The sequence below is a fragment of the Dendrobium catenatum genome, unplaced genomic scaffold (genome assembly GCF_001605985.2).
Source record: "Dendrobium catenatum unplaced genomic scaffold, ASM160598v2 fragScaff_scaffold_1226, whole genome shotgun sequence".
Classification (NCBI taxonomy): Eukaryota; Viridiplantae; Streptophyta; class Magnoliopsida; order Asparagales; family Orchidaceae; genus Dendrobium; species Dendrobium catenatum.
Genome location: NW_021319688.1, coordinates 488,340 through 559,851, shown reverse-complemented (window position 1 = coordinate 559,851; position 71,512 = coordinate 488,340). Strand labels below are relative to the sequence as shown.

At 33.7% G+C, this 71,512-nt stretch overlaps 7 protein-coding genes and 1 pseudogene across 8 annotated transcripts in view; 4 read left to right on the top strand and 4 right to left on the bottom strand.

Moving 5' to 3' along the window:
• LOC110101838 (20 kDa chaperonin, chloroplastic-like) overlaps positions 1-3,252 on the top strand; it is a 4,765-nt gene extending 1,513 nt beyond the window's left edge. The window contains exons 3-5 of the mRNA XM_020829907.2: positions 2,193-2,348; positions 2,554-2,631; positions 2,872-3,252. Of these exons, the coding sequence (XP_020685566.1) occupies positions 2,193-2,348; positions 2,554-2,631; positions 2,872-3,045 (408 nt within the window). The 3' untranslated portion in view covers positions 3,046-3,252. The remainder of the gene's footprint in view (positions 1-2,192; positions 2,349-2,553; positions 2,632-2,871) is intronic.
• A 1,973-nt stretch (positions 3,253-5,225) lies between these two features.
• On the bottom strand, positions 5,226-6,759 carry LOC110101836 (dormancy-associated protein homolog 3-like). Its single transcript, XM_020829905.2, has 3 exons — positions 6,487-6,759; positions 6,337-6,415; positions 5,226-5,489 (listed from the first exon to the last, which is right to left on the bottom strand). Exons 1-3 carry the CDS (start codon positions 6,680-6,682, stop codon positions 5,462-5,464), a joined length of 303 nt encoding a protein of 100 aa, XP_020685564.1. The 5' UTR covers positions 6,683-6,759; the 3' UTR covers positions 5,226-5,461.
• Positions 6,760-15,358: 8,599 nt separating this feature from the next.
• Positions 15,359-15,974, bottom strand: LOC110101834 (auxin-responsive protein SAUR76). The gene has a single exon (XM_020829902.2). It carries the CDS (start codon positions 15,903-15,905, stop codon positions 15,495-15,497), a length of 411 nt encoding a protein of 136 aa, XP_020685561.1. The 5' UTR covers positions 15,906-15,974; the 3' UTR covers positions 15,359-15,494.
• Positions 15,975-25,913: 9,939 nt separating this feature from the next.
• Positions 25,914-31,661, top strand: LOC110101830 (probable E3 ubiquitin-protein ligase RNF144A-B). 2 transcript variants are annotated; one of them, XM_020829897.2, is made up of 3 exons: positions 25,914-26,333; positions 30,109-30,694; positions 31,392-31,661. In XM_020829897.2, the coding sequence occupies exons 1-3, from the start codon at positions 26,039-26,041 to the stop codon at positions 31,465-31,467; spliced, it is 957 nt and encodes a 318-aa protein (XP_020685556.1). In that variant the 5' UTR covers positions 25,914-26,038; the 3' UTR covers positions 31,468-31,661. The 2 variants fall into 2 exon arrangements, with proteins under 2 accessions (XP_020685556.1, XP_020685555.1); XM_020829896.2 differs by having other exon boundaries at positions 30,100-30,694.
• Positions 31,662-34,217: 2,556 nt separating this feature from the next.
• On the top strand, positions 34,218-40,944 carry LOC110101832. The gene is made up of 3 exons (XM_020829898.2): positions 34,218-34,425; positions 36,133-36,254; positions 40,424-40,944. The coding sequence occupies exons 1-3, from the start codon at positions 34,257-34,259 to the stop codon at positions 40,742-40,744; spliced, it is 612 nt and encodes a 203-aa protein (XP_020685557.2). The 5' UTR covers positions 34,218-34,256; the 3' UTR covers positions 40,745-40,944.
• A 1,405-nt stretch (positions 40,945-42,349) lies between these two features.
• On the bottom strand, positions 42,350-48,971 carry LOC110101837 (transmembrane protein 87A). Its single transcript, XM_020829906.2, has 5 exons — positions 48,625-48,971; positions 45,447-46,377; positions 45,238-45,333; positions 44,663-44,799; positions 42,350-42,820 (listed from the first exon to the last, which is right to left on the bottom strand). Exons 1-5 carry the CDS (start codon positions 48,849-48,851, stop codon positions 42,646-42,648), a joined length of 1,566 nt encoding a protein of 521 aa, XP_020685565.1. The 5' UTR covers positions 48,852-48,971; the 3' UTR covers positions 42,350-42,645.
• A 6,830-nt stretch (positions 48,972-55,801) lies between these two features.
• LOC110101826 (ATP-dependent DNA helicase Q-like 3) lies at positions 55,802-62,298 on the top strand. Its single transcript, XM_028699275.1, has 7 exons — positions 55,802-55,891; positions 56,643-56,799; positions 56,984-57,091; positions 57,209-57,216; positions 57,301-57,384; positions 61,790-61,930; positions 62,063-62,298. Exons 2-7 carry the CDS (start codon positions 56,649-56,651, stop codon positions 62,117-62,119), a joined length of 549 nt encoding a protein of 182 aa, XP_028555108.1. The 5' UTR covers positions 55,802-55,891; positions 56,643-56,648; the 3' UTR covers positions 62,120-62,298.
• Positions 62,299-62,312: 14 nt separating this feature from the next.
• LOC114580749 lies at positions 62,313-68,678 on the bottom strand (annotated as a pseudogene).
• Between the last annotated feature and the right edge of the window lie 2,834 nt (positions 68,679-71,512).

Genomic DNA, 71,512 nt, shown 5'->3' with positions numbered 1-71,512 from the left:
AGATTTAAATGAGAATTTAACTCTTCGCATGACATAATGGAGAAAAAAGATTCATGTACCCGACCCCACAGTGGGATAAAGAGTTGATGTTGTTGTTGTTGTTGAGCAGCTATCATAGAGCCAAAGGATGAACTTACATGGAAGATATAATTATTTTTGTGTTATGGTGAGTAAATTATATTTTTCTTGTGAGAGTTTTGAAAGGTATATTAGCAGAGTCATATAAGTAACATGTTGAATAATAGGAACATATCAAAACTTTTCTCAATCATGATTAGTGATTGGTTTCATGATAGTGTTGACTAGATGGAAAAGACGTGGGTGGAGAGAAGGGGGGCCAGAGGAGGCACGACGCCCCAAAATTTAATAAAAATTTTATATTATTTTTGTATTATCATTATTTATTTTTTATTGAAATAGAAATATAGTTAAATCATCACCTTTATTTTTTTAATCATCTCCTTGTAGCTTTGGTTTTATATGAAAATAAATTATGTTTGGATATTATAATCAAAATTTCATGTTGATAAATTAAAAAAATTAACAATTTGTTTTAAGATAAATGATCTATAAGCTTTTTTAGTTATCATTATTAAAAAAAGGACTATGAAATACATAATAAGATTAGTGGATGAATGATATTTTAATCATTTTATTGATAAATAAATATTTGATTGTATTGATAATGAAGTAATTGTTAAACTTTTAAACAATATGGAAATTAGGCATTGTTAATTATAAGTATTTTTTTACATCTTATATTTTACCTTTTCAAGAAAATAATTACAAACTTTTTTTTTGAATTGCCGATTTTGGCCTTAAGTTTGGATGAAAAAAGTTGAGATAGTTTTTGAAAAAAAATAATTTGTGCCTCCACTAGAAAACTTACCTGGTTCCTCCATTCATAAAGGACTCGTATCCACAAGTACATCCACCACCCCAATCACCATGTCCATGAGTACCATGACTATCTTTAGTGCTAACAATAATGGCACTATGATCAAGGGTAAAAGGAGTAGTTAACTTAAGCCCTAAGTAATGTGTGAGAGATTGATGAATGAATTTGGGATCGCAAAGTTGACCATTAAATTGTCTTTAATAGATTGGAGTGATGGATAGAGGTAATCACATGGGAGATAATAGTTATTTGTGTTTTGTAGTAGACAAGTCATAGTTATTTTGGGAAAATGTTTTAGAAGGCATATTATTTGAGTTAGTTTATTCCTAGTGACATGCTTAGTAGTGGGATGATATATGAACATTCTTTAATAATGATAAGATAATGATTAATTTTTTAGAGTGATGATAAGTTAGGAATCGTTTCCACTATCATGTCCACCACCTTGACCGCTACCACTACGGCCATAATTACGTAGAATACTTTTAATACCAACAACAAGAGCATTGTGGTCAAGAAGGAAATGAAGATGGAGTAGGAAGCTCAATTAGATCTAGAGAACATGAGAGTGTGATAGATATATTGGGGGTCACATGGTTTGGTTGTTGACTAAGCTTGAACATATTAGAATGATGGATAGAGAACTGTGCGGAAAGTAACAATTCAGATCTCCTTATTTTATTTTTGCCAAGTGTTTGGAAGAATGGAGGGATGTTGTTAAAATAAAAAAGAAGCTCATCCTATTTGGTTTTTAAGGTGTTATAATATTTGAATAAAAATCTGTAATACAGAATGGTCTAAATATCAGCTAAAGCTCGTCCTACTTGTCTTAACCCAAATTTAGCTAAGGTTATCCATTTTTTGTATCACTTAACTTTTGGTAATCATATAAATATCTACAAGCTTTATATGATATTTGGACCATTCTGTATGGCAAAGAAAGTGGCCAAGTATTCATTTGCTTGCTTGTCAATGGAAATTGGTTTTTAAAAATTATGTTTTTTTAATGCATTTTATTAAGAGGATTTTGAAGTGGCGTTTGGAGTTGAAAGTCAATTTGATTTTTATTTACTTTTAACCAATTGAAATGAGAGAGTGAAACAGATTACATGTTATTTTTCTAAATCTGCTTCAACTTCCTGCAACCAAATGGGCATGGTGCAAAATCAACATTGCCTATCTATTCTTGCTCCTTAAGGTTGTAGCGTGCGAGAATGTTTCTTTTAAACATTTTTATATGTGAAGTTGTGCTGTTGATATTATGTTTTCTCTCATCTCTTTCTTGTCAATCTAGACCGGCGCAAAGGTTGTTTATTCAAAATATGCTGGAACTGAGTTGGAATTCGGTGGATCCAATCATATAATTTTGAAAGAAGATGACATTGTGGGCGTTCTCGAAACTGATGATGCCAAGGATATACAGCCCTTAAATGATAGAGTTCTTATCAAGGTCTGTTTTATTATTATTATTATTATTATGGATCATTACTGTTAGGTGTTCTTCTCTCATACCTATCTTTTTCCTGTTTGCATTTGAATGGGCCATCCGTTTTTTTTTTTTTAAGCTTAAATGCTAAAATTCATAGATATTTTAGTAGGTCACTTGAAGTCTGCTATAAGCTAACAATTTAATCCTGCATGTTAATTTCATTCAGGTTTCCCTTGCTGAGGAGAAAACTTCCGGTGGCTTGCTGCTGACTGAGGCAGCCAAAGAGAAACCTTCAACTGGGACAGTGAGTAACTTAAGTTGCTTTTTTTAGGTTTTGTTTGGGACGGCTTTCTTACTGCTGCTTAAAGCAGATTTTTAGTTAAAATTTTTAATTTTTTATTAGAAAGCTGTTTTAAGAAGCTTTAAGAAGCAGTAAGAAAGCCATCCCAAATGAAGCCTTAATCGGTGGTCAAATTCTAAAATATAAATTTGCTTTACTTCTACTTCTATGCAGATCAAATTTCATTTTTTCTGTGGTTAATAGGTTATCGCAGTTGGTCCTGGTCCCTACGATGAAGAGGGTAACAGAAAGCCACTAACCATCAACGCTGGAAGCACAGTCCTGTATTCAAAATATGCTGGAAGTGAATTCAGGGGGGGTGATGGTTCAGATTACATTGTCTTGAGAGCATCTGATGTGATCGCTATTCTCTCCTGAGTTTCAGAGTTGCCTGTTGTGTAATGCATTGGCTTTTTTAGGTGAGCTATTACTAAGGTCTTTTTTTTTCTCAGGCATAGTTTCTGCTGTTTTGGATTTGATTCCAAGTTGCTCAAGTCTTCTTCTTCTGTTCTTCTTTTATTTCCGAACTTTTACATGGAACTGTGGTTGGAATTTACTTAATTAAGCATATAGATACTTACATTTTGGGTTTGATGTTAAGTAGGCCTCATTTGGGTGGGTGAGAATATGGTGCTAGTAGATCACTAGGTGCATTTTTAAGCCTGTCAGCATCGGATATATTGGAGAACTAGGGATGCTAATATTTGACACGACCCGAAAACTCAACTCGAACCTAATCCGGAATTAAAATTCCAGGTTAGGGTCAACCCGGACCCGAAACGACTTAGTTTTAAAAATCAGGTCGGTTGTGGGTTGACCGTTTGACCCGAAAACCAAGATTGACCCAAAAAGCGGAGATTAACTCGTTTTTTACCCATTTTTTTACCCAAAAATTAGTAATTTTTTTTTCATGGTCTCGGGTCGTGTTGGGTTGACCCGGACCTAAAGTGGGTCGGTTTGTGTCTAAAAAATTGACCCGTTTGCAAAAAAAATGATTTAGGTTTGGGTTGACCTGAATAGTGCCGGGTCAGTTTTGAATTTGACCCGAATTCGACTCGTGACCCGAAATTGACATTCCTGGAGAACTGTAGTGTTACTAATGTCATAGACAGGAGTCATTATCCCAGCATAGTATAAATTGGCAGGCCTAGGTGGGATCATCGCAGCATATGCCAAAATTGTTTTGTATATCCTTTCATTTGAGCCCTGTCCATCCATTCTATTCAAATGACTAGCCGCCATGCATGGCTTTGGGATCAACACAGCATTTAAAGAAATCGATGCAGTAACTGGACTAGATGTTTGTGAACTCTTAGAAGCGCTGCCCACGCAATTTTGAGATGAGTTGAATGATTATAGGAGACAGATTAGAACAATGGATAGAGCATTGCATAGAGATTTATTCTTCTTGTGAGGAATTTCTTTGAATTTGTTTTGATAGTTTTCCAAGGGTGCAAGCACACCCAAGGTAGAAATTATTCTATGTGGATACAGAGCGTAGTTTATTGTCCGGAGATCAACCAGAGTGTGTCATGTCAGCGGTACCGAGCATGGTATCGAGTGTGGTACTGCGGAAGCTGGGGTGATGTGACACATTTTGGTTGGTCTATAGACTATGTTTGTCGTCCGCACAGAATAACTTGCACATGCCGCAAGGGTTGAAATTGATTTGAGTCGTCAATTTTGGTGCAATATTAGATGTATTGAGCAATGAATGCATGCGTTTATGAATATACAAACATTTATTGGTGTCAATTTATAATCCACTTGGTTAGAGGGCTTTTATCATTAATATATTGTAATGACATAATTTCTCAACTAAGGATATTTTTGATGTCCAAACTGACTTGAAATTTTTAACTGACATGATGCTTATGTATCTCAAAGATGCTCGGGGTTTCACACTATTTTTTTTTTAATAATGAAAGCTATTAAAGGGGTAAAGCCTATGTTTTTTTTTCCCCTTAAAAAAAGTCTCTTCATTGTGCTGACATTCTCTCTTTTCTGAATAAAATGAGAAGAGAAAAAAAAGCTTTTCCTATGATTTTTTTAAGAAGAATTAGATTCTCTTAGCTATGATGATTCTTTAACTATATTAATTTTTTTTAATTACTCAAGTACTTAAAGAGAAATTAAAATAATTTTATTGCAGGATTATTTTAGTTCTTTAAAAAATTGAGAGATCAAGATGATTATTTAATATAATTAGGAATTATTTTGTTTTTTATTTCATAAGAATTAAGGAAAGTCGTAGTCCAATATTATTGGAAAATGATTATTGAGGTTCTCTTTATAATATTTTATGAATTTATTGAAAAATTATTATGAAAAAAAATAATTTAGTTATTATTATAAAAATAATTTATAACATATAAGTTTTTGCCAAATAAAAATATGATTATTGTATGTATGATAAAATAGCGAGAAAATTGTTCCAAAATAATTGAATAAAAAGTCATAACATATTGAATTAGATTTAAGAATTATATTTATTATGAATTTAATACATATGAGAAAATTTTACATAAAAGCATCAGAATTCAGAACAATATGAAAGATGCATAAAATTATTCAAGCACTCAAACTCTCAAAGTTCTTTATACAAATCATCATGAAAACATTTCAAATTCACACAATAAAATTACATCGCATTAAAATGCCACAATCTGCTATAAAGCTCGCACAATATTTTTTACATACTTACCCTTCTGCAGAACACACAATGCTTTATTACTTCTGAAATCTTATAAATACTCTTGCAGATTTATCCAATTAATTTTCTTTTCTCCTTCACTCATCTATCAAGAGCACTGATCACAACCCTGAAGAATAAAACATACTTGATTCAAAATTCCAATTATATGAATAAACTTGTAAAACAATTAGTTTCCCAAAACCCAAAAAAAATTTACATTTTAGCCACATAGATTCTCATATTTACAGCATTTCAATTAGAAATTCAACTCAAAACCCCAATAATTTTGGGATTCTAACCTAAGGAACATGAAGAAATAAAAATTTATTTTATTTGTTAATATAAAGAAATACAATTTAAGTGTTTGAATTCTTTATAATTCATAAATAAATGAATTTAATAAAAATTTGATCAGAATCTTTTAATTAAGATTTGATTAGATTTTTAAATTTTGATGAGTTTAATTTTTAAATAAGTTCTTAGATTGTAAAATTTATTCGAATATTTTCACACAATTTTTTTCAATAAATATTGATAAATCTTTTTTATTATTTTTTGAAAAAAAAATAATGTTATATAAATTATATGAATTAAAAAACCAATTATATCTATATTAAAATTAGTGATGCATATGCATAAATTTTATATTTTATTAAATTCATATAATTTTTTTGACAGTATATTAATATAATTTTATTCATTCTTTTTCTCAATAAAAGTGAAAAAGATAAAAATGTTATCAAATCATCTTTTAATAAAAAAAAAATTAATTTTCTTCCCAAGCAAAATAAGAAAGAAAACATTTTTCCTCCCTAAAATTTTCTTCAATAAAAAAAGCTAGCGAAAGCTAATATCAATTCAAGCTCGCGCAATTCCTTCAAAACAGAACCCTAATCTTCTTCTAAGAACCCAATCTATCAAATCGTGATCGAATATGAAAACAATTATTGATAAAAAATCAGTCAAAGACGAACCAATCAAAGACGGTAGGGTTTCGCGGCTCCGCCACTGTCCTCCGAAGCGGCCTCCTCGAATCTCCCTCCGGCGTCCTCGCTGAAATGAATAATACAATCGTAAAATTATTATAAATATAAAAAAATTAAACAAATACTTGTCGATCTTACGAGTGAGAGGCGAATCGGGACCGCTTGCTAGAAAAGGCTGCTCGCAACCGGCGGTGGGTCGGAGGATAGTGATGCTTCGGGTGACCGAGATGCCGACGGGATCGGCGGTGGAGTAGTAGGAAAAGCGTCTGAGAGTACCGGAGTCCGGGCGCGGGCCGGCGACGGTGTCGTCCCAGGGATGGTTTTGGAGGCTCATCTGAGTTGCGCTTAAGTTGTTGGATGGATGACCTAAGCGGGCCTTTGATTTTTGTTGTAGGTGAGGTAGGAAGTTGTCGGGTGTTTTATAACTCGTTAGTTATCCAGTCGAATGTAAAGAATTTCAAAATATCTCAAACTAAGGGACTTTTATTTCGTCCGGTGTAAGGATGTAGAGGAATATTCGATTGTAGGTAAAATCGCGTCTATATCGAGGTGTACCGAGTTTTTTGACATTCGATTGTAGGCAAAATCGAGCCTATACCGAGGTGTACCAAAACTCGGTACACCTCGGTAGTGAAAAAACTCGATACACCTCGGTATAGGCGCGATTTTGCCTACAATCGGATGTTCCTCTGCATCCGGTCGGAGGACGTAATAATTGCGCCAAACTAAGGCTTTGTTTAGGTCGTCTTCCTTATTGCTTCTTAAAGCAACTTTCTTGTACAAAATTAAAAAATTTTGTACTAGAAAACTGCTTTAAGAATTAGAAAGAAAGCCGTCCCAAACAAAGCCTAAGTCTTAGGACATCATATGCAGTTCTATATCCGGAGACGAATTACAGTGAGTTATGTCATCTGATACACAGTGGGTATATAGTCATAGTAAACAGCAAGGAGGTGACGTGGCATGCTCTGATTTATCTCAAGACGACGTCTGGTGTCAGCACATAATAATTAATCCCGTTTCGTTCGTTCGTTTTTGAAGTCCGCAAACTACTACAATCGAAAGGAAAAACATGCTCTATTCTTGTGTTCGTGAACAGTGCGGTGCTAATATTCACGTCGCGCTGTTTCCGAAAACATAGAAAGTGGAGCGGAAGCACGTGGAGTTCAATTGAGAAAAAACATATACATAATATTGTTTTTTTGAGTTAATAAATAGAGTTCGGTTAGAACTGAATTATTGCATTTTGGAGTGGAAAATGAGTTTTTCGGTTGGTGATGATCTCATACTCGAAAAAAATTTAATTTTTATAATGAGGTGATAAATATTGTACTATTCTGATAATGACTTATCAACGGAGATAAATATCAAATTCAACATCGCCAATTGAATAATTCATCAAAAGCATCTAATTGGGATGAAATGGCCCAATCGGGCTTCCACATCTCTTCAATATTCAATTTCCTTGTTGACCAAATTAATATAGCCATCACTTTCATGAATGAAAGCAAAGGCCTATCTTATGAATATAGCATAATTAATAAAGCTATTATTGGTATAAGTTTTTATGAATATAAATTTATTGATATATCATAATGTTTCATATTATAGATAGCCATAGGCAATCTTAATCTATTGGTAATAATATAGATGTTATCCTAATTAATTGTTGTTAACTATAAAGAAAATTTTCATGAATTATTTTTTTAAATAATCATTTAATCTATTTTATTTATTTTAAAAATCCTAATTTATTTTTTTATAAGAGTAAACATAAAAATTGTTAGATTTATTAAACAATTGTGCTATATGATACGGGTGTAAGTAAGTCAAGTCGGCTCGAGTTCAACTCATTAACGAGCTCACGAGTTGATCTTTTAGAGTCACGAGCTTGAGCTTAGCCTAGCTCGGCTCATAAGCTCGTTGAGCTGTTCAATTAATTTAATTTTTTTTTTAGAAATTAATTTAAATTAGTATTATGTAATATATTGTTTGGGATGGCTTACAGTTTTTACGAATAATTGAATGTAATTATGAAGATGTAATGTGGAAATTAATTTTTTTTTTAAAAAAAAATAGTGATCAAATAGAAGTGTAGAAGTGTGTTTGTGTTCTAAAAATTAAAGACCTTAACTATTTTTATTATTTTCAAATAAGTCCCTATTGTAAGAATCTTATGGCCTAATTTGACATAATTTTTTATTTTTTTAATGAAAAGCACCCCCATTGGTGAGAATTTAAATATTCTAAATAATATTGTTATATGCTAAAAAAAATTTTGAGTTGACAGAGTGTGTTTTACGTCACATATCCTATAGTAAAAGTAGTAAGATGAAAAAAAAATTTATGTAAAAAATCAGGAAGGGATAAAATCAGAGGGTCTGACCCAACAGACATATTCACTGTATCGTAGGTGATACAAGATTCCTCATTTCTTCATCGTTAAAGAAGAGGGATTGAAGGAGGTCATAAATCAAGTGTCCACTAAGTGGCAATTAACACCCAACAATAGGTTTTGATTTTCCGAATAGTGAATATAGAAATCAGATCTCCACAGACAAACAAATATACCAATAGAATGATGAAATATTGTCAGTATTCTAGAGATGGAGATGATTTTTATGTTGATTGTCGGTGGCGATATATGGTTGTGATATGCTTCATAATTAGAGATATTAGCGTGGGTGATTTAGCTAGAATTAGGTTGTTCATATGGTTTGTAGCTACCAACCGAGGTTTAGGGTGGTTGGTGGGCGAGCAAAGTTTGGAACCTCCCATCCCAGGTTCGAATCCCTTCTACTATGGCATTGCCTCTTTGGTGGGGTAAAGTAAATGTGGGCCCGATGTCGGTGGGTAGCCTCTATAGGTTTCACAAAGGGATTAGTTACGCCACCAAGCACTCCCTTTGGAGTGGCTGCAGGTAGATGACCCTGATCCCCCCAAAAATTAAAAAGGTAGTTTGTAGCTCTGATGCTTGATTCTTAGTTGTTTTCTACTAAAGCTTCGTTTGGGGCATTTTTTTTGTTATTGTCTAAAATAGCTTTCTATAATAAAAAATTGAACTAAAAAATTGCTTTAGAAAATTGTAAGAAATATGTCCCAAAAGAAAGTCTAAGTTTGAGCAACTTTCAAAGCTTTGATCCCTGACTGGCATGACTTATGCATGTGTTTTTTAGCGAGTTTTTAATTCATGGTTTTTTATGAAGTTAAAAAGCTATAATTTTTGGCGAAGTCATACAATAATTTCACATGGATAGTTAAAAAATATATATTTGTATAGAAATACTAAATGATTAGACCTAATTTATGTGTTCAAACTTAACAATTAAAAAATATATAGAACTTTGATCCCTTTTAGTAGAAGATATATTGCATCAAAGATATGGAAATTATATAAGTTTGATAGAGAATAGTAGAGGCTTACTTAGGTGGAAGAGTTCAATAAATTTCACATATCCTAATAACTAACTAATTTATAAAATATTAATACTAAGGAATGATGAGATATTTAAAACATGTGAAAAAAATCTAAATAAAAATGTATGTAAAAAAAAAATGCATGGTAAATTTAATATATAAAATACAATATCTACTTATGTAATTACTCATCAAATTGTTCATTCCACATTAATACTATACATGATATGTAAAAAATATATATTTAATATGATTTTAATACACAACATAAAATAAAATGTCATAAAATTAAGTGATATTAAGAACATACCACTCTTACATAGTCTTCAATTCTTTCTAATGAAAAAAATTATATCATGATATTATGATATATATTATATGAAGATAAACTTAAAAGTTATTAAATTTGTAAACACGAATTTAAAAATAAATTCAATAATTGTTAAGCTCATCTTGATACAAATTACATCATAATATTCTAATTGTTACATGTTAGAAAAATTGCTATGATAAAGATCAAATTTGAATGTCTTAGCTTTCACAAAGATCTAACATACAGTGATAATAAAAAGATGGCAATAAACACCAAAATTTTAAGGAGGAAAAAAAAAAGGAAAATATAACGAAGCATGACTAGATGAAATGATCAAGGGTGTAGATAATTCAAAAGTATGCTCACGCCCTCAATTGAAGAAAATGGGATTACAAGTTTGTATTTCTGAAAATATGAGGTGCAATAGTTTGATGATGTTACTCAAGTAGTGATAGTTAGACAATATCTGTTAGATAATTGTGATTGGATGATATTAGTTGAGCGATGAAAGGTAGATAATGGAAATTAAGTACAATGAATGGTTGATGATCGCATGCCGAGAGATGTACAACAAGATAATGAAAGTCAACCAATAGTGATTGATAGTCAGATGATGAAAGTGGAGTGAATGCGGTCAAGCAATGGAAGTCAAGCAATAATGATCAATAGTCGGATGGATAATCATGCAGTTTCTGCCAAATAATGAAAGTCAAATGAGAGTGATCACCGGTCTAAAGATGAGAGTTGAGTAATTGCGAACATATAATAAAAGTGAAGCGAAAGTGATTGATAGTGTGATAATGGTAGTCGAGCAACAACGGTTATATAATGGAAGTCATGCAACCATAATCAACAATCAAATGAAAGTAGTTGACTGTTGGTGGTTTGACAAAGGTATTTAGTTGATCAGGTGGTAGCTGTCATTGGCATCGAATGCCAAGTAAAGCTTTAGGGTTCTTCGATTTACAAGTTGTCTCCTAATTCAAGTCCAGGTCTTCTTCGTGTGAAGAATGAGGGCTTTTATTTAAGTTGGCATTACGATAAATTTAGTCATAATTCATTGCACTTCATTCATATCAAATCCTTGATCTTAAGTCATTTATTGAACATTTTGGTAATTTATTGGCCTCAAAATTGAGTTTGTTGGATTTATCTCATTAAGCTAATAGTTCTAATTATAATAACACAAGATTTGGAGACTGTTTGGAACTCCAATTACTAGCCCTCAAAAGTTTTTTGACTATCTTTTAATTATTTGATTTGAGCTCATTTGAACTCGGATCTGATCAACTTTGGTGTCATGGGGTTCTTGTCAAAATGTTTTATTTGAAAATAAACATCGTATTAAGATTTGCGTTCATCAAACTGAATTATCTTCAGACAAATAGCTGACATAATTAATTTTTTTGACAATTTCACACCATCTTAATATTTTTCCTTAATTAGTATTAGATGGGGTGGGCTCACACTTAAACCACATAATGAATATTTTTGTAGTATATCATAGGACATAGGTGTGGCATCATATAAAAAGAGCCTTTCAACTTGTTTTTATTAGTAGAAAATGAAAGTCATATCTTAATGTCTTACCTTAATTTATTACTTCATTTGAGGTAGGGCTGCAAGTGAGCCAAACATTCGACGAGCTACTCATTGTTCGGTTCGATTGAAGCTCGTTTGTGATCGTTTAATTAACTAAACAAACAAACTTGAACAATATTTTAGATACTCGATTATTAAATAAACAAACTTGAACACTAATGTATTTGCCTCATTTATGTTCACGAACAACATCATTTGAAGTTCGTGAACAAGCTCGAAATTAAGCTCGATAAGAAGCTCAATTCGTGTTAGATTTTGAACTCTTGACTAAGCTCGATAAAAATAATTAATATTTTATTATAGAATTATTAAATATAAATAATATAAATATTTTATATTTATTATAATATAATGATATAATTATTGTTAAATAATAAAATTTTAAGTAAATAATATTATATTATATGTTAATTAAGTGTTTTTATTAAATTTAAATGAATGATAGCAATGTTAAAAAAAATTGTAACTTTATATGACTATTTATTTATAAATCCTTATCTTTATTAATGATGCTGCTAGGAAAATTCTGTGAAGATGGATTTGCTTATAAATCATTGTCTTTGTTACATAGACAATTATTTTTATTATAAATGTATTTGTTCATATATATGTTCATGAACGTGTTTGTTTGATAGTTAAAATAAATTTGTTAGATATGTTCACGAACATACTTGATGTAATCGTTTGTTAGGAAGCTCGATAAAGCTCGTTTGTTAAGTTCATGAACATATAAAAGTAGAGCTCATTTATAGCTCGTTCATGTTTGTTTGAACATGAACTGAACATGAACCGAACATGAACACTCATTAATTTAAATGAACCAAACATGAACACAAACATGAATACTCACATACTCGGCTCGGCTCGGTTCGTTTGCAGCCCTAATTTGAGGCAGCTTTTTTATAATTTTTTATGCAACTTTTTAATATAAAATATTTTAGTTTAAAATTTTTTGTACTGAAAATTGTTTTAAAAATCAATAATAAAAAAAACATAATTTAGTTTGGGACTGTTTTTCTACCGCTTCTTAAAGTAATTTTTTAGTAAACAAAATTACTTAAAAAAGCAATAAAAAATCCATCCAAAATAAATCGTTAATCATTAAATAATCACACATTCCATTGAGGATTAGTTGTTCTTCTTAATCTTTTGGCGAAAGAATTTCCATACAAGCGCATTTGCTATTCGTCTTAGCTGCAGGCCGCACATGGGCGGTGATTATAACAAATAATCGTGGAATCTTGAATTAATTAATTTAGTCCATTCGCATGAAAAGAAAAATTTACCCCTATTCAACTTTTTCGTAATAATTTATATTTCTTTTTATAATAAACGAGTTGACTCATCAGCTGGCTCGAATTTATAGCAACACAACTCAGCTTGATTTGTTGGTTGGTAGCTTTGACCATCAACCAAGCACTAGTAAAAATGAAGGTTTAAATATCGCTGCTATAGATTGGCTCTCACAGCACTATTAACCGCTTGCTAATTAACATAAAGCTAAACGATCGAATGCCTTCCAGTCCTATCCCTTTCGATCGATGACTTGCATGCCTTCTTCCAGTTCATTCTCTGCGTACGTCGCGAGCCCTCTCCTCCACATGCCAATGTACGCTGAAGCCGCCTCTATCGTTTGGTTGTTCAATCAACCTCAACGCCGCCGTTGCATGGTCGCTCAACATGTAAATCCACTCCTCGATCTTTTTAGATTTTAAAAATAAAGTTATCACAAATTAATAAGCCTTAATAATAGAAGAAAAAAAAAACACATGTTCGAAATTTTATACATTGAATTACAATAAAAAAATATATATTTTTGGGATATTAAGATAAATTAAGAAAAAACTCCTACACGCATTACATACGTAAGACTTGAACCTAAGACCTCTTACTTGATAGCTAAAGCTCTCAAGACTCGAACATAAGATCTCTTACTTATAGCCAAAGCTATGATATAACAGATCAAAATGAGTTGCGTCCAATAAAAATATTGCAAACTCGGTGTTACGCACTTAGGCTTCAAACTAAGAGGTCTTGAGTTTGAGTATGAGTTGTGTGAGTTTGACTTAAATGTCCTAACTCCTGAGAGATTATTAGGTGCGGAGTGCAGACGGGGAGAACCGTCTGCACACTAGTATAAAATCCAGCTGGGTACCGTTCGGTACAGCTGGGTACCACTAGGTACCGGTTGGTACCCTGTGTCTGTGCAGATGGTGCTCTCCCCGTCTGCACTCCGCACCTAATAATTTTTCCCTAACTCCTAAATGTCTCCTTCCCCCCCCTCAAAAAAAAAAAAAGTAAATAAAAAAGTTTTTACGCCGAAAAGCCCAAAACGCACGACACGTGACGTTTCGGCGGAGTTCTTAGGTAAAAACACGCTACACGTGCTGGCATAAGCCGATTCCACGGATCAAGCAGCAGTCGAATTCTATATTAATTGACATCTCATATCATGTGGTTCCTGTTCGCTTTTTTAAAATTTATTCTTTTATATAGGGATGGTATTTGCGGTCACACAAAATTGCTATTAACAGTATAAAATTTAACAATATTTTTTTAATAATTAAATTAACTTACACAAAATAAATAAATAAATAATCATATCATCAGCACCCGAACTGTAACGTAGCACTTTAAAGTTAGTTAGAGACAATGCATTTAAGGGAGACAATAATAAAGACTCATAGCTCAATTTGATTTTGACGATCTATTTGGGATAATTTTTGAAATATTTTTTAAATTTATATTATAATTCTGTTTTATTATAATTTTCTCATTGGTTTCAAAAATATTTATTCTAAAAAATTACTTTTTATAGCTACTTTAGGCTTCGTTTGGGGCGACTTTCTTATTACTTCTTAAAATAATTTTTAAGTAAAAAAATTAAAACTTTTGTATTAGAAATTTGATTTTAAAAGCTGTAAAAAAATCGTCCCAAATAAAGCCTAATTTGTTTGGGAGAGCTTTCTTATTACTTTTCAAATAATTTTTTAGTTTTAATTTCTAATCAAAATTTTTTATACTAAAAAAACTGTTTTAGAAAAGTAAAAAAATTGTCCCATACAAGAACATTTTTTTTCCTACTACATCTTTACAAATAGTTTTATAAAAGCTATAGCCATTCCAAATAAACCTTAAAACAATATAATTTTGGGGAAAATTCTGAGCTCATATGCAATTTATATTAAAATTGATTTAATTTTTTTTTTAATTTCCTTTAAAATTCAAATACTTTTTTTCGTATAATTTGAAATGGAGAATCAAAATTAAATTACCAAACCAATAAAATAGAATTGAGTCGAGCAGCCATTCTTAAGAGATCCTCAGTCCAATTCAACTGTGAGTACAAAGGTTATTTTCTTTTTTATTTATACTGGGTGCAGTTTAGCTTTAATACTTGGGCAAAATAAATGACCCTGCCAAAATTAAAGTATCAACCCAAAACCAATTGGGACAATTCAACAAACACCTTCGGTGCATTAGGATACCCTACACATTATATTTTAAAAAAATCATTGAAAGCCAATTCTGCTTGTGAGAACATACAAAGAGAAGTTGAACGATCTTATTAAATAAACTACAACTTACATCAACATTACAGCAATCCAAAGAACCAGAGGAAAACACGAAGACCGAATGATGAAATTAGTAATCAGAATTAGTTAATTTAACCACAAATCATCTAATTATTCTTCTTGGCATCTTTCCCCTTTCCTCTTACCGAAAATTGTAGAAATTAAGTAAACAATCAGCTCAAATGCCTCTTATTAAACATGAGGGGATAATGCTCACCGCCGTCCATTAACCGGATGCATCAGCAGGCATAGAAATCGACGAGGTCATCAAGCAACTCCGGCTGCTGATCGGCGTTCTCCAGCATCCAAAGAAGATGCTCGAATAGCACAACCTCGCACCCAACGACGGCGTCGCCGTCATTGCCGCCGAAGCCGCCGGAGCGGTTGATTAGGGTTTGGAAGATCGGCCGGTCGACAACGTTGGAGCTTAGAAGATACTGCCGGCGAGATTTGCCGACGAATACAGGGAGCAAATCGTTAGGGATTTCTTCGCCGTGGAACGAGGACGGCTGCCACCTCTCGTCGTCCGTCGACCTCCCCGAACCGTCACTGCTGCCGCTGCCGGCGCCAGCGGTGCGTGTGATCCGGCTTGAGGAGTTCCACCTCTTGATCATGGATCGGAGCTTGCTCAGCTTCCCGTTCTTCGCCATTTTCGCTTACTGGCGGTGACGCGACTTCGGTAGTGATCGTTTGGGGAGATTGGCGTCGACGGTCTGCGCTAATATATAGAAGCGGGGAAAACAATGGACACAAAGATTAAGCGGATAGAGACGTGGTCGTTTTCTCCCCGTATTATCGACTCGTATTTTAAGTTTTTTTTTTGGGGAAATATTTTAAGTTTTTAACAAATTAAATTTTGAAAAAAGAAAAAAAAGGTTAATATTTAAATATAAATTATGTACAAAAAAATTTTATATTTTAAACTATTTACGACTTTATGATATATCATTAATATAAATTTATATTATTATCAAAATGTTAAAATCTATTTGCTTAATAAATAATATCCCGACCCGCCTCGGGTCCGAGTCAATTCGACACAACCCGCCTTTCGCCACATACGATGTTGATGATGCAGAGCTCAAACGACGGACGGGGAACGGCGAGGCAGCGACGGTATATGGGACAATGAAGCATCAACGGCGAACGGACCGGACGGCGTACACGATTGACGCGGTTGGCATCTCTTTGGACGCAACAGACGAACACAATTTTGACATTGATTTCGGGGAATAGACCCGATTTTTTGAGTCAAACCGAGTTGATTTCAAGTTTCCGGGTCAACACGAACCTGATCCGATTTTTTAAACTAGTCGAAAACTAGAACCCGAACACGACCTGTATAATAAACGGGTTGACTTGAATCCAAAAAATTCAAAGTTCGGATTTCGGGTCGTGTCAAATTTTGACACCCCTATTCTAAAAACTTTATTAAAAAAGTAATACTTTCGAACTCATAGCCTAATTTTAATTTGTTATTTCCAAAATATTATGTGTCTTAACATAAATTATCTTTTACAATCAATGGGGAGCCATAAAATTTTTTATAGAGGGGGCTAAATTTTTTTATTATTATTATGTAAAAGCATAGCCTATAAAAATTGCTAATCATACATGTAAAACCAATTAAGCATATGCAAACAAAGCATGAAATGGATATATAAATCCTATCTGCTGCTCCGTCAAGAAAGTTAAATCTCACTAGAAAGAGTTTAGGCAAGTAGATCTACAAAAGCAAAGAAGAAGTAGATATGTTAGTTTCCTACATCCTAAGGGCATCTACAGCCGAAAATCTCATTTTTCACTCCAAAATGTAGTGAAACCAAAAAATAACGTGATTCATCTCCAATCGGACGTCATTTTGTCCCGTAACCGTCGTTCTCTTTTTCGCGTCTTTCTTCCACAAGTTCGGTAGAGACCAATTTTTGGCGCAGATGAACAGTGTGATGCCAACCGCGATCAAATGACATTAAAAATGACGGTCAATTTGAGCAAAACAAGGATGGCAAACAATGGAGTTGCCCTAATACACCAATGCACCAATTTCCGGCAAACGTATCTGTCATCAACACTTGCAGGCCTTAACTCCAAGGAAATATCACCACATTTACAAGCTGAGTTCACAAATAAAATAAGAGGAGATAAAGGAAATTAAAACAGCTTCGTAAACTAGTAAATAAATATCGGAATGAAAGCCTGTCGACTGTACGAGTTGGAGAATGGCGGCGTAAAGCGGCGGATGGCGGCGTAGATCGGCGGCCTTGGCAGGTGGGCAGGCTGGAGGGCTGCTTCCGTGGTCGGGTCGGTGAGGTCAGGTTGGAGAGGTCGGGTCAAACGGCAATGTCGGCATAGTTGGAGGGGGCGATGGGATCAACGTTAGTGAGGTGGTCAGACGGGTTGGAAAAACTTCGCAATTAAGTATGCTCATCAAGAGTATTCATAGGATGGATGACCTCTTATAATGTTATACCAATAGGAGAAAACCGTGGGCCTCTTAGGCCAAAACGGATAATATCTCAAAATTTAAGAATTTGGGCTATTACGAATGACATCGGAAAAATAATTCAACCAAAAGATAGGAACTAAGTGATATACAAAATAAAGTGTTAAGGCATAGGAGTCATATCTTGAACCCAATAGGGAATAAAGTGCTGCAAGACGTGAGTCACCACCTGAACTTATAGGGCCACCTCTAGAATCACATCTGATTGGTAGATAGTTCTTGGATAAAGATGTTGATGAGGACGTTAGTTACTTAAGTGAGAGAAATTGTGAAACCACTTAAGTAAATGAAGCTAAAGTCTTAAATATCGAGACGAATTTTTGTGTAATGATTTGAACTTCATTTAAGAATCTCTGTAGTTAAGCATGCTCATCCCAGAGAAATTCTGGGATGGGTGACCTCCTAAGAAGTTTCACAAACAAGACAAAACAGTTGGGCCCTTAGGCCAAAAAGGACAATATCTCGATAGTTTAGAGTTTGTGCTATTACAACAAAAGTGTCGAGAGAGGTAGAGAGGCATTCGGCTAGGGCATTTTGCATGAGGGAATGTTGAGTGAGGAGGGATCGAGCGGCAAGGCATTGTAATGTGAGTATTAAGTAATTTGAGCGAAGAAGGGAATCACAAGGAGCAGATCAGTAGCGAGCGCGGAGAGGAGCAGACAAATTGCTAGTGGAAGGAATCGCGCAATAGGAAATAAAAATTAGGGCTTTAACACGTGGAGCAGTCGCCAGAAATGTTTTTTTAGCATATATATAAGCACAATAACAATATCATAAAGCTTTTATCCCACTACATGGGGCCATCTATATGAATCTGTTTTCTCTATTGTGGTGGGTTGTATTAGCTACTCGATGATCAGTATAAAAATTGGCGAATAATCATGACATGCATAAATATAAGTAAATGTAAAAAAAAAAGTATTAAATTTGAATTTATAAAAAATTTATGATATGCATCTAAATTCTATATAATTAACTTATGGTTTATATCATTTAGCTCCTAGAAAGAGCATTTTTAAAGAATTTTGTAATAATTACAACTTGGGACGACTTTTTTATTTCTTTTTAAAATAGAGTTTTAGTACAAAAATTAATTTTTTACTAAAACTATATTTTAGAAGCAATAAAAAAGTCTTCCCAAATGAAACCTTAAACTTCTTGTGGACATAAAATCATGGATCAATTATATATATGCTTAATATTAATAAGTGTGTAAATGATTAGTGATGTCAACTAACAATTTTTTAAGATAAATTAATATCAAAATAGATATAACTCATAATAATACATATTTGAATCATAATCACTTTCTCTTTTTTACGATAGACGAACTAACTCGTAAGCCATCTCTAACTCGTAGGACTACACACAAGCTCGAGCTCGAGCTCAAACTCATAGAATTACGCACGAACTCAATTAATTAATCGAGCTCAAACTTAAGTTAAAGATGAATCAAACTCGGGTCAACTCGTTTACACCCTTATTATTAATCAATTGAGTTGTAATTTTAATTTGAAAAGGCGGGGGAAGCAATATTTAGGTGTATTAATTATATAGAAAAATTCTCCCTTAAATTATCTTATAATTATGATTATAAATATCATAAAAGCTTCCCATATGACGACAAAGTGAACCATATATGCTGTATGTTATTTTGCTTTTATTATTTAAGAAAGCCTTTAGAATTAATTTCTAAAACCTTAATTAAGCTTACATTAATAGTTCTTTGTTAAGGAGTTAGCCCCACTATTCATTAATATAATAGTTAGCTTAGCGCTAATCGTGCAACTTAATTTTGTCCTATGTAATTGACCTAATTATCAAAATCCAATTAGACATTCTCTTGAATAGAATAATTAGTTCTTTATAAGACTATTTGTCTAAGGCCAGAAAAATCTCCAATTTCATTGACATATTTAGTTATTTATCGTCTACGATTCGAATGTGTTAAGGGATTTCTTCTAACCTCCTAAGGATTTGATCTTTATATTAAAATGTGGTTGTTGAATTTTTGAGTTTTCTAAATCTAAGATACATGCAAGTCTCTTGTCTTCTAGCATTATTTTATTTTTTTGGAATTTGATTCCTTCTAGAAACTCAATGATGGGAGAATTTGTATAACAATTGTACTAAGAATTCAAAGCATGTGTTAGGTAACATAGCAAATGCTTATGATATATTGAAGTTACTTAAGAATGGAAAATGTATAAAGTGATTCTTATAATATATTATCAGAAGATTTACATACATACTAGTTAATGTTTTCTCATTTATATATCTTACATATATCACTATTTACCTATATTCAAATAAAATAAAAATATGACAATTGAGTATAAAATGTATGGATTTTAGCTTTTTTAGGTGTTTGATTTGACACCGAGTAAAATAAAATAAAATTCAAATGAATTGCAAACTCTCCTCGTTAGGTCATTCTGTACGTAAAGTAAAATAGTTTGAATCGAGCGAAATAGGAATTCACAAGCACGGGCAAGAGCGTTTCTTCATCCATTGTTGCAGGAAACATCATTGTTTCTTCTCAATTTGCAGAACCCATCGTTGTTTCTTCGTGCGAGGTAGAGTTTTGCTCGAGTTGCTTCATTGGATCCTTGTTGTTCGACTTCGCCCCTTCGACTATGTTTTCTTCCTGTCGGATCAGAAGTCATGGAAGCAACAACAGGATCCTTTTCGCAAACTTCTTTGGCCAAGTATCATCAATCCACATAATTCCAAACTCTCCAAAGCATAGGCCGATGATTTACTCTAGCGACTGTATGTGTTTATGCTCCCCTTTTTTTCCTCTTCGTCAATCAACTTTATCACCACATCATCGGGCACAAACACATTAGTAGAAATGATGGCTATGAATGCCCACGCCATAGATCGGAGCTTCATCTCTTATTTACTTCCCTGGTTATAGTTTTTGCATTTAATTGTTCTCTGATGCTAGTTCGTGTATTTTCTGGAAATCATGTATTTGTAACTTAACTTTTGGAAGTACATTTATCCAGTATCCATTTTTGATGTATTTTTCTCTCAGTGGTGTCGAATATGTTCTTGAAACTGCTAACGAGGATGCTTATTCCTTTGCTAAGTCGGAACACCAAAGATTTATCTGTTACAACCACCTTTGTAAGTTATTTTTTTGGAAAGATATAGTTGCAGCGTGTCCACTACAGGAAAATCAGCATTTACCGACGGTAATTTTGGCGGTCAAATAACTGCCGGAATTACCAACGATTAAACTGGCTGTTGGACCGCTACTATTAGCTGGCGGATTACCCGGCGGTTTGTAATAATAAACCGCCGGATATGCCGGCGGTAAAATAACATCTGGGTAGGCCGATGGTTCTACTATTTTCACGTCGCATTTACTGGCGGTCTAGCCGTCGGTGTTAAGTAAATTTTTTCCATAGGTCTAAACCGCCGGAAATTGAACTAATATTGGCCAAACCGAGCCTTACTCCTCATTTGTTCGCGTATCCTTCTTTTCCTCCTGACGCTTGCGCTCGCAATCGCCTCTGGCTGCCTCCGCAGGATTCCGGTCGCCGACGCCCTAACTCCAACAAACGATCTCGTCCTCGCTCTCGCCGCCGATCACGCCCGAATTCTGCCGCCGAAACCCGCCGACGATCTCGTCCCCGAACTGAAGGTTTGAATTTTGTTTTTTTGCTTAATTTTTTAATGTTAATGTGTCATGCTTTAAAATTATGGAGAGAGAGTTTTGGAGCATAGATTGTGGTGTGATGCTAATGTTTCTCAAAATTAATTTTGATTCATGCAAGCTAAGTCAATTGGGGAAGCTATACATTTTTTTATTATGTTTAATGGAGAGGTATATAGAAAATATGGAGGATCTATACATGATATTTATTAATTTAATGAAAGTATATGATAAAGTTTCAAGAGAAACGCTATGAAGAGTTATAGAAAAGAAAGGTGTTAATAATGCTTTTATTCAAGTCATTAAGGATATGTATGCAATAGTTATTACTTGTATTTAGAAAGAAGATGGTTTGATCAAATATTTCTCTACTTTAGTTGGATTACGTCAATGATCGGCCTCAAGTCCATATCTTTTTGGTTTAGTCCACACCTTAAACCGACAGTCAACTGGCGCTCCGGCCGCCAGTACAACTGCCGTTCGAGATGGCCAGTATGCCGCTGGTAATTAACCGGCAGTCACCGGCGCTATGATCACCGGAAATTACCGGTTGTGTAAGCTGCCGGAACGCCGCTGATAAAATTAATCGACAGAAATTCACCGTCGCAATTAGTTTCCTACACGGTTATACCGGCAGTTAATAGACCGCCGGAAAAGTAATCGAAACCGCCGGGAAAAGTCATCAATAATTGACAATTTTCCTGTAGTGGTTATAATTATGTTTTTTCTTGTTTCCGAATATTGCATCTTAATCACTTGCACTAACTATAGGGCTCTTTTTTTTATGGATGTAGAGCCCTCTTTTATTGGCCATATAAGATATTTGCTTTTATTTATACTTCCGTTGTTGAGTTACTTGAGTATGACTTGTGAGAGCTGACCATGGTTCAATATTCATTGGATTTTGTTCTTATCTTGCTTGTTCTTTGAATTTATTCATGCAATAAATTGGAATAGTTGCGAACAGTTGACAAATGATTGAATTTTTTTTTCTTATATTTCCATCTTGAGATGGAATAATTTGATGTTGAGAGCATTCCCTTCTTCCTGATTTCTCTCTTCCCCTCATATGGTCAAATTTCATTTCAAGAATGTGGAATAAAAATCAAGTTTATAATATATTGGATAATATTGCTTTATTACGTGGGTAGACATTTCTGATCAAATTTTATGATGTTATCGAATTATAAGATAATTATTGTTGCGTGTCAGAAAATACGCGGCGATAGAGTTTGTATGATCGCCGGAAATTACACGCTGTGTAAGCTGCCGGAAAGCCGCTGGTAAAATTAATCGCCGGAAATTCACCGCCGCAATTAGTTTCCTACGCGGTTATACCGGCAGTTAATAGACCGCCGGAAAAGTAATCGAAACCGCCGATAAAAGTCATTAGTAATTGACAATTTTCCTGCAGTGATTATAGTTATGTTTTTTCTTGTTTCCGAATATTGCATCTTAATCACTTGCACTAACTATAGGGCTCTTTTTTTTTTTATGGATGTAGAGCCCTCTTTTATTGGCCATATAAGATATTTGCTTTTATGTATACTTTCGTTGTTGACTATGACTTGTGAGCGCTGACCATGGTTCAATATTATTTGGATTTTGTTCTTATCTTGCTTGTTCTTTGAATTTATTCATGCAATAAATTGGAATAGTTGCAAACAGTTGACAAATGATTGAATTTTTTTTTCATATATTTCCATCTTGAGATGGAATAATTTGATGTTGAGAGCATTCCCTTCTTCCTGATTTCTCTCTTCCCCTCATATGGTCAAATTTCATTTCAAGAATGTGGAATAAAAATCAAGTTTATAATATATATTGGATAGTATTGCTTTATTACGTGGGTAGACATCTCTGATCAAATTTTATGATGTTATCGAATTATAAGATAATTATAAATGGCAATTTGAAGGAATTTTCGAGGTTTAAATGGTTATTTACAGAATTAATGGACTCACAAGGTCCATCTAGCGCATCAAGGGTCAAATCTAAGAAGAGAAAAAAAGTTTATAAGGAGTCTAAAACCCGAATGGATATCTGAGTTATAACAGATAATATGTGAGTATGTCGATGCTAATATGAAGTGTTAACGGCTTCAAAGATACTATTTATCAAGTGCAGCACAAAAATTAAAAGAGAATTTTGATATTAAGGTCACGGGTGAGCAATGCAAGAATCAAATTAGATATCAAAGAAGTGTTTGGAATCACATTCAAGAATTAAGAAAGAAGTCTGGTGAGTCATGGGATGACAATATGAAAACTATCTTGATAGGTCAAGAGGAGTTTCTATCGCATATCCAAGTAATGCTTCGAACCTAGATGAATACAAATGTAAAGATACAATCTTACTAATCTGAATAATTACATGCCTTTTCCAAAAGATGCGATATATATTAATATTCCTCTCCCAAATTATATGGAATTAGAGAAATTTTGTGGTGAAAGTCAGCAATTGAAGATTGTGCTAGGTCAGAAAATTGCCAAGCTTTATTTGGTACTTAACATATTAACTTAGATGATGAGGAGATAGTTGGTTTTGTGGGGAGACTCTTGTGGATACATCAGTAGATGTGGATTATCCTGAACAAAATGTTAAAGAATACCTTATAGGAACAACAAAGCGAGTAATGTCGTCATCTTCTAAGAATCCAAAGGAAAAAGAGTAAAAGGTATGTTGATTGTCAGTCTTCATAATTATATTGCAATGATGGCTAACAATGTAGATCAAGTTGTTAATGTTATTCAAACAATAACGAGAGCTTCTAAGGAAAGAAAATTGTTTAGTGAGCACATGATACAATTATATAGCATTCCAGAGTTTTAGGTGGAAGAGATTGATTCTATATATGATAAGTTATTCAAGAACACAATAATGATCCATTCCTTCATCTCCAAACCTAAGGAATCAAAGGCTCGATGGATACGAAAAGAGTTAAACAAATGATTCATTTGCATCAGAAGAACGAAATTGATATGTCGTGGATTCAACACTTTGTACTAGATTTCATTCTTTAATCTTTATATCAGTTAGATTATTGTTTTATATTGCAGATATTTTTACCATAAGAGAATAGGTGGTTGATGATAGCATATACAAGGAGAATTGAAGAAGACATTTTGAATGCCAACAATATCGTTATAGTTTTCGTAAAGTTTATTGAGTATTGAAACTTTGGTTTAATATTGTTAATATTTTGAGATTTGTTGGTGTAGCTTTTAACTCAACTCAATTGAGCTTCATTGAAATAAAAAGAATCAGTATGCTATAGATTACATGCACTGTTGTTTTTATAATTGACATGTTGATAGTCTACTAAAAAGTTGAGAGTCATGATAGCTTGTAGAGAAAAGTATTTTATTAATGTATGTAAATATTTTTAAATTCTCATAAAATTATAATGAATAATGTGTACTTAAAATATAAATTAGAATATTTCTATTTTACTTTGTAGACCCTCAATCAAACAACTTCTAAGTATTTAGAATGAACTGGTTTTATTTTACTTTGTATACACCAAATCAAAAAAAAAAAAAAAACTCCCATGCATTCATTTTACAAACTATCAAACAGTCTCAAAGTATTTACTTTATACTGCATTCACTTTATAGCCAACCAACAGTCCCTAAATTCCAAAATACAATCATCGCCCACTCTCAGGCCTGCAGGTCCAATCGCTTTCGCCAACCTCGGTTCCATCACCTTTGTCACCGCATATCTTGCAGTTAACTATCAATCCTTCCTCTTTCGTGCTTTTATCTTTTTGTGATCTTGATTGACTTGTGTTTCATAAAAAAAAAAAAAAAAGAAAGGTTGATGGTGCTTTTGAACCCTAATTTATTGTAGTTGATTATTGTGGACAATGGATTGTGTGTTGATTTTTTTTTCATTTTAGTCATCATCTTCTAATTGTTCGGTTAGATATTTTATATTATTTTATAAAAGCCCTTATGTCACGTTATTAATGTCGGCATGAAAAGGCATCGACCGCCGACAACAACAAAATTTGATGAGTTGGTGGTGGAGCTCAAGGAGAGAAAGACTGATGTATGAGCTCCAATAAGATCCCATGAGTTTGTTAATGGTGTTAATTAGGGTGCTATATATGTATGTAAATAATGAATGAAAGATATGTAAATGAGAAGTGGTTATGTATGTAAATCCTCCTAAAAATATGCTATTCAAAATTTTTAATTATGATACCTACAATTTTTATTTTTTATTTTTTATTACAACAATTAGCTGTTTTTATTTTTTTTATCATAGAAATAATTAATAAAAAATAATATATTTTTATGATAATTTTTATTTATGTTTTTTTTAATAAAAATACATTAAAATTATAATATCTATCTTTTTCGAACATTTGAGCTGATGAGATATTTTTGGGTGGTGGCCAAAAGATTACCCCTTAATTTTATGTAGTTAATGTTAATCTGTTGATTAAGGTCATAAAACCAAAAATAGAAAAGTTGCATGGTTTATTTTCTTCTAACTAGTGCTACTGTGCTCGAAGCCCTAACACTACCCGGCGTCGGTCGGCCTGTCAGATTGCTTCGCCGCCCGGGAGCCGCTTGCTTTCGCTGCACTAGACTTTTCACCTGCTAGATATGCGTCCTCCGAAGCCGAGAGCTGGGCTGCAGGGGGGGTCTGATCCTCCTCTGCCTCCGCATAAACGTCCCACAGATCAGATACGCGAGGTACTGGACCTGATGGCCGAGTTCGGGCAAACATTGAAATCTAAACAAAATCTTCCAGGAACCAGCAGCCAGGTAGGCGTTCTTCTTGGACCTCGTGGTGATCCAGGGCTCGGAAGAAGTTTGGATGGTTTTCAATTTCGTCAACCTGCAGAGACCCAGAAAACAACGGATGCTCTTTACTCTCGTCATATTCCAGGGATTGAAGGTACATTACTGCGTACTTTGTTATTTTCTGATATGAATTTTTGAGGAGATTGTGTATGATATCTTGGTTACTTCGTGTTGATGATGCAGAGGTACTGGGCTGTAGAAAATCTTATCTGACATAAAAATTTTAACCTGGTCTTATTCTTTAATCTTGTTCGTATTGGGCTGGTGTAGATCGTTTAGGGTTTGGGCTATGGTTATGTCAGCATGTTTAGGAATTAGATTAGGAAAAATTTTCGTTGAATATGCTAAAAAATCAAACTGGTAAAAGCATATAAGGAGTTTATATGATGTAAAACTACGTGGAGTTACCTGAGAAATTAAAGCGTAATTGATTAAAACTTATTGCTTGCAAAAGAGAAGAATTAAGAATTTAAAGTGTATATTTGCTTAGGCAAAGAAGTGCTTTTGATATGAACCGAACAATCCAATCAAAATTCAAGACAAATAACAAGTACTAAGTGCTCATAATATAATCCACCATTTAATAAAGAGAGATTCTCCTTGAGTACCATCTCACTCATGCACTCTTTGGGCTTTAGCGGAGGAAAGCAAACCAAATAACGAAAGATATTACCATGAAGAAGATGGCGCCAAGGATCTTCGTTGATGGAAAGGCAGTCGGTGGTGGAGGAGGCGGTGCATGGCCGATGATGGTCCAACAACTTGGTGGAAGGTGCTCTTTAATCGACAATGTCAGTTGGCACAAGATACGGCCGATGTAACCTTGTATATTTTCGTCGTTGCCAAAGAAGACGTCAAAGAATGATACGGTTTGAGTTGTTTCCATTAAAGTTGGTCATTTTGTAAACTATACTAAGGGGCTATTTGGCAACAGGATTTAGTGTAAATCCTGTCAAACAGGATTTTGACTTCGCATAAATCTCATGGCGGAATAAATCTGCCATTACCACCTTTTTGCGGTAAATCCCGATTCACAGGGGCGGAACCAGTTATATATTTTTTAGGGTGGACAAACTCATTTCATGAATAATTAAATATTAAAAACTAAAAAATATATAAGATTAAATCTCAAAATTGTCCCATTTGTATGTAGAAATATATTGAGGGTGGGAAAAATCTCAAAAATTGCCCCCCTCATATGTAGAATTAATTTTGAGGGTGGGGCAATTGCCCATCCTCACCTATATGGGGTTTCGCCCGTAATCCCGGATTTACTAAATCCGGGAGTTTGTCAGATTTATGGGATTTGGACGAAGAAGCATGCAAAAGGGATAAAGATGGTTACCTTCACAGTAAGAGAGCTCTCATCGTGACTTTCAATCTAACGTGGTCGAAGGGGGAATAGAAGATTCTTTAGCGACTCTTTCAAAACACTATTTCACACAAAGTCAAAACACCACTTAATGCGAACACCCGAATACGAAGTAGCAACGAAGAAATGGCTGTGAGGAAAAGCAACATCAATGAAGAAATGGATAAGATGAAAAGCAAACCCTAGACAACCTACCATCCAAATTATAAATTAATCTAATTTAGCTTAATTAATACAATTTAAATATTAATAATTAATTATATTAAATAAATAATTATTAGTATAATTAGTAGTATAAATAAATAATCTAATTTAACTTAATTAAATATAATTAGCTTAATTGATATAATTTGAAATAGAAATTACTATGTAATTAATGAGTAGTAGAATACTTAAGTGATCAATCAGATAATTAATAATTAAAATTAATTAAATAACACTAAAATAAATAATTAAATTCTTAGTAGGAGCACTAGTTAAACAGATAGTTATTTAAAAAAATAATTAACTAATTAATTTGATAAGTATCAATATCATTGGATATTAAATACTTATTAGATTAACTTCTAAATAAATAATTTGATAATTAGTACTAGAATTAATAATTAATTTATTAGTTAAATTATTTGATAATTAAGCTAGCTTATAATTATATTATTTACCATTATAATTTATTGAAGATAATTAAAATTGAAATTAATAGCTAACTCGTACTTAACATATAAAATAAATTCAAAACATTTAAAATTTAATTTTTAAATGAACTAATCATCTTAAATCTTGGATTACGTTGTCAAACAGTTTCAAAAAGTTTAACAACTATCTTGCCAAGCAGTTTTCAGGATTTAACATACCCAAGATTTACTAAATCTAGATTTACCATATTTACTAAATCCTACTTGTTTCCAAGCAGCCCCTAAGGGACCCACCATCATGAATTCACACCTCTATGTGCAACTGTCAGGTCAATCTGAACTTTTTATGATGATTCATCCATGGTATTTAGGATTTAAGAGTCTTATGGTTTTGTCTTGTTGGTGCAACTTCCCAGGAGGTCACCCTTATGAAATATAAAACTTAAAATGATTTCAATGTCACTTCAATGATGATAATGTTGATAGCGAATCTCAACAAGTTGGTCTATTTTTAAAAAATAAAATTTCATATTACAAATATTAATACATCAACTGATTTTAATGTCATCCTGATAATGGTCGCTTTGATAAAAAATTTCAACTAAAGTGGATTATGATTTTCAAAATGCTCCGAAATTTTAAAATAAAATACTTGGTGCTTAAATTCCAATAAAATTTAAAATTTTAATATTTAACAAAATTTGAAACATTCAAGTGAAATTTTCTCCTAATAACAACAACAACAACATCATCAATCTTTTGTCCCACTACATGGGGTCAGCTACATGAATCTTTTTTCTCTATTATGTCCTATTAAAATTCAAAATCTCATTTAAATCTAATAAAGAAAGATCATTTCTAATATTTTCTAACCAAGTCTTTTTAGGCCTACCTCTACCTTTCTTAATATAAGTCAAATCTAATAGGTCTACTTTCCTAATCGGGTCATCGAAAGGCCGCAATTTTATGTGACCAAACCATCTAAGGCGATTCTCTCTTATCTTATCTTCCACTGGAGCTACTCCAACCTTTTCACGTATATGCTCATTTTGTATCCTATCTCTAAGGATAAAGCCACTCATCCACTTCAGCATCCTCATCTCTGGAACACTTAACTTACTATTATGCTTTTCTTTTAATTGCCAACATTCGATACCATAAAGCATTGTAGGTCTCACCACCATCTTATAGAATTTTATCTTAAGTTTGAGGGTACTTTTCTATCACACAACAAGCCCGATGCATTCTTCCACTTCAACCATCCAACTTGAATTCTTTTGATAATATCTCCATCTATTTCACCATCACTATGAACAATAGCTCCAAGATATCTAAAATGTGTACTCTGATTAATGACTTGATCGCCCAAAGTCACAATCTCTTCACTAGGTCTATTACTACTAAAATTACACTTCATGTATTCAGTTTTAGATCTACTCAACCGAAAACCTTTAGACTCTAAGGTTGACCTCCATAATATCTCTATATATTCACCAACACTGCCGTTGTCAAGTCCCAAGTTCTGGATGAGAAAAGGGGAGGGTTGCATTAGGTAGTCGACAGTTAGCGTAAAACTTATCGAATAATCATGACATGAATCTTTTAAATATTCTCCTAATCCATTTTCTCTCCTGCGTCCTTATATTTGCCCATCGTATGGCACATATCTTTATCCTTGAAAAATTAACATCTTCTTATCTCAGGAGTCAGGAACTACACGTTAGCGACGGAAAATCTTCTCGCTGTTTTCATATCATTTTGAACTTTTTATCATCTTTATAAAATCACTGAAAAATCTGTTAATGTAATTCAGTTATATACATGGAAATTCTTAATTCTTTGCTATCCTCAAGGTGACCCAGACTGCAATAAACACTACCACCAGGGCTCCAGCTCTGCTCCGATCCAGAGAATGAGGGACTGCCGCATCTGCATGCAACCCAGGCCCTTGTCTAAATTATTTCTCATCAAAGGTTGCTTGCATAGCTACTGTTCCAGATGCTTGCGCTCCTATATCAAAACCAAGGTCAACATGAAGGCGACTCTGATTAAGTGCCCAGATCCTGCTTGCAAAGATATCGAATTGGAACCATTGGCGTGCAAATTGATAATCACAAAAGAGGTTTTTGATCGCTGGTGTGATCTTTTGTCTGAGTCCTCTGTCAGAGTGAAGTTTTACTGCCCGTTCAAGGATTGCTCTGCACTTCTTATAGATGAAAGGGGCCAAGAGGTGATGCAGGAATCTGAGTGCCCACACTGTCATAGACTTTTTTGTGCTCATTGCGGGGTTCCATGGCATTCAGGTCTTAGTTGCAGTGAGTTCCTGGAAACGGAGAACCATGAGGATAAAACGCTGATTAACTTGGCCCAGAAAAGCAAGTGGCAGAGATGCCCCAATTGCAAGTTTTATGTGGAAAGAACCTCCGGGTGCATGTTTATCCAGTGCAGGCAATAAACTCTTTCCTTCTCTGTGTCTTGTAAGGAGCTATTATTTTGTGCGGACACCGTACGGTTCTCCCATCCAGTTCCGCCCTCGGTACCTCTCCGGTTCTCCCGTCTGGTTCCGCGCTTAGTACCGAGAGTGCCGGTACCGATCTTGGTACCAAGCGTGGGTACCGAGCTCCGTACCGAGTGCGGTATATTTTTTGGATGCCGTGGCACATTTTTATTGGTCTTTGGAGGCTCCCGACTCCGCACAGAATAAAAATTCCATGTAACTTGCTATCCTTACAAATCATAAGGCCCTTCTCCATCCGAACTCCAAACGCATGAATGGCACGCTCGTTAACTCTAGCCGAACGGCAAAACTTCCGGTATTTGGTTGCGGGTGAACAGTGCGACGTTAAATTGGCGTTGCACTGTTCACCTGTTTTATTTTTCAGTCTCTACCGGATTTGCCTAAGAAACGCGCGAAGGAGAAAGACGGTTACCTGAGCGCAAAATGGAGTTTGATTGGAGATGAATCACGCCTTTTTTTTTATTGCACTGTATTTTGGAGTGAAAAATGAAATTTTCGGTTGGAGATGCCCTAAAGAAGCATCATTCATTTATATGCGCGACTAGCAACGCATAAAGGCACATTTGTACTTATTAGCACCATTTCATAATGATTTGCTATTTAATTTTTCTCTTCTTCTATTTGAAGGTGCGGTGTCACCTTCTGCTATGGATGCGCATCAGAGATGGAGGATGATCACTTCTGTCAAAAATGCAAACGTTAGAAGATAAGTTAAGCTTCGTTTGGTACAGCTTTTGGATATTAATTTTTACTGCTTTTAAAAAAGTTGTATTAAAAAGTTTCGATAGAAAGCAGTAAAAAAATTGTCACAAACTAAGCCTTTGACTAATTGGGAGGGGTGGTAAATATGATTAAGATCTCGAAGTTTTCTTTCAGTGAATCTAATGGATTTGCTAATGTTAATATGTTCTGTATTTTTTTTTTTTTTTTTTTTTTTTTTTTTTTTTTTTTTTTTTTTTTTGTGGGGGTTGGGGACTTTTGTCTGCAATATTATTAAATATGGAAAGAAGTTTGGATATATTTTGATTGGAATTTTTTTATTTATTTTATGATAAATAATATGAAGTAAATTTATTCTTTTTTTTTTTGAAAAATAATTAATTTATTATTTATATGTTGTAGAATTTCCTGACAATTTTAAAATATTAAGCTGAGTATTTCAAATCAACTTTTATCAAATGTATTTGCTTTGATTTTCTCTAATCAAAATCCAAAAATCTTAGTGAAAATAGTAATTGAAACATACATTATTAAATTTAATATTGTATGTTTTCAAATTATTTTTTATTTAAAATGCAATGAAATTATATTAATTTTCAAAATATGTAAAACATTAATGCTTTTAGCAAAAAAAAGAAAGTCTCAAACAATAAAATCTAGGGAGATTTACATACATACCACTTAATACTATGCTATTTACATATTTAACATCTAAAACTTTAATATTACATACATGCCACCCATAGTTCATTTTCATATCAAATATGAGTGGTAGAAATGAAATATATGAGTGGTAGGAAAGAAATGTAAGTGGTATATTTGATATTAAAATAATATATGGTGGTATTCATGTAATATTAAAGTTTTAGGTGTTAGATATGTAAATAACATAGTATTAAGTGGTATGTAGGTAAATCTCCCAATAAAAATATTTAAATTAAAAGTCCGTTTTAGAAATCAATAAAAAAGCTATCCCAAACGAACCTAACTTTTCTACAGAAGCTATACCGTAGTTTCTCAGAGTTATCACGATTTTATTTTTGAATGCTTTTTGAAAAGTCATGGCAGACGATTAATTGGAGGATTAGGTTAGAAAATATTATTATTATTAAAAAAAAACATACAATTTCAAAAAGTGGCACTCTCAGCGATTGTGGAACAATTATTAGGTCCGGTGACCGGACGTCGCTCTAAGTGCGGTCACCACTGAGATCGCGCCACGTGCTCTTACTCTTTACCGCGCTGCCCGACGACTTGACCCGGACCGGAACCCGGGAATGCTATGTTCGTGTATTGCTAGGTATTGCTTGACAATAACGAGAAATACCGCTCTGTGAAGACCAATATCGAGCAATACTGAGTTTTTCTAGAAAAACTCGGTATTGCTCAGTATTTGTCTTCACATAATGGTATTTCTCATTATTGTCGAGCAAAATCGACAAATACCTAGCAATACCGGGTTGTCATGTATTTAAAAAACGCACGTGCGACATACCCACTATTAGTCGGGTCGGGTCCGTGGTTTTGTGCTTGCTACGTGGCGCGATCTCAGTGCCGGCCGAACGTAGCTCTACGTCCGTTCACCGGACCAAATAACAGCCGACGATAGGTGGCGGTAGCAAGTGTGGCAATTGTGGATGGTAGCAGGTGGTGGTGATTTTGGATGGCAACAAGCAGCGCCAAAAAAGCCTGCTTATAATGAAAATGATTTTTGCTTAAAATCAGATAAGTTTATTTTACCTAAAAATGGTTTACATTATATCCTTTTATTTTATTATGCATATATTTTCCTCTAATCAAATACCAATAAATTCAAAAGCTATATTAAAAAAAAAAAATTTACACCCACTTTACTTCAAACCAAACCAACCTTGAAAAAAATAAATTTTTTGGACTCAATCATTATTGTAAATCATCCAAAAGGTCAAAAACCTTGGTTGTAAGGCCAAAAATGGAGAAATTACTAGATGCATAGTCTGGACATAGCTTTTATCTGGACTCCAATCAAAGCATGGTAGGTCAATCTATACATAACGCTTGTACAATTTATACACAAATTATATAAAAATTATATACAAATTATGTAAGGCTGACTTGATCTGATTGGAGTCTGGATGCAGTCCGCTGCACATAATAAATTATACTAAAATGACCGCAGGCTGCCTGGGCAAGGGGGTGCAAATGAGTCGAGTCGAGTCGAGCTCGAGTTAGGAATTATTTGAGTCGAGCTCAATTGTCAAATACCGTGCTCGAGCTCAAGCTCAAACTCGAGTCAAGCTCAAAAGTCCAACTCGAGCTCGACTTGACAAGGGAAAACAAGCTCGTCGAGCGGCAATTTGAGCCGTCTTCGCCAGCGTCAGTTGTCGGCGTCCATCACCAGCGTCAGTCCTCGTCGCCAGCATCAGTCGCAATTTCATCTTCCCGGAAAAGATCCTCGCGTTTCATTTTCCCAAGTACGTGATTTCGCTCCACCAGCCACGCATTCCACGAGCTGCTCGACGAGCTCGCATTCGTAAGCTGTCGAGCTTGAAATCATGTTTAAGCTTGAATCGCAAGCTAATTCGTGAGTCGGCTTGAGTCAGTTGCACCCCTAACTTGGGCATCTAAGTGTAAGAAATATAATAAAAAGAATTTGGGGTCTCTTTTATCCGCACTTATAAAAAAATAATAATAAATATAAAAATAAATAAATAAAACAAAAATATAAGGGAAAAAAAAGGAACTTTTAGTGAATTATTATTATATATATATATTGATTGATTAAAATAGGATATGTTACTGCTAAGCTGGGAACCTGAGAAAGCCCCAATGAGTTCATTGAGGAAGGCATCGGATATTGCAGCTCTGTTGCATCTGAAGCCGCATCCAGATGGAGGTTTCTATTCAGAAACCCTAAGAGACTCTTCCATAATCCTCAACAAGTCTCAGCTTCCTCCAAAATGTAAAAATCCACAATCTTTTCTACTTAGCCCTTTGGTTTATATTTCTGCGGCATTTATGTTTTGCGAGGTTTAGGGTTTTCATTGCACTTTGCAGGTTGATTGGCGATTTTGAAACTCTTTACTGTTATAACTTCCTTTGGGCTTTGTTTCTGCTGTATTATGTCCATTTTACTTCCAGTTATACATGGCTGTTGGATAACTTTTCTTTTTCATTTCTATGAGGAGAATGATCGTTATCTTTATATTTTTTTCTATCATTTTATATGATCTTCATATAATGATAATGTTTTAGTAATTTTATTATGTTTTGTCAATTCACTAATCAGGTTTTAAAAAAAACGATCGGACAGTATATAAAGTTTAGCTGATCCTATGGATTTCTTCAATCAAAACTATTATAAATTCTCTAAATTTCACCAACAGGTTTTATGTTTAATACCGATTCATTTGAAAGATTCTAAAATTGATAATTGATTTTGTGTCATCATTCAATCTAAAGCATTCATTGAGAATTTTTTAATCCATTCAATTGATGATCTAATTATTATAGAAATTATTGAAGCTATGTATGTTGGAGATTTTGCATAAAATGTGTAGGATTGTGTCAACCATGTTTTGAATGTCCTCTATGAATACTATGTATATCCAGCATGCATGCTTAATATGCCGGATTAGGCACATGAACGCCATTTCAAACTGAAGCTAACAGATGAAGAGACCTTCCATACTTTCACAAAGATTAGGGGCTCTTGAGCTAATTTAGTAGGTTAGGGCTCTTGAGCTAATTTAGATATTCTTCTTAATTGACATAATTCCACTTGAGTTACTGCATTATAAAACTTTGGAGAATTCACATCATATTGCAAAATTTTTCTTTATTTATATGTATATATAACACCTAAATATTTATATTTAGGTACATAATATTCAAATCCATAGCACATAAAAAAATCCACTAATATTAATTTAATGTAAAACTCACATTTTAATACATATGCTTTTCTTTGATTTAGGTTTAAAACTGATATAGAAGTAAATATAAAGATTTGGATATTAGGTATAAATACATTAAAATTTTGTGAGACATATACAAATCCCCCTAAAACTTTTTTGCAATTGAATCTAGGTGTGTAAGTGAGCTTAGTTAGCTTGAGCTTAGCTCTTTGATGCACTCATTAACTAGGCTTGATGACCCGCAAGCTGAGCTCAAGCTTGAGTTTGAGTTGCTTAATGCATAAGTGCATAACTCATTAAGCGAGCTCATTTATATATGTTGCTTAATGCTCTATCTATCAGACTAGCTCATTTATATTAGATATTTTTTAATAAAATAAAAAATGTTAATAAACTATCTCCTCTTTTCTTCTGGAGCTCGACAAGCTACCTGTCAATCTCAAGGACATCAACAAACTAGAAGTTGAGCTTCATTTATGAGCTCGACCCGAGCTAGGGCTCGAGTGTGAACTCACTTAAACTTGGCATCAATTGTTTACACCCTCATCTGAGAATAAATTTAGACACTTTATAGCTAGCAAGCAATCTTGCATGATGTGCACAAAGAGACCAACTTTAGATGTATTGGGAATTGAAATCTTTCCCTACAAACAAACAAATAACAAAAAGTTGTGTGTTTCTTGATTAAGAGTAGGTCAATTTGTTTCTTTCTTTCTAAAACAGTATGTACTACTCTTTTGGATCATTTGTAGACAAGGTGGATCGCCCTATTAGTTCAGCAATCTTCTTCTTACTGCCATCTGGAAGCAAATCATTCCTCCACCGTCTCCCTTGTGCAGAAACCTTCCACTTTTACATGGGCGAACCTCACACGGTATGAACATTTTCTTAACCTCTCATTTGTTACTTCGCTTTGATAAAAATTCTACTTTCTTAAATTTGTGTTCCTATGAACAATGGCTGTATATCATTCGCTACTATATCATAAAAAATAATTTTTTATTCACATGACACATGGCAAAGTATTTATCACATAGTAACTACACTTCTAGTTCTTTATTTGCAAAATAAGAGACCACTGGAAGCCACTGTAGTTTGTTGAAATTGGCCGAGTGAGTTCTAAGTAGTCTATAACAGCAGAACCTGCCCACGTGCTATCAGGAGGAAATACCCATATGCACATCACGTCAGTCCTCTCCAAAACCTCATAACAAACCAATGCAATCATCGCCACACATCATCACATCACACTTGTATTTACTATCTATATATGCCAATGTATTTAGGAAGTAAAGTGTAATGAATACATACATAATTCCGCAAACAACTCTTTGTATTCTTCTCTGTTACAGCTTATGCATTTCTTCTGTCTAGTTGGCTAGTGAGTTCATCCTACAATGGCAAGAAAATGATATCTCTCTACAAAGTACTGGCCTTTTCTATTTCTAGATGCATTGCTTAAGGTAGATCATTGTTGGGAATGAGGAGTAAACACTACAATGATAAAACAAGCAAGAAAGTAAAATAACGGAAAAATAAAAGACACCAGTATTTAACGTGGAAAAACCCAAAATAGGGGAAAAAATCACAAAGCCACACCACACCAAGAAATTCACTATGAAAATTGAGAGAAATAAGTACAAATCTCTCTTCTCTCTCCTTGCTTCTCTTCTCACTTGGGCCGTTCTTTATATCTACAATCACAAAATACAAGAGAAAGTCAAGTTTAATAATCTTAAGGGATGCAACCCTTCAGAAAAACGAGAAAGAAAATCATCCAGTCCATCTAGCAGTGTTGCAGAGCCAGTTTGGGGCGTTGCAACGCTCAAACTTTTGTCTTGATCTGCTACAACGTCATATCTAGACTGTTGCAGTGCTCCGCTCTCTATCGCTCAACGTTGGGGCGCTCGGGTGTGCAACACCGGGGCACTTGAGTGCACAGCTCCAGGGCGCTCGAGTACACAACCCGGAGCGTTGCATGAAAAAAAAAATTGGGTGCTTTCCTGCACCCCCCGGCAAGAACGACCAACTTAAGGTTCGAGGCAATAGAACAACCCGATTGATGAACACAATTAGATTCCACACATAATAATCATTTAGTTGTCTTTTGAAAAAATAAATCACAAGAGCCAAAGCAAGGATTAAAAACAATAGAAAAATTGAAATATGAGACAAAAATTTACATGATGTAATGAAATTGACTCACATACATCAATGGTTACACAGAAAATATTCCCCTTATAATTAAGAAGGGCTGCTCAATTTTCTCTTACCTATTTTTCTAGATATTGGGAAAAGATAATAAAGGATCAAGCCACACAGTAAGAGATTTGGAGAAGATATAAAGTAATGTTGAGTTATAATTTTTGCATATGATGTTTTCTGGCACCACCAAACTTATCACAGCGACTACTGCACTTGTCTACAACACCATGATTCCACTGCACTGAGTAGTTAACCATGGCCACAAATGAAAGAGCCAATTGTTTGTTTCCTTTCTTTTTCTTATTTTCTCTCTCCTCTCTCTCTCTCTCTTGTTTTCTTTCTCTTTCTTTTTCTCTCTTATATCCTAATCTCTTTCGTTCGATATATTTTTCCCCAACAAACTTCAGGCAGTGATAGACTTCCAACAAATTCTGGCATGGTAAAACCTAATGAAACTGGCTCTTTTAAGCATCCTATTTATAGGAGTTTAGCAGTTCAAAATTTAAAACAAATAATCATATTCAAATTCAAATTTGAACCTAATTCATAACAAAATTTGAACTTAATCTTATCCAAAAAGATGATTCATATTATTTCATATTTATCAATAATAGTATTATATCTTTTTCTATCTTATAGAACAAAAATTTGGGCACCACAAAATTAACTCTATCTCTATGCAACTCCTAAAATAGTCAAACAGATATTTATTAAAGCCCTATAAGCCTTAGGGCTACAGTTTATAGATATTCCACCTCATTCATCTTGGCTTGTGGATTATGGTGCATATGATTTGTTCTTGGGGTGAAGATCTAATTCTGGGGTTAATATATGCTACTTGAATTTCATAATTTTCTTAAAAAACATAATTATTTTTTACAGTCATCCGGAATATGAGCGTGTGACTTGTTATAATTGATCCTATTGATAATACAGAGAATGGACCTGTCATCTCTATCAAGATGATTCTACCTCGTCAGATATTTATTCTAGTCTCTGGAGCACGGACTATATAGAATAATTCTAGTCTCTGGAGCACGGACTATATAGAATAGATCAAGAAAAGAAATATTTGAACTATGATTCATACCTAGAAAGAGAGAGAAGGCGCGGAGCGTTGAAGGAGCAAGAAAGATCGACCTTTCTTTCGCCTGAATTATCACATTTCAGTTTCCCATCTAGGCTCTCCTACATGAGATTTCTTGAAAAAAAGAATAGAATGAGCTTTTGGTGTGTCTCTTTTCAAATAGTTTTTACTCAGAAAACCTTTGAGTTTAGCTTTGGTTTTCTTAAATCATCGTGGTTTTAGTATGATGTCCCTATATGCCTCGATAAAATTTGTGTTGCTAAACATAAATAATCTTCACCTACTTACTATATATTTGAATTTTATTGCTTGAATCTTTTGTTCTACTTAAACTCCATGTTGAATCATTGGGCAGTTTATTTAATTAATATATTATATTATCATATTTGAACTTTGACTCCCATTATTATCGTTGTGTCATATGCGTCCTAACTATCATGATATGCATACAATTGGTTGTCTATTTTGTTCATCTACCATCTCATGAACACTCCAAATTCTTTGCTCAATCTATTAAATGTGTATTTATTGGTTATGCTACTTATAAAGATTATATTTGTGATAATCTATAGTCCAAAATATTTTAATTCTCTCTTCATGTTTTGTATTCTTTGAACATCTATTTTTTCCCCAAATCATGTCGACTCTTTTTCCAAAGATATACTGTTCTTATTAATATTGATGAATTAAATTTTAATATTTACCAATTCAATTTGAATTCGAGTGTGAAATAAACCCTCCATTTTATCACTTCCTAAGCTAAACTTGTCATTTGAGCCAATGAAAATGGATTCGACAACTAAGCCACTAGCTGGAATTCATTCTCTACTCCTAGACGAAATTCCAAAATCTCTCATACTCCAATTTGGTATGGCTTTCACACTATAGGAGCTCTTGAGGATAACCAAACATAGGATATTTTGATTATCTTCCTAATGGTAAATCTATTATCTGGAAATAGGCTTACACAAACAAGCTTTGCTCTAATGGTACTCCAGATCACTATACGACACATTTATTTAATGGTAATAAACAGGAATTTGGGATTGAATTTGAAGACATTTTTGGAACTGTGGCAACTATAATATAAATGATTATCTCAGTCAGGGCCGGATCAATTTATTTTTACAGGGTGGATAAAATTTTAATTAATTAGACAACAACAATAATAATAACAAAAATAAAATAAAATAAAATATAATAATTACATCAAATAGTAATAATAACAATTTTAAACCAACATAATACTATCAAATTTATAAGAGAAATTTTTTATCATTTATCTTTCAATTACATATTTATCTTCAAATTTGTATAGAAATTACATCATTCTAACTTTATTGTCGAGCGACCTCTAGAATGTGACTGAGAAGAAGACGGCTGCGAAGCGGCGACGGCTTCGCAGCCGTCTTGAACATCGGATGTGCGAATAGTGAAAGCGGCTGCAAAGTGTGAACTTGCAAGATGGGTAACGAATCTTAGGATGATAATATTATGGCAAAAAAGTTCTTTTGGGAGGGAGCAAAACATAAAAAATGCTCCTGCTAGTACATTGTTTATTTTTTTGAGGGTCTGGCATTTGCCCACCCTGACATCAAGGGGGATCCGGCCATGATATCAGTTACTATTTCATTTGGGTGTGACTCCATCAAAATTTTTTATTAAAATGCTCATTATTCTAAAGCACATACTTCTACCAGCTTTCTATTCTCTTTCCACAAATAATTCCACTCATTTTTGACAACAAACAGGTATTTGAACTCCATGATAACGGTCAAATTAAGCTGACAATTCTCAGTCATGATTTAGAAGCTGGCCATAAGCTACAGTACACTGTTCCACCTAATGTGTGGTTCTGCTCTTTCCCTACACTGGACGTTCAATCTTTCTCTTCTGATGGTAGCGTTGTAGTGAAGGCTCCATACAGAGATCCTGAACTGTATTATTCTCTGGTTGGTGTCACCTGTGCCCCTGCTTTCCAGTTTGAAGATTCAGAAACTGCTACTTTTGATGACATGATTACTATTGCCCCAAAGGCAAATTCTTTTCTTAAATACCTTATCCGGCCCTGAACATTTCATGCAGGTGAGAGCTTTATAAGTTTTGTTTTTTTGCTGAAGTGAAGTTGATTCAGCTTAAGTTATTGGATGAAAGTTACTCGCTTTTTTATTGGAGAAGAATAAGAGGGTTTCATAGAGCTTGTTTGCAGATTTGAATAACTGTTGTGATAATTTAGTTACCCATCAAATTCTTAGCAAGCAGTTTTCCAACTTGTTCAGCTACGTTTTGTCTACATATTTGGGTTTCGTTTGGGATGATTTTAGACCACAGTTTTATTTTGCTTCCAAGAAAATTTTTATCGAAAATTAGTTTTACAAAGTAGTAAGAAAGTAGTTCCAAACGAAGTCTTATTATTATAAAGAGAATCCAAAAATTATAATACTTGAATACACTAAATTATTATTAACTATCCAATACAAAGAGAAATATTAAAGAGAATTCAAAAATATGTAATTGTCAGGTCGAACCCCGTCAGGGGGTGCTGCTCTGTTGGACCCTAGACATATATGCAAAGTGTACAACGATCAATGATATGAACAAATAGGGGTCGAGCCAAATTCCAGGCAACTCCAATATGCATTTTGTAGAAATTAAATGATTAATCAATTACATCATTTTGATTTTTTTTTCAAACAAATAATTCATACTTCAACCTAATTTTTGTTTAAGAATAATTTTCGTTATATAAAATGTTTATGATATTTTTAAAATGTATTATGTATTCAAGTACAAAGAATCAATAGTCACTAAAATTATATATATATAAAAGTTGTCCTCCCCTGAAAATTAAGGCTAATTTCACCCTGCTTAACAGTATTGCAATGTTTACGAGTAGCTTGGCCAGATTTTTTGGTTTTATAAGTTAGTTTAGAGTAGCTTGGCCAGATTTTTTTTGTTTTATATGTTAATTTCTCAGGTTCTTTATTCTCTAATTGTAAATTCTTTATTAATGTTGCTTCAAATAAAGCTGGAAAGACGATTAACTCTTATAACATATTAACGAAATTTAAATTTATTGAGCCACAAAATTTTAGCTAAGCTCAATCTCATATATTATACAACTACGATCTTATACTTAGCTCTTTTAAGTTCGATGAGTTACTCAATTAACGTAAACATGTATTTAAAAATTAATTTCAAATTAACATTATAAAATATATTCAACACTTTTTATTCTTCTATACTCCCATTATAAGTAAAAAACATTTAAAAAATAAAAATTTTAATTTAAAGTTAAAAAAATCAATCTCAACAATTGAGTTAAACTTAAGCTTAAAATTTTTTATATGAGTCCAATTCAAGCTCAGTAAATAAGCTCAAATCACGCTCAAACTCGAGTTCGAACTCAGTAAGAATTCAACATTAAACTCAACAAATTCAGCTCAATCAGTCAGCATATACTCAACTCGACTCGTTTACACCTTTAAATCCAAATTTCTAAGCCAAAGCTTCAAAACTGAATAGATTACTTGTACTGGTCAAGATAGGTGTGGAATTAACAATCCAAAACTTTAAATGAATCAAAATAGAGTCAAATTTGGGCAGGTGCCAGCTGCAACTATAAATAGAATAGGCCAACCACCATAAATGTGTAGTAGATTTGTGCAAATTGAGCATATATTTCTCCATAAAAGAGGGAAAAGGATCATAAATCATTCCACTATATGTAAAAAAAAAACTTCTTACTCTGCAAATATAGTGACTGATTACTACAATGACAAATCTTCTGCTATGCATATGGAGATAGAATGAGAAAGGGAACTGATTAAATGGGGGAGTAAAACTAAGAGAATAAATAAATTAAGCATTCTCTTTGTAAAGAGTAAATGCCACTGCACAGCTAACAGACCCTGCCGATTTCTCGTTTAAGTCGCTAATATTATCATTATTATTATTACTATTACTATTACTATTACTCCCGCTTGTCTTCTTCGATGTCTCCATTGTTAGAGACTTTTAAAGCTGCTTTGTTTTCTGGTGAGAGAGAAGCAGTCTGGCTGTCCTTGGAAGGGAAAGGCCCAGGTTTTATCAAAGAAAAGGTTTCCTCTCTATCAAATTCTTCGCTTGCATCAGCAGAGTAAGCATATCTGATTAAGAAAAGAGAAGAAAAGGTAAATTAAATGGATAATTATGTTTATGATCAGGGGAAAGTATAGTTAATGGAAGATTCTTCAATGAATAAGTTTCCTCTCTATCAAATTCTGCGCTTGCATCAGCAGAGTAAGCATGGCTGACAAAGAAGAAGTACATTACATAACTAATTATGTTTAGACCATCCGCAACCGAACGCTAGACAGGCCTATGCCGTCCGCCAAACGATTCAACTGAAGGCCAATTTGCCTGCTAATTTCTGGGAGTGAACAGTGTTACAGTGCGATGCCACTGTTCACACACACTATTTTGGAGTATATAAATAAAGTATGATAAATAATATAAAATAGAGTATGAGAAAGAATATACACATAATATTCTTTTTTTTGTGTTAGAAAATAGAGTTCGGTTGAAGACGAGTTACTGCATTTTGGAGTATTACCGTATTTTGGAGTGAAAAATGAGTTTTTCGGTTGGAGATGGCCTTAGTGATGAGGGGAAAAGAAACTCAATTGAAGATTCTTCTCAAATGAGATCAAATGTCTTTAATTCTCATGGAAGCCACACTGAAATATGAGGAGCAAATACTGTCATGAGCAGCGAACTTATAAAACCATTTACCCAAGGAGAGGCTTTGTAACCTCATGCAAAATCTTTTTTAAGTGTAGGAGTACGCACACACAAGCTGCAGGGTCAGCTAGGGGAATTTATGTGGGTTTTTTAGATTATTAATTTCTAGAAAAAGGTTGAATTATAAATTCAAAAAGCTTTGGAAATCAAATTTAATTAATCATATGCTATCCATATCTATTCACCTAAGGATGAAGTCTACAAATCAAGGTTTTAAAGCATATAATTTGATATATTTAGTTGAATAAAAACGATTCTTCCAAATTTTAATCTTGTCTGTACAAGTTGAAAATATTTTTCTTTCGAGTGATATAAGATTGCTATCTAATATTGGGGAAGTAACCTCGTTGTATTGGCATGGAAGCAAGATTTTGAAATTTTTTCATGACCTAATTTTCTTCTACATACTTTGTTATTATCTTGTTAATGTTCCCATTTTTATTCAAATTTGGTCTTCCGATGACCCGGTTTGGAAAGTAGAGGTGTTAGATTTGACTTCTGTTAAGAAAGATAGAGGTAAACCTAAAAAGATTTAGTTAGAAAATATTAGAAATGATCTTTCTTTATTAGATTTAAACAAGAATTCGACTTTTAACATGGCAAAATGGAGAAAAATGATTCATGTAGCCAACCCCACGTAGTAGGACAAAGACTTGATATTGTTGTTGTTGTTGTCGTCGTCACTATTGGGATTCTTATTGTTGTGATCAAATTACAAGCACTTGTTGATCAAATTACATAAGTTGCAACTAGCCTAAAATAAGCCAATACTAAACTCGGAATGTACAAACGAGTATTATATTTCAATCTTCCATGAATACATTCCAAGCATGGTCCATTGAAAAGTGTTCAATTTGGAAAAGATCAAAATGGTGTTTCAGCTGTAATAAGAAACTAGCATATTGGTTGTATATCTTGAGAAGACGGTGTTGTACAAGACATACAACAATTTATCTCGCACATAGAAAGTACTAGACGAAGTCTTTGTTTGGGATAACTTTTTTCCTGCTTCTAAAAATAGCTTTTTAGTAGAAAATTTTAAAATTTTTGAACTAAAAAGCTGCTTTAAGAAGTAGTAAAAAAGCCATTCCAAATGAAGTCAAAGTATGCAAGAACAAAGCAGTCGTAAATCTTGAGAAGTGTTTTCCGAGAAAACGCATAGCATTAAAATATATATCATGAAAAGCTTATCATAACTGAAGGCTCACCTCATTGAATTCTGAGACGGTGCCCACAGAATACATATCACACAGAGAAGAGAAAAGGTAAGGACCTGCCAAAAAGCAGGAATTATCCATGCCCTCTGCCATCGCTCATTGTACACATCAGTTGACTTGAAATAAAGCTGCATGAAGAAAAGCAATTGATGTTAGTCCAAAAGTAATGCAATTGGGAGCAGCTATATCAAATGAAGGAACTGATAAACAGTTTTCTCAAGACATAGAAAAGAATAGTCTCAAATACCACCATAGAATGTGAAATATTAACAAAGAACTCAGCTTCAAGATTCCATTTGCATTGCACGTTCACAAACCATAAAAAGGTTTTAACAAATTTTTAACTAATAATCACCAAACATGCTTTAGGCAAGCCAGTGATCCAAAAACCTGACACAGTAATCTATTTTGGCTTCGTTTGGGATGGCTTTCTTACTGCTTCTTAAAACAGTTTTTTAGTATAAAAATTTTAATTTTTGTACTAAAAAATTGCTTTAAGAAATAATAAAAAAGCCGCCCCAAATGAAGCCTTCATCTGTGAAAAGCATGCAGTTAATGAATTTTACCTCGTAGCCAATCCAACCAACAGATACAATAACAGTTACGGCCAATGTATTTGTGAATTTTCTGTAGATGTCTAGCTTAGCCATCAATCTTCTAGCCTGTAACAGGGAAGCAACAGAAGTAAAATTCCAACCACTTACAGCACTGTGGATGTTGCATGTGGATGTTGCCATGCCAAATGCACTATAATTCAGTATAGAAGAATCTATACCTGGAGCTTCTCTAGTGTCTTGGAGAGAGAGGTGAATATCCAGAGGATGAAGAAAGCATCCAACATAGCAACCGGAAGAACTAAAAACAGTCTAGCATTTCCAGAGAGATCACTTACAGCACCAAGATTCTCTACGGATTCAAGAACCTCAGAAGCTAGAAAAAAAGTTGCCCCAAGCATCTTTACCTTTGATGAAAGACCACCTAATGTCGGCCTTACAACACCATAGCCCATAGAAACAAGAAGTATGATCAGCCGCGCAATAGTTCTTTTAATAGTGCCAAAGGTTACAGCCCAAAACGTGATCCCCATGGGGCGAACTCCAGTTTTATTGAACTCAGCATATTCTAAATACCATAATGCCATTTCAAACATGCCTAAAGCAATAACAGCTGTTATGCAGTTTTGAAGTGGAAGAACCTCTCTCCAGAACCTTGCGTACTGAGAGAACCAAAAGATTCCGAGTATCACAAAGGCAAGAGAGATTATTCCATAGAAATTCATAAGTGGAGCCATCCTCCCAGGTAGATAACCGGAGGGATTTTTCCAAACAGTCTTGCCTTCAATGACCAGTCCTTTAAGTGAAGGATCACAAAAAATGAAATATACATTATACATCCCAGTTTTTGTAATTGATATTGTTTTAGATGGTAAAGTTGCAACTACATCCTTTCCTGTGAAATAAGCAGAGAATATTTGGGGCCAGTCAGGGTTCTGGGCAGAGGGACGATAAATGAGATTGCCTTGAGTGCAAACGCCTAATTTTGCAAGATCTGCCGTGCAGCAAATAGCTTTCTGACCACCATAGGCAGATCCACCAATAGTTTCACGATCTTCCACTTCAAATACAATGGCTTGAACCTTTACTGAGTCCGTTTCTTTACTCGATGCAGCAGCTTCCTCTGGCCTTTGCAATGTGATCTTCTCAAATCTGTGACATCAACAAATTTAATGATGTGAGTGTTATCAATTTCATTTTTGTCAAAAAGTTCATTTTGGTCTACAAAGTTCTTAAATGAAAAGCAATGATAGGCTTGAAGTGTAAAGGTTCACTGTATAACGCATAAATAGACAAGCCATATGTACTTCAAAATGTTCAAATGCTCCACACAGTAAATTGAACAAAAGGAGAAAATTACGCCCTCGCGTGAAGCCTGTCACCAAACATACACAAAATCATCTACACATCAATCACTTCAAAAAAAAACCTTATAAGACAAGTTATCTCAGTTTCATCTACACCCATTAGGCTTTGGCAGATTCTTCAAAAGCCAGCAAGGAGGCTTCCACGTAGCTGGGAAATTAAGCTGCAGTTAAAGCCACATATGCAGAAAAAGCAGCCTCCTCGACTGCATCCAACCAAGTTAAGTGCACTTCACAATATTCACCACTATTGCACAAGTAACTCGTGGCAAGATGGTTCATGACAAAGATCTCTTTCCACTAAATATGGGCGGCATGGGTGGACTTCACCATGAAACAGAACACCGCCAACAGACATTCTTTTTCACATAGCTATATATCAATTTATTGGTTTCTCAAATAGTATCATACATTGAGGTTTAACTCAGACTACATGTGCAAGGAACGATTAGCGCAGAATATAGTTATTCAAGAGAAATAATAATAATAAGTTTATTGTGGGCTCTAAATGTCCTCACCAGCTTTGTATATATATAAGACAATTGTTATCTGAGTTGATTTTTCATAAGATGGATTAAATAATAGATAAAGAAACACTGAAAGATTTCTCCCTCAAAAAGTACTTTATATTTTTAGTTTAAGGCTTCCCAAAGGTACAAATCATCATAGTTAATTACCCCTCTCAATCATGACAAAAGTACTTTCAAATAAAGCTAATCTATAGTTTTTATAATGCTTTGTTTTGATGGCAACAACTTGGATTGGGTATAGATTGGGTATAGAAAGATACATCGCTATTGGCGCAAAACAAAAGGTTGAAGAATGAAAAAAAAAAAATTTACAACACGTGGCCAATTACAGTTAATATACAGTAATTAGGACGCATGGCCAATACACAGTTTTTTATATTACTCTGTATTAACTCTATATATAAAATGTATTATATACACAGTCAATATACATCACACAATAAATGCACAGTAATACAAAAACTATATATTGGTCATGTGTCCATATTTGATTGGAGTCCGGACACAACTCTACATCCGGACTCCGTACGTAATAATTTCTCCCTCAAGAGAGCTTTATCATAGGTACTCATCCAAAAGATTGGGGGAGATGCGTTGAAATTCATCACTAGTCATGTGATGGTGGATGACCTCTGCATCAATCAAATTAGCATTGCTCGACTGAAAGATCAGATGTAATCTCATCTAATAAAATATGCTTAAAAACTAGGACTATGCTAAGATTGATGACAAAACTAGAACTCGTGCTACTGGCGTATATAAAAACCTACAATCATAGATATAAATGTTGAAAAGTGTGATGCTCTAAATAATCTGTGGTATTAACTCCTCAACATTAAAGATAGGACTGATATTCAGGTTAGCAAGCAAATCAGTAATATAATCTGGAGACAAATAGAGACTGTTATTTAGGGATTCATTGTCTTCGATCATAGATCAATCTAATACAATTTTCACCCTAAACTGCCCACCCAACCCTCGCCCCCTGCATCTAGCTGTTCCCTCGTAGTTGTAGCTCTAGAGCCCATTATGTTTTAATCAAACCATGCTAACGCAAAATAAGCTGCTGATTTTAGTGAATCTTTCTCTAAGCTACTCTGGTCGGATCAGTCTCCATCAGTATAACAAAAATCATGCTAGCTCCTCTCAATTGTATTAAACTTCGGTATTTTCAGTTGTCCTCCCAGCATTGCTCTTTGAAGAATTAAAAAACATTTCTCAGGTATTTTTAAGCAGCAAGCCTGAGATTTTCACCAAAAGACTCAAGTAAATATTGGAGTAACAAGTAAATATTGGAGTAAATTGGCTTATAGAGACAGATCGAGTCACTAAGATCCACCCACATTCCCCGCCCGCAGATTTCACAAGTCATGCTAGCCACCCCATCAAAATACACTAACATCGACAAACCTAAATCCCCAACTCTTCGACGCAACAAAACCGAGACAAATATCTAAATGTACAGCATTAGATCTGAGAGATGTTAGAACGGGACGAGACATTACCGGATGAAAGAATCTCCACTCGCAGCAGCGGCGGAGGCATTGGGGTTGGGAAGGGATGAATAGAGTCCCTCACTCCCGCCGTGCAGGACGAATGCGTTGCCCTTGCTCATAAACTTCTCCCCCTTATAATCATGAACGGAAGCAACGGCTGGGTGGACAACGAACAGGAAGAAGAAGATGAGCAAAAGAGGAGGCGAAGGAGATGAGAGATTGAAATTCTTCGACATTGGATCACGGGAGAGCTCCCACTCTTTCTTTCACAAAGAGAGGGAAAGAAAGCGCCGACAGAGCTGGATCTGATGAGAATTATTTAAGATAATAAGCTGCCAGAGACTCGAAGGCCGAGGATTGGAGAAGACTTATTAAGGAGAAAATTCTTCTTTGTTTACGCTCACTAATTGAGATTCGAGATATTAATTATATTATGATATTATCTACATGCATATAAATAATAAATCTTATTAAAGTTATTTATTTTAATCTTTATTAAAAAAACTAATTTTTAAGCGTCTAAATTTTTTTATTTCATAACTCATAAATTATTTCTCAATAACACTGAATTATTGATGATACCATTAAACTATTACTTATAATAGTATATAAATCTAATTATATTATTTAATATTTTAGTTTTATTTATTTTTTTAATTGAATTATATAATTTAATAATTTAGTTTTATTAAATGATAACATGTTTTATGTGAAATTAAGGGTGTATTTGTGGTGAAATTATTATGTGCGGATAACGATGCCGTCCGGAGGCAAATTAAAATGCGTCATGTCACTCGTTTACTGTGTACCAGGTGATGTAGTGCGTTTTGAATCGCCTCCGGACTATCCGGTGTCTGATAACAGAGAGCGAAGAAGCAGCGACGGGAAAGAAGGAAATAAAGCTTTCTTCTTTTTTTTTTTGGACATTTAGGTCATTTAAGGCAAACTCATACACACAACGCATACACAAAGACTCGAACCCAAAACCTCTTAGTTGGAAGCATAAGCTCTCAACCAACAAGCCAAGGTGAGCTGTGTGAAATAAAGCTTTCTTATTAATGAACATTGGATACATGGTTCTATATATAGAGAAAGACATAGCTAATGAACAGTAAGGATTACACGATAAAATCTAACGGTACAGAAAATACATATTAGTTAATACTTTCCACCAAAATCAATGAAAAAGTAGTAGTCAAATGAAAATGTAATTACTATCTAAAAAGCAAAGTAGCAAGAAAGATGTCATGAAAATCCTATCAATATGCATAAAAATATTCGATCATATTTTTTCTCTTTGATTAAGAATTCAAACAAACAATTAAACAAATAAATAAATATCAACATAAATATACTAATATAAATAAAAATGAATGGATTTTAATGGCAATAAATTTTATTTCTGATGTTACAACTGCTCAATTAAGTTTTGTAGATCAAAATCATCGTATGGGAGTACAACTGCCTCAACATCACGGTAATGGTTCTGCTTCACATGCTTCTATAAGGAGCAGACCTTGGGAAGGCACCTCTGATGAACTTCCAGGGAGTGCTGGTGGAAAAAATGGTTCAGATGATAATAGTCTTTTATCTTCAAAAGGAGTCAGCCATTCATACTTCTACATTAAAGGATCAAGCATGATTGACACACCAAAGTCTATTCAAAAGCAGCTCGAGCAATGGGAGATTTGATGCAATCCTATTCATGCATGTTCCTCAAAGAGAAATGCATAAACACTTGATGTCCCTAGCAACCCATGAGTCTGGTTCAATTGTTGTTGGTCATAGCACAGATGGCTATGATCTCCGGACAGAATAATTTTTCATAAAACACAGGGAAGTGGTCCTAATTAAGCTATACCAAGCCTCCTGGTATATTAGCGTTTCATCATGCCCATGATGGTGATCACTAGAGCCTGGAAATGTTGCACCATCTGAACTAGCCATCTGTGCTATGGCCAACAACAACTGAACCAGACTCAAGGGTTGCTAGGGACATCAAGTGTTTATGCATTTCTCTTTGAGGAACATGAATAGGATTGCATCAAATCTCCCATTGCTCGAGCTGCTTTTGAACTGACTTTGGTGTGTCAATACTGCTTGATCCTTTAATGTAGATGTATGAATGGCTGAGTCCTTTTGAAGATAAAAGATTATTTTCATATGAACCATTTTTTCCAATAGCACTCCCTTGAAGTTCATCTGAGGTGCCTTCCCAAGGTCTCCCCCTTATGAAGCATGTAAAGCATAACCATTACCGTGATGTTGAGGCAGTTGTACTCCCATATGATGATTTTGATCTACAAAACTTTCAAGCTGGTTTTTGAATTGAATAGTTGTAACATCAAAAAACCCATTGAATTCAAAGTCAATATTACCATCACTGTCTGAAGAACCAATGTCGATGATTTTGGTTTGCATGGGTAATGAATGACTAGAGAAAACTTCTCTATTAAACTATAAAAAAAGTAGCTAGTAGGTTTGAAGAGGTATAAATATAAGAATAAATTATTCTATGAGGACACTGGACGTTCTCTGGAGGTCAATCAGAACTCGTCACGTCACTTTTTTACTCGGTACTGATGTTGGGTACCGCTGGGTACCGGGTGACGTTGTGTGTTATGGTTGGCCTCCGGATCGTCCGGTGTCTGCACAGAATAATTTCTCGAATAGAAGTAGCTTACAAATGCACACTTCTGCCACTCCCCACTCTCTTTACATGACTTCTCTGATACCATATAAGAGATTATAATTGAGAATAAAAAGTTCTTATTATACTAAAGAGCCTTTACAATATTTATAGATACAAAAATTATCTAATAAAATAAGGTGCATTAACACCCAAATTGAATGAGCATTAACTATTAAATTAAATGACAACTTAATGTGATAAGTATTGAAAGGAATATCATAAAACTCAATAAAAATAATTTATGATATTCCATTATTCCCCGAATAACAATATCATAAAATTTAATTCATACCATTATGAACATAAAGTATTATTCATTATGCTATGAATCAATTCTGAGCAACCTTCAAAATCATGGTTGGTACTAATTAATAAATAATGGCCTGACTAAGTTAATATATTATGAAGTATTGATTCAATATAATAGATGAAATATATGAGACAGTAGATTTTAAATTTCTGCATGAATTTATAAAAATATCTTAGGTGATTTGTTATTTATTAACTAAGTATTATATATAAATCATAACTTGAGATTGATATAAAATATTTTGTACATGCAAAAATTTAAAAATGAATATGAGTTTTTTTTAGATGGTTATAATTTTTTATAAAGTTGGTTGTAAAGTCATTATAGGAAAATAATTTTGCATTTACGAGTGTAAAAAAGCAGCTTTTCACCATTAATTTTTTTTTTTAAATCAATGAGAATGTAGTAACCAAACATAATTGTAGCTGCTATCTAAAAAGAAAAGTAATGAGAAAGTTGTTCCAAACAAATCTTATATGCGTATGCATAAGTATCTTTGTTTTGGATTTGGGTGTGTGTGTGTTGATTTATATAAATTTAGATAGCATGAAAGCATGAGATAATTTTAAGCTTTTAGTAGAAGTTGAGAAGGAAATGAGAAGAAAGAGAAGTAGGTACACTGTTGGGAATAGCTATTTCCAGTGGAATATGACCCATTGGAATCATCAGCAATAAATTCGCTAGTACAAAAAGCATAATTTCAAGCGAAACGGGTTTTAAATATATTGGTAAATTTTCTGGCAGAAATGTTTGCCTAAAATTCTATCAGAAATGACCCTATTTCTGGGATTTCTTTCATTCGTCCGCTATTTTCATGCAAAACAGCATTCAGAACTTCATTTTCATGTGAAATGCAGCCGTAGCTCAAACCCTTGTTCTCGATCTTCATTATTTGCCATTCTCGAACACATTCGAGTCTCTGTTCTTGAACACATTCCTCTGTTGATTTCTCCCTTTCCGGTCACACGCATTCCTCCATTGTCGGACACAATCAAGTCTTCATTCACTTATTGTAAGCACATTTATTTGTCTCTTCCTCAAACTCTTATTGCTTATATAATGATTAGACAAAGCAAATATGAGATTAATTTTGAAACATCCCAAACTCTTAACTATCGATATATTATTTGCTTTGACCTAAGAGCCTCACGATTTTGTCCTGTTGGTATAACTTCCTAGTAGGTCACTCATCCCATAATTGCTCTGTGATGAGTACACTTTAACTACAGAGTTTCTTACGAAAATTCCAGCCGTTACACCAAAAGGCGCCTCGATGTTTAAGAGTTAGTTTTCTTTTACTTAAGGGGTTTTAATCTCGATAGTTAAAAGTTTGGGTGGTTACAAATGGTATCAGAGCAATACATTAGCCAGAAGATGTGAGCTAATTAGTGTCATACAAAATAAAGTGTTACACCATGAAAGCCACCTCTTGAACCATGTATGACACAAAGTGTTACATGACGGGAGCCACCACTTGAACTTGTAGGGGCCACCTCTAGAGTCATATCTGTCTGGTGGATGATTTTGGGATACAGATGCTGACGAGGACGTTAGTTACTTAAGTGGGGAGATTGTGAAACCCCTTAAGTAAAATAAAGCAAATTCTTAAACATCGATGCGCCTTTTGGTGTAACGGCTGAAATTTTCGTAAGAAACTCTATAGTTAAGCGTGCTCATCCCAGAGCAATCATGCGATGAGTGACCTACTGGGAAGTTATACTAACAGAACAAAATCATGAGGCTCTTAGGCTAAAGCGGATAATATCTCGATAGTTAAGAATTTGGGCTGTTACAAATTTTACCAAAGAAATTAGAACACAATTTCTTTTCTATTTCCATTTTTGTTCCCTATCAACCAATTCCTTCAAACTAAATAGAACCATAGGAAAGGAATTAGAAAAAAACATCAAACATTTTGATTATCCAATATATGAATAGCCATGACCATCTCAATAATAAATAATTTAAGATGAGTTTTAATGTATAGGTGAAAAGATTTTTTAAGATGAGTTATATGTGTAGTAGGACATGATAACAAATGCCTAATGAGCAGGATTGAAGACATCAAATACATGCTGAGCGCACTTGAAAGGGATTGTAGATCACATCTCTAAGAGAAAATGATTTACAAAACGCGTCTTTGTACTAATTTTATTAGGATTCTTTGCATGTAAGATTTAGTAGATCATATCTTATATGGATATTCAAAATTAAAGAAATTGGATGTATAATTAACATTTGCCTGTACAAAAATATTAACAGATTAATTCACCAAAGGAGATCATTTTTTATGCCGGTTTCAAACAAATCAGAGCCATCCAACCAATTCTTGATTTAGGAATAAATTCAAAAATGCTTAAAAAGTCAAATGGAGTTTAATCATTTTAAATTTTGATCAATTATGGCTGAAATTACACTCAAATCAGCCCCGATTCGTATCAAGCTGCACCGATTTGGGTTCAATTGCATTATTTTGGTGAAATTAAACCCAAATCGACATTAATTTGACTCAAATTGGGATCGACGAGGCTCAATCAACTAGATCGAACATTCTCAGGGCCATAACTACAAAATTTGAGGTCAACAGTTGTTTGTTTCTTTTTATCTTTAGATATTATTTTGTACTCACGAGCGGATAGAGGGGTGTTGCATTTGTATGACTACTGGATATTCTGCATACTTTTTGGAGTATGAAAGATAGATATCGATGTTTTAATAAACAAATTTATTTTCGCTAATATTTATACTATTGATAAAAAATTAGGTAGCTATGATTATTATTAAAAGATAAAATGAATAGTTCTTTTCAAATTAAATTATGGGGCATGACATATTATCAAAGTGGTTGAAAGAAGATAATTAATAATATAGAACACTAATAACTTGTCATCTCTCCAAAGCCAAGAAAAATCATATACATATATGCAAAGATGTTATAAATAATTGAACATGATTTATGTAGCATAATCAATCACCATGGCCTTTAAGACAAATTAATGTTATAATATATTATAAATAATGCATGTGTAAGATATTGAAAATTTCGTCTTATCATAAATGCAATAACTTAGACCATACTATAAAAGGTATCGTCGCTTTGACCTAGTTCATTCTATATGAAAGTCAACCTTATGATTTTTTTTTTTTCGCTTAACTTCTTAAGAAGTCATATACCGTATGAATGTTTCATTATAAGCATCCATAACAAATTGAGTTTTCAAGAATACTCTATCCATTGTAAAGTTTTCAAGAGAAATTCACTCGAGAGTTGCGCCTTATTCAAGCCTAGGATCGATATTCAGTACTTTCTCGTGATTTCTCTCTCTTTGATTTTGAGTATTGTAATTTATGTTGTAACTTCTCAGCTAAATGCTTAGTCTCTGAGGTTCACATTCATAATATTTATTAAATCCAATAAATTATGTGACTTAAAAAGGGTATTAGCTCTAAAATAATTGAAATTTCATCTCTTGTTTAAAATTTGATCAACTAATTCCAATAAGACATTAATGATTACCGTAATTTTTTTTTTTTTTTTTTTATGGTCGAAAAAAACTTGTATTATTGCAGGAATAACAATGACAATTTACTAGGGGCAAGTAGACAAGATTAACAAAGCTAACTAAAGCTAGCATTGTGGGACTAGTGAAGCTGTCTAGAGTTGGCGTTGCTTTATCAGAGCTGCCATTTTAGGTGCGACAATGCTTCCTCTTGGGTGCCATGTGTGTGGAGCGATAGGATGATTCACAAGATAGGATGATTTGATTTGATTTAAATTTATATATTTTTATTAACTAGCATAAAATATTAATATTGTTTTAAGAAGAGACCCAAACTTATGTAGGTTCCTAAATCTAATATTTAATTATTTTGTAGGTATGCTATCACACAAGACCTCACGAGAGCATGTGATACCTAGATAGCAGATGCTCACTATACATGACTATAGATGCTAACTAATTCATTTTGTTGGAGGCTATATAACTAATTTATTTAATTAAATATTAATAAATTATGAGAAGAAAAAAAGTATAGTAAAGTAGAGGGGCAAAATTAAATAAAATAAAAATTGATTTTAGCAAGTGCAAAACAACGTTAGTGATAAATTCTTCTTATCTTATTGGAAAAGGCATTCTCGTATTTTTCTGGAGCATGTAGCAACCAGCGAGTTGCGACTTGCGACTTGCGACTATCGCATTCTTTGCCCGTCTGCTTCCAATCCGGTGGTGGAAGTTGCGATCGTCTATTTTTCCTCCGCGATTCTCAAATTTTTGGTAATCTATTTGATCTCTCTCTCTCACTGTTTTTTGTTGTTTTTTAGTGAGGTTTGGGTGTATGGGGGTCCTGTTAGGGTACCCCAAATTTGTTTTCAAAGTGAAAATGCAAGAACATTTGCACCCATTTTTCATTAGAGTGATGCATTGGGGAATGGTTTGGTTCGCTCAAAAATTTAGATTGTTATCTTCGTTTCTGTTCGAAGGCAATATATGATATGAGGGAGGGAGCATAAGGGCGAAAGGCAGTGATCAGTGGCATGTGAATGGCGATAGGACTGGCTAGGCGAGGCGATGATGGCATGAACGGATTGTAACAAGGAGATTCTATGCATGTAAATAGAATAATGAAGTGTAAGTGTCCAATATATAAATCCTAATATTTTGAGTGAAATGCATCTAAATAACCCCTTTATTATAATGATGGCGCCAAATGACTTGAATTCAGATCTCAGATACATCAGTAGGACAGAGTTCTGTGGTTATTTTGGTGAATGTACTACTGTCCTGGGATGGATCACTTTCTCTTTCTCTTTATATAATCAATTAAGGAAAACTATGTAGCTCATCTAAATTTGTTGGTTGGGAGCTTTAACTATCAATGAAGATGCATTAGGTTTGAAGCTTGCGTATGAAGCTTGCGTATGTGATATGTGTGTGCTTTTTTTTATTAGCTAAAAAATGACAACTTGCAGTACTATTTATGCATCTTCTGTATATTGTCATTTATATAAAATTTTTACATTCTCAGCTTCCAATGAAGAGACCACTCATTGCTCCCAACAATTTGTCACGACCTGTGAATGACCATTTTGACAAGGAAAGTTTAGTGAAAGTGTTAAAACAACATTTTGGCTATTCTGGATTTCGGGGAAAGCAGTTGGAGGCTATTGAAGCTTCTTTGACAGGTTTAGAATACATTGCTCTAATTTATTAAATGAGTCAAACTAGAATTAGTATGTTAACCATTCAATTTCTCTTGATATATGAAAACACATATCATTTTCCTCCTTTTCCCATCTTTCAAATTCTTTAGTTTTTTTGTTTATACTATTATTAAATGGTTCAAAATGTTGACAATTTGTGTTACAGGAAGGGATTGTTTTTGTCTCATGCCAACAGGGGGAGGAAAGTCCATGTGCTATCAGATTCCCGCATTGGCATCGTCAGGCATTGTGCTTGTAATTTCTCCTTTAATTGGTGAATATCGTAGAGGCAATATGATTTGAGAATGTTTTTGTGGTAGTTTGAGCTAAATCCTGTTATATCTCAATAGACTAACAAGTTGTTGTTTCCAATCTGAGCTTCTCTGAGCAGCGTTAATGGTAAGCTATTAGTTTCATGAATAGTAATGTTGGTATTCTTTTTCTAATTGGCATCACTTGATTTTACATGCTGTGTTAAAATAGGAAAACCAGGTAATGGCGTTGAAGGCAAGAGGAGTTCGTGCAGATTTTCTTTCATCAACGCAGTTGGCTTGTACTAAAGAGAAGGTAACGTTTAGTTTAATTCTAGATTAATGTTGTTGTTGGATTGATTATATTTAGCAACAAAACCATATGGATGCATACTAATTTGTTGACTTGCTGTATATGATTAGTTATGCTCAATCACAGTTTCCTTGATAATTACAATATGAATTGACTTAACATGATAATTTTATAACCAACTGAGGGCCTAAATGTAGTCTGATTAAAGATTATTACAAAATTTGGCCTTTGAAAGAATGTTTAATATTTATTTTATTGCAGGAGACTTTTTTAGCGGTTTTATTTTCCATATTCCAATTTTTTTGTTTTATTTTAGAAAGTAAAGATGTTATTCTAGGATAACATATATTATTAGAATATGCTACCTGGTTTGTCTATGTATTTGAGGTCATAAAATGGCTATCTTTTTTCAACATGAATCTTTGATTTGGTAAATATTTTTTCATAGTACAATGATTTTCAGATTAAATAGCCTACAAAATTTTAACTTTCCCTTGAGTGTACCTTCAAACTCTTAAAAACTACCCTGATTTAGCATTTGATAAAGAGTCGTTCCTAATTAGTTGCAACAATTTTTAGCAGCATATTTTATTTTCTCGCAAGGTTTATAATCTCATGAAAATTTTAAAAGAGTTGAATTGCAATCATATTTTTTGTATTATCAAACTATGCCACAAGAGTTCATTTACATTCATATTTGTTGTATTATCAAAAGCAATCCAAAACTTCTACCTCACCCTATGACTGGTGGGTTCGTGGAGGTAGGGATTATGGCGAGCTTGGTTATTTGATTGTTGATAATAGAAAAAATCTAGTGTAGACAAAGAATAAAGTTTGTAACGAGAAGAAGATATTGGTGAAGAGATTAATGAATACTTTAAGGGGAGGAGATACCATATGCTGGATAGAAATTTAACCAGCGGTTGATTTTCATATGATATCATATGCTGGAGATCTTAACTATCATCTATAATAAAGGCATAGTTTTGATGGTAAATTTACCGTCTTTAATCTTAGTATTTTGTCCTTCTCCTCATCAATCTTAATCTCAACAAGCAAAGAAGATAACTCGAGAATGAGAGGGCAAATAGAATATAACATAAATCTATTCCAATGGGCACTTCATCTTCTATTCATCATGTTGAATTTAGATTTTGTTGAACAATTTTGATTCCAACTATTTTTCATGCCAATAAAAAAATTTGGCTACTAAAGAGTAGTAAAATTATGGTGGTTAAGTTCATAATCAAATTATGTCCTCAAATAATCTTCTGAACCATTGACTTAAATTGTTTAAAAGCGGTTGATTTTCAAAGATTTTCAATAGGAAGCTCATTTAGGCATGTTTTAAGGTTCTTTTTAGATTCAAGATATTATAGACAGTTTTTCAAACCAAGGAATATTTCAATCATAATGAATGTCCTGTGAGCATCATGTAAAGTTTGTTGGTCATAAGATTTTATTTTTTTGGTAAAATTTTATAAGTCTATTAATAAACCTTTTCTTAATGATTCATGGTTCTTTAGATATTCCACTAACATAACATCCATAATCTTGTAAGTAAAAATTAGTATAATATTTGATAGTATCAATTGCGGTCTTGATGCATTCTCCTGGTATTTTTCAGTAAGGGAAATTCGATGTTATTCCCTTTTAAGGAATTTATTTGGAGAAATTACATTCATAACATTCAAATATTAGCTATTTACAAAACTAATGCCCTGCTACCTCCATTTTTTATATTCTCATATAAATATCATAATTCACTTAAAACGCCAAACCATATATTTCACTTTGTTAAATTGCCAATAGTTTTATAATAACATGTGGAAATACATGAACACAGTTATTAAAAAAAATGAGATGGGTATTAGTTTTATAAATAGTAAGATTTCAGTGTTTGTAATTCCTCAATTATTTTCTCTCAAGCAAAACCTAAGGTTTGGGTTTTGGGACGAAAGCAAAAGTAGAGATGTGGGTTATTTGCTGGTTAATTTCTAGATTTTTCGAAAGATAAAGGCGGTGACCATTATTTGTGGAGGGGCAGTTGTAGGGCAAGGATTCTCGATTAGTTTTTCTAGAGAGTGGAGGTAACTTGTAGAGAAAGAAGAGTATTAGGAAATAGAGAGAGGGGGCCAAGTACATGTATAATTTGGATGGGGGAAGCTTTAGAGATAGAGAGGGGGAGATTTAGGCTTCGTTTGGTAGCGCATAAATTTTTCCGTTTGCGGTTTCAATCGGAAAAAAATAAGTATTTTAATGTTTGTTTGCGTCTCTTTTTTAAAAGGCCTTTTCATATAACTCCGAAATAACACTGATTTCAGAAGTAAAAAAATTCCGCTTCTCCGTTATGATACTTCCGTTTAAAAATGAATAAAACTCCGGTGGAAATCAAACGAAGCCTTAATTAGATGGTTTGGGAGTAATATTTTTTAAAAATATTTTTGTTAGGCCGCCAGAAAAATCTCTAAATTTAGGAGCATGTTTAGGCTTTTTTTATAGAAAGAATTTTGGTTTGGAATTTCTAACACTACTGCAGTCAAGAGAGGTTTATCTTGCTAACACTTGGCGTTAATCATGTGATTTGAAAAAAAATTAATTATATATGTTGTTGTGATTAGAAGCATTATAGTTTTATGCCCCACACATTTTCTATAAATAACTTCACTTGTTTTAATTTGTCTTCAAGTTTTCTATAAATATCTTCATTATGTTTGTTTCATCTCGTAAATCAAATTCATTAAATTATATTATTATTGCAATTTTATGTCTTACAAATTTCATATAAATATTTTAAATATTATCTTCAAAATTATTATAAATGTATTTATTATATTTTATTTATGCTCTACGCCAAAAATGAATTATTCTATCATGTAATTTGGAAATAAATGCCATTTGTTGTTAAGATAAATTAATCCTGACGGTAGTGTGGGCTCCGAAAATTCGGCTCCGGCCTCCGCCCGTCTGATTGCTTCTCTTCGGCGAGGGAGTTTTAATGGAATAAGTTACGGGGTAAATTTTGGAAGGCAGATGGGTTTGTAGATAAGACACTACCCAGATATTTCTCCCTCATTTTGCGAGGACTTTATGATCTGAGTTCTGGTTTCCTATAGGCGCAAGCCCCTATAGTTAATTACCCCTCCTGATAACTAGAGAGAACTTTCAATTAAGGCTAGTCATCAGTCAGATACATAGAAATACGTGTTATATGGCATATAGTAGCAGCATTAGGCTTGGAGATTTGAAAGGTTTGGACTTGGGAATTGATATTTAAAATAGAAATTTCACCATCTTGCACTTAAATCAGATGGTGGGGGAATGGATGATGGACCAGATTACAAATTATGGTGTATGTGCAGGGGTATTTTGGAATATTTTAGCTGTGTAGGTAATTGTCATTTGAATACACTGGTAGCAACCCCGAGACCCAAATGTTTTTTTCTTTTCTAAAAACTATCTTAAAATTAATTTCAAATATTAGTTTAAATCAATCTTAATTTTAGGGGGATGAGCAAGAGGGTTTAATTTTTTATAAATTATTAATCTCTTTTTTTCTTTTTCCTTTTTTATTTCTCTTTTTATTTATCGGATTTTTTTTAATAGGGTAGAAATTGAGGATGGGAAAACCAATGGATGTGGTGTGGAAATCAAATAATGGTATGGGAAAAGGGTGTTTTGACCAGGTAATTCTAAAAAAGATGCGGAAGAAATTTCAGAGTTTGCTCGATTCCATAATTGATGGATATGGAATTTTCCTTGGTTAGCAAATTGGACAAGAAGATGCTAGGGTTTATGAAAGAATGATAATGCTTGAGAATTCTTGAAGAGAGGAGAACATACATACAAATTTGAATACTATAAAATATCTTGAATGAAGAGGGCAGAGGAAGATAACTCACAACTAAGAGCTATACGCATTCACAACTAGGATTAAATGAGGAGGAAGCAATCAATCGCTAATTGCCTAATCAAGTAATTCATTCAGCATTTATAATGCATAAGTTTGTTAAATTACTCCTGTTTATAAAGAAAACAAACTTCAAATTAAGATTGATATTATCGTTATTCTTATTGCGTTTAATCTAATTTAAAAATAAATTAAAAATTGTGGAATTTGGCTGAAATTCATAGGTGTTATAGAAAAGCTTTAAAATTGATCTAGCTTGGCTCTTTTGTAGCGAGGTTTGACTCTATATAGTGGGCCTATTAGAAATTGGTTTCATCTGGGCTAAGTTTGGGGGATGTTCAACCAATGCTTATTGTATTGAACGAAAAAGAGTGGAAAAATACGGAATGTTTTGGTATTGAGGTAAAATTGGGAAGTCTGTGTGATTTAGATTTTCATATTCAATATTCTTGTTGCTACTAGTAATCTAACATTTGTTGTCTGTTTTTAATGGATCAGATACATGAAGACCTTAACTCAGAAAAGCCCTCTGTTAAGCTGCTGTACGTGACTCCAGAACTGGTTGCAACATCAGGGTTTACTGTAAAGCTGATAAATCTTTACAGCAGAGGGCTGCTTAGTCTAATTGCTGTTGATGAGGTTCAACATTTCTTTCTCATTTATCAACGAAGATTGGCTTTTTAAGTTTTTATTTGTTCTTTTCTTTTCAGTTTTCACCATATGACTCTTATTTGTCTAGTTTTTATTTTCCATTAATTTTTATTGCATTAGGCACATTGTATTTCCACATGGGGCCACGATTTCAGGTTTGCTATGGCTATTCTATGATTTCCCGATTGAACATTCAGTTAGTTCAATTTGTGAGCAAATATATCGTAATCCGTGTGATTTGTGAATTACTATTGAGCATGCTTGTGATACAGACCTAGCTACCGGAAACTATCTTCTTTGAGGGATCACATTCCAGGTGTGCCGATAATAGCTTTGACAGCTACTGCTGTTTCTAGGTGAGTTGCAGAACATTCCAGGATCTTTAAATTCTGCAAGTTTATACATCCCTTTTCATTTCTTGGACATTTCTCCTTCAAATCCCTTTTTTTCTAAGTGCCTATAGATACTTTTTTTTTGTTAGCTGAATACAATAGCTGAACTAACATTTGTAGAACTACAAAATGTTGACATTTAGCGAATGGCTTTAGTTTCTATATCAATGAATATGGGAATGGTTGATGGAAATGGTCGTGTTTATCAAAGTATTGATATGAGCAAAGTTTATTTGTTTTCTGCAGTTGTTCTATTTTTATTTTAGTAAGTATTATTTATGCAATCATGTCTAGGATGATGACTTACGAGAATGTGATGTATTCTCTTTGGATCTAAGTTCGGTGCGGTTTAATTGTATTTGTAGCAGCCGAATGATTATTTTTATACAGTTTGAATGGTTGTTGTTATCAGTTTGATTTGTATTCCTGTTTATCTGACCTATTTTCCCGCAAGAAGGCAAGTCAAAATTTCTGGGAATTTCCACGGAAATGGGATTTCAACACTCAACTCCCCTGCAAAATTCAAATACCATCGATTTAGAAATCTTGATGTTTATTAATAAGAAATTCTGAGGCATATAAAAGAAACTAGATTGAATATAATTTCTCTTTCTAGTTGTAATCTTATAATGTAAGTTGGATGTATAATTTCTTTGAGTGGATGTAAGTGTGCTGTTTGATTTTGGGAAAACAATCTGCTTATATTGATGTGAGGCCTAATTTTTTCTTTGAAATTTTATTATCTTATTTTGTCTAAATAGTTTATTAATATTCTTGATTCCGTTAAAAAGGTGAAATGTCAACAGTCCAATATTTGAAAATTTATTTAAAATTTTCTTGTTGATTTTTTATGTTTAAAAAATTCCCTTTTGTTATTTAGATTTTTTGTTATGATTTGGAATTTAATTATATCATTGCTTGTTCACATCTAAAGAAATTTGAAGAAAGTAAATTGTTGAATTAATTGGTGACTCGTTGCATGTGAATCCTCAATTTTCTTTGGATGAAATCTTAATACATATTATATTAGTTGCATTAAGAAGCCTTAGCTCTTAGTCATTTTGCATCAAATTGATATTAGAGCTTTCAATTATGTTAACATATCATTCAAAAGCTGGGCTAATTATTAGGGTAACATAACAAATTGTGAGAGATAAAGTTTTAGCAACTTTGCAAACTCAATATATTGAATTGCTAAACAAGTAAAATCAACAATGTGATGACATTAACATAGTTAAAGCACCAATTGAAACAATGAAAATCAATCAAGTTCATCAATTGAAATAATGATAATTAATCAAGTTCATTGATGTGAACCAGAAGTGGATTCCTTCTAATAACAATAATGAACTAATTCAATTTAATGTTAACACTATGTTAGGCCGGTCCAACCGGCCCAAGGAAAGGCCGGCCCAAGTCTACATGAGGCAGACCAAGCAGGTGTGGACCCCACTAGGGAATCTAATAAGTAGGGGGCGGCTAGGGCTGGAGGGAAAATTTGACTCGTGTCTTTGAATTTATGCTTTAAATAGGAAGAGAAAATTAAGGTTAGGGTTATCTAATAATTGGTGACTGTTGGCGTCTTTGGTAATATTTGATGTCTTGGGCTCTAGTGGCTTCTAGAAATTGGGAGAGATAGATCCTCCTCTCGAATTGAGGATCAACTGTATCTTGTTATTTTCTTTCTATTCTTCTTGATTCTTGCAAAGATGTTTTTTTTGTTTTCATTGGAGTTTGGAGGAAATTTCTCACAGTTTTTTCAAGATTGATAGGGTTTATTTGAAATGTTCAAGTGTTTCCTATCACATTATCAATAGACGAGGAGATATTCAAGAGAAACAATTTAGGGTGTTTAACAATGATGCTTATGAAAATCATAGACATAGAAAACTTTGTTGTAGATGAGACCATAGCCAGAAAAGTTTGTTAAAATGTCTACTATGATGGTAAAATTTATATTAAAGCTTTTACTAATTGGTGATTTGATGTCTATGTTTTCTTTGGATGACAAACAATGTCTAATGAATGACAAATGTGATTTGCAAGAATGAAATTAAGCAGTCAAGCTAAAATATATTAGATGATCACGAAAGAAAAATGAAAGATTGGGAAGAGAATCTACTACAATATGGACTAAAATGAAATAATTGTTGGAAGGTAGGTATTTCCCTTTGTTATATTGGAATTATTTGCTTGATTAATTTAATTCATAAAGTAAGGACTAAAAATGAGAGTATATGGAAAACTTGAAGAATTTGTGATGTTCTTATATCATTGAAGATTTTAAAATTTAGGTTAGGTTTGAACTTGATATGAAAGAAATAACGCCTCACTACATTTTATTACTTGAGCATGTTTTTCAACTTGTATTAGATTTTAAGTAAATTTTAAAATTTCATTTGTATAAGTGGGTCACTATATTGAGGGAGTGTATTGTTTCATCAGCGCAATCAAGTTTAATATGTTATACTTATTGTATCTAAAGGTGGCATCACGATTATCAATAAGGATAATAAGGGGAAAATAATTTTCTTTGTATTGAAATCCAAAATTTCTACAAAGACAGTTTTGAGTGTCATTAAAGTAGTCATTATACTAGTGAGAATACCAGTAGGAACTTTAATATAAATGTGGAGAATTAAGATAATGAAATTAAATATTTTGATGATCTTCATGATTTTGATGAATAAATTACTGATTCTAAGGTTTTTTATTAGATAATTCTTTGAATGTCATGCATTGCATTATTGGTATTCTTAAATGAATCTAATTGATAGAATTACAATTTTTCTAACTTTATTTCAAATATGAGGCATGAATTTGAAATTTGAACTCCATCCATAGGATGACAACCATATAACATAGCTTGGGTGGATAAACTTATGTTTTTGTCTCTAAGATGTTTAGTTTCGATTCAATTAATATGTTACCCATGGACTTAGCTCACTTTATTTTGGATAGGCCTTGAGTGTATAATTTGGATGTCACTCATTCCAGGTGATCTAAAATATATGAGTTCAAGATTAATGAGAGAAGGCTTGTATTGAACCTGCAAAGTCTAACAGTAAATTTGAGTTTACATTTTTTTTTACCATGAAATTCATTTCAGTTGATGTCATTCCAGAAGTAGAAATTGTCACTATTTATCAGTTACAGGGAACTTAACAAACTCTCAGCAAACAACTTAAACACATGGCTTATTAAGGCTTCGTTTGGGACGGCTTTTCTACTGCTTCTTAAAACGGCTTTCTCCTACAAGCATGTAACAAAATTGCAAAAATAATTGTACTAAAAAACCTTTTTAAGAAGCAGTAGAAAAGCCATCCCAAACAAAGCCTAAGTCCCGACTCCACTATTCTCCTACATGCATGTAACAATAGACACTCAAATGATCAAGAAAAGCAGAATCAGCATCACCAGTGATGCCTTTGAATGAGTTGCAAAAGGAAATGAACTAAGAAGATAAGGTGAATTAACTTACTACTTGCTGCGCTTCACAGCTCGCCTTCCCTGGCCCTTCTTAGGAGGACCCTTACCACGACACTCGAGCATTTCGAGCTAAGCCAATCGCTCCTCTTCCCGAGCCAACATGAGCGGATCATCGTTCTTGATGTCGTAAGGGTACCACTGTGCGACCTTCTCACCGATTAGCTTCTTTCGTAGAATCTTGTGCGGTGATCGCTTCCCTGTCGGGTTCAAATATCCTCGCACGCGCCTCCGTAACACCATGCAAAGCCGCCGAACAGAGAAGGTTCTTCAGGCTCATCCTTGATCACCGCTGCTGCTTCTCTTCGGCCTCTTCACTCTATCTAAGGAGTAAATTTGAGTTTACATAAGAGTCTAGTACTCCCATTAAAGTGAAAGCTTTTCATATTTTGCATAAACATGCATTTGAGAAGGAAACAGGCAAGAAGGTGTGATCTTTGCTTTAGCAGCTATTGAGTTGAGAAATGTAGTGTTGGAAATTGTGATTGTGCTTGATAATGTTAATCACATGTTGGTTGGGTTTCAAAATGTCTATTTTGATGAAATTCCTAAGGAATTACTATCACTTCATGGCATACATCATGCTATTATGTTAGCTCTCTATTATTATTACCTAATTTATCTAATTATAGTATGAATCTATTATAACTTGTAGAACTAAATAAATAGATTGGTTAGTTACTTGAGAAGGAATTTATTGGAGAAAACATGATTCCTTGCATTGTACTTCTTTTCTTACACCTAAGGTGGATAATTTTTAGATAATGTATATAGTCAATAGAGTCATCAACAAATTATTATTAAATATGGATTTTCTATTTCCTCGTTTGGATGACATACTATATATTATGAACAATACTATGATATTTTCTTAAGATTAATTTGGAAATGCAATGAGTTAAAAAGTATTTTCAAGACTGAAGATCGATCATATAAATGGTTGGTAATGCCTTTTAGATTAGCCAATGCACCAATTACTTTATATGGATAACTAATCATGCTTGCAACCTTCTATTAGAAATTTTTTGAATTGTTTATTTTGTTGATATTTTTATTTATAGCATTGCCTGAGATGATCATTTGGTGGAGCTTAGAGACTTACCAATGAGCTTATATTGAAATTACCTGATTTTACAATTAGGAAGGCATTTGAGGTTATACAATTTGAAAAGTTTTCTTTGAGTATGAAAAAAAGTTTTATGGCTCATCTATGATATATGTTTTGTTGTGACCGGAGATGGACTGTCTTTTATTAGAATTCTTTTGTTGTAATCAAAATAATTCATGATTATCCAAAATCAACTAATTTATTTTGCATTCAGAGTTTTCATGCTTTGATTATTTTTTATTGACAATTTATTAAGTGTAATATTCATATATAGAGACTTACTAATGTGCTTATATTGAAATTACCTGATTTTAATAAGTCATTGATGTTTCTTGTGATGCATCCACTATTGGTATTGAAGGAGTGCTAAGTTAGGAGGATATTTTAATGCATTATTTAGTGGGAAATTGGTGGAGCTAAATAGAAATATTCTAACTATGATAGGAACTTCTATGTTGTACAAACTCTTTGACATTGTAAATATTATTTGCTTCCTAAAGAGCTTGTGTTTTATTTGGATCATGAATTCTTTAAATATTTGAATTCCTGAAACAAGTTTGGAAATAAAAAAAATTAAGTGGGTAAATTTTTACAAGAATATTTTTTTATCCTTAAAACATGCTGGAACTGATAATAAACCTCCAGATGCTTTGAGTACAGTGTATATTCTTGTACATAAAATACAGGGTAAGGAGATGGATTTTAATCATGTAAAAGAAGAGTATGTTGGAAAGATTTTGGTAAAATTTATTAAGATTTAAATAATGTCATACCTTTCTTTAATAAATGCTATGCGATTAAAGATGATTTTTTTTTTAAAGTACTCAACTTTGTATTTTTTATTAATCATCGGGGGATTGTTTGATTTAGAATTACATGTTGGGGGTGTTGCATGACATTTTGGTAGAGATAAAACTATTGCATTGATTGAGGATATGTTTTTTTTGCCAACTTTGAATAAATATGCAACACATATGATTTCACAATATAGTACTGGCCAAATGCAACACATGATTGCACAATATAGTACTTGCCAATCTGCTAAAGTTAGGAAGCATAACAAATGGGCTTATAAGTCTTTAACACGTCTATGTAAATTTTTTGCAGACATAAGTATGGAGTTTGTATCAAGTTTATTATGAACATTGTGGAAATATGATTCTATTTTGTAGTGGTCGAGTATTTTTAAGAAATTAATATATTTCTTATTGTTATAAAGTTGTTGATGCATCTTATATTGCTAAATTTTATTTTAATGAAATAACCATGTTACTTTATAATCAAGATGTAAAGTTCATCAGTTATTTTTGGAATGTTTTTTGGAAGTAATTATGAACGCAACTTAAAGTTTCAGCTGTTTATATTATAATCCACAAATTGATGGTCAAATTGAATTGGTAGATAGAAGCTTAGGATATATGTTACGTTGTTTCATAAAAAGACTATGCATTTTAGGATTTAATATTGCCTTAGTTTGAATTTGCATAAAATTCATGTATCAATAGATTTGCTTGTATGAGTTCATTTGAGATTATTATAGTCTGTCTGCCTAGAAAGGGTATAGACCTTGTTGATCTACCTATAGAATTAAGGCCTATCATATTGCATAATCTTACGTAAAATATGCATGTTTTGTATGAGGATTTTCATTGTGGGCTCCGAAAATTCGGCCCCGGCCTCCGCTCGCTGCGTTCTTTTTATTCGGCGAGGGAGTTTTAACTAAATAAGTTCCGGGGTAAATTTTGGAAAGCAGATGGGTTTGTAGATAAGACACTACCCAGAGATTTCGCCCTCATTTTGTGAGGACTTTATGATATGAGTTCTGGTTTCCTATAGGCGCAAGCCCCTATAGTTAATTACCCCTCCCGATCACGAGAGAGAACTTTCGATAAAGGCTAGTCGTCAATCAGATATGTAGAGATACGTGTTATCTGGCATATAGTAGCAGCATAGGTTTATGTATTTGAAATGTTTGGAAGTTTGGGAATTTGGGAAAGTATTGAAAAGTTTGATATTTAAAATATGAAATTCCACCACCTAGCACTTAAAGCGGATGGTGGGGGAATGGATGATAGACCCGATCAAGATCCCATGGTTCCGTCGTCCCGGGCCATCATGGTCCCTGATCTACTTAGTCAGAGGAGGTAGTCGACCCAACCTGACAGAAGGATCTTGTAGCGAAACTGCCGGTTAGAGGACATGTAGCACGTCCTTACTGGCAAGAGATTGTTTGAGAATGGATCCTAGTGATATTTTCGACTAGGCATTTGGCTCTTTGTGAGCTAGAGTTTATTTGAATTTGTCCACCCCGGCAGACTGTTGCGGAGGGTGGTTGGGCTTTGCTTTAAGTGTTGGGATGGATAGTTTCATTTTTACATATTATTTGAAATTTTGGGATTTTGAGGTTTTTGAAATTTTCTGGGATTTTGGGTGGAGCTTTAAATTATTTGAAATGGTCTTTGGATATTTGGGAGATATTTTAAAAAAAATATTTGGGAACCCCTCCAGTTGAGATCTGCATTCAACACGGCCATCATCGGGGTGTTCGAGGTCTTTTTTTTATGGATTAAACCATGTCAACTCGATCAAGCTATTGATCGAGGATCGGGTTTCTCGTAGGCTTTATGCCTTTATTTAGTGCATTCTTTTGATTATAGGCTTGAAGACCTATTATGAATGTATTAAGACAAATATAACGGTCGCCACAACCGTATATTTGTTTGTTACCCTGTCGACTTCTATTGACCCATATATAAGGATCGGTTTCGAACTTGAATTCACTTGTTAACCTGCGCAGCATCCCTAGACGTCACGTGTGTACCAATAACACGCTCACCGGGGCCCATGCGTTTTTGGGGGCATTTTATAATTAAACCTTGTCGACTCCTTTTTACCTTGCTAAGGAGGATCGGGGTTTTAAAATTTAATAACCCGCGCAGCATTCCCTAGACGTCACGTGGTGTACCAATAACACGCTCGCCGGGGCCCTTGCGGGTTGAGATTGTATTTTTTCCTTTAGTGTACCTATGTGTATACAAACTATGGTGCACGTGCGGGGATACTTTGAAAGTATTCGTAGACGCTTTCTATCCGCTTGCATTATGCATAGGAGTTGGGATCCGGTGGCGTGGCGTATCAGCTTCTGAATAGAGTTGTCGGCTAGCTTCATACAGGTAGACTGTCGTGCACTACTTGTTGCTTTTCGTAGTAGGTGGATCGTAGTGCATCTAAATTAATCTCCTGCCTTTGGATCCGTAAGGTTGCATTTAGTAACTCTTTGGCACTTTGCTTGTGAACATTATATTGGTACACCGTAACACTATGGGTCTTCTACAGTAGTTTATAGAGTATGCATCTGTCACCAACCCCTCCTCTGCACGCTGATTGGTGTTGACTATATGAGGATATTATACCCACTGCATATATGTTGCTATAATCTATAAAAGCTATTTTCATTGATATTTGCATCATATGTATCTTTCCCTTGATTTACATGGCTTTCATCACCACCTTGTGGACAATCTGTCGAATATACGAGTGCATGGCTTTGTTTGTATAGAACCTATCACTTCTACATCATTTCAATCGGTTACACTGTTACTGTTACTTATGAGTGGGATTGCCAGTCTATTTGATTTGTCTTTCAAGCATGCCATTATCATTCATGAATGATCACAAGTATCCCATAGTGTTTTGTAAGAATTTTCATCTCCCTTCACTAGCTAGTTTGATGCTTGACTCTAGGATTGTTGCGGTTGATCATTTCCTTTGTGCTTGTAGGGAATGAGAAATGTACGCTTGCCACGATATTAGCACAAGGTGATATGAACAACATTTGTAGGCTTCTATGTTCAATACTCATTATAGAGACTATTGCTAGATTCTCTAATATTTTTCATGAGCATTTCATTCCACTATCTATGGATGATCATTTTCCATATATTGAGAATCATGCATCATTTAATGCCATTTGAGAATCATGACCCCCCCCATTTTACCTTTGTATATTGCCGATGGAGGTTCAAACATTTCATTAGTTTAGCTCATGGGTCTTGCCACTTATGATTATTAGTTCTCAATCAAATAATTTTAGAATTTAGCAGTTGCATTTTATGATTGAGTTCAAGTATAGTTCTCCTGTTGTCATTTGTTTCATTCACATTCAAATTCATTTAGAATTCAATTTGAACTTCTTTTGGGTTCAAGCTCCTTGTAGTTACAACTTCTAGTTCAGTTTCATATAGAAAGTCAATGTTCAAGCTTGCAAGTTCTTCTTCATCTGATTCAAGTCAAGTTCGTGTTCTCCTTGATGTTGTATAGTTCAAGTTCAGTGTCCACGATAGTCCAACTCAAATCTTTGTTTGAGTTTATATGTCCAAGTCATGGTCTTTGTTCATTTCAAGTTCTAGTTTGTTTGAGTTCCTTATAGTTCAAGGTTTGATTCAAGTCTTTGCTCACATCATTTGATTTCCAAATCAAGTATGAGTTCAAGTTCAATTAAGTTCTATCCTGTTCATAAGTCCTCTGCTCTTGTTCTAGTACAAGTTCTATGTCCTTGTTCAAATGTTCAGCTCCTTTGTAGTC

Excerpts from the sequence above, each read along its gene's own strand:
- LOC110101836 (XM_020829905.2), bottom strand. The coding sequence starts at position 6,682 with ATGAGCCTCCAAAACCATCCCTGGGACGACACCGTCGCCGGCCCGCGC. Across the intron at positions 6,416-6,486 it reads TCCCGATTCGCCTCTCACTC|CGAGGACGCCGGAGGGAGAT; the intron begins GTAAGATCGACA and ends TATTCATTTCAG. Across the intron at positions 5,490-6,336 it reads AACCCTACCGTCTTTGATTG|GGTTGTGATCAGTGCTCTTG; the intron begins GTTCGTCTTTGA and ends TTTATTCTTCAG.
- LOC110101834 (XM_020829902.2), bottom strand. The coding sequence starts at position 15,905 with ATGGCGAAGAACGGGAAGCTGAGCAAGCTCCGATCCATGATCAAGAGG.
- LOC110101830 (XM_020829896.2), top strand. The coding sequence starts at position 26,039 with ATGCGTCCTCCGAAGCCGAGAGCTGGGCTGCAGGGGGGGTCTGATCCT. Across the intron at positions 26,334-30,099 it reads TCATATTCCAGGGATTGAAG|GTGACCCAGACTGCAATAAA; the intron begins GTACATTACTGC and ends GCTATCCTCAAG. Across the intron at positions 30,695-31,391 it reads TGCATGTTTATCCAGTGCAG|GTGCGGTGTCACCTTCTGCT; the intron begins GCAATAAACTCT and ends TTCTATTTGAAG.
- LOC110101832 (XM_020829898.2), top strand. The coding sequence starts at position 34,257 with ATGTTACTGCTAAGCTGGGAACCTGAGAAAGCCCCAATGAGTTCATTG. Across the intron at positions 34,426-36,132 it reads GTCTCAGCTTCCTCCAAAAT|ACAAGGTGGATCGCCCTATT; the intron begins GTAAAAATCCAC and ends GATCATTTGTAG. Across the intron at positions 36,255-40,423 it reads ACATGGGCGAACCTCACACG|GTATTTGAACTCCATGATAA; the intron begins GTATGAACATTT and ends GACAACAAACAG.
- LOC110101837 (XM_020829906.2), bottom strand. The coding sequence starts at position 48,851 with ATGTCGAAGAATTTCAATCTCTCATCTCCTTCGCCTCCTCTTTTGCTC. Across the intron at positions 45,334-45,446 it reads AGACACTAGAGAAGCTCCAG|GCTAGAAGATTGATGGCTAA; the intron begins GTATAGATTCTT and ends TCCCTGTTACAG. Across the intron at positions 44,800-45,237 it reads TTGGTTGGATTGGCTACGAG|CTTTATTTCAAGTCAACTGA; the intron begins GTAAAATTCATT and ends TTCTTCATGCAG.
- LOC110101826 (XM_028699275.1), top strand. The coding sequence starts at position 56,649 with ATGAAGAGACCACTCATTGCTCCCAACAATTTGTCACGACCTGTGAAT. Across the intron at positions 56,800-56,983 it reads TATTGAAGCTTCTTTGACAG|GAAGGGATTGTTTTTGTCTC; the intron begins GTTTAGAATACA and ends TTTGTGTTACAG. Across the intron at positions 57,385-61,789 it reads TGGCTTGTACTAAAGAGAAG|ATACATGAAGACCTTAACTC; the intron begins GTAACGTTTAGT and ends TTAATGGATCAG.